The sequence below is a fragment of the Vipera ursinii genome (genome assembly GCF_947247035.1).
Source record: "Vipera ursinii genome assembly, chromosome: 2".
NCBI classification, from domain to species: Eukaryota; Metazoa; Chordata; class Lepidosauria; order Squamata; family Viperidae; genus Vipera; species Vipera ursinii.
Window position 1 is genome coordinate 75,001,846 of NC_139513.1, and position 56,040 is coordinate 75,057,885.

The 56,040-nt window shown below is 39.8% G+C and overlaps 1 protein-coding gene across 3 annotated transcripts; it reads left to right on the plus strand.

Moving 5' to 3' along the window:
- Positions 1-10,441: 10,441 nt before the first annotated feature.
- Positions 10,442-39,787, plus strand: SNCB (synuclein beta; the record flags this gene model as incomplete). Of its 3 annotated transcripts, XM_083354115.1 has the most annotated exons (5): positions 10,442-10,571; positions 29,256-29,297; positions 30,132-30,250; positions 33,500-33,589; positions 39,705-39,787. In XM_083354115.1, the coding sequence occupies 5 exons, from the start codon at positions 10,451-10,453 to the stop codon at positions 39,735-39,737; spliced, it is 405 nt and encodes a 134-aa protein (XP_083210241.1). The 3 variants fall into 3 exon arrangements, with proteins under 3 accessions (XP_083210241.1, XP_083210239.1, XP_083210240.1); XM_083354113.1 differs by lacking the exon at positions 29,256-29,297 and having other exon boundaries at positions 10,451-10,571; XM_083354114.1 differs by lacking the exon at positions 33,500-33,589 and having other exon boundaries at positions 10,451-10,571; positions 39,705-39,737.
- Positions 39,788-56,040: the final 16,253 nt, after the last annotated feature.

Consider the following 56,040-nt stretch of genomic DNA (forward strand, 5'->3'; position numbering starts at 1 on the left):
AGATATTATTACAGGTGACCCCCTACAAGCCTAAGTCTCGGTAATCCACCTACACAGAGAGAATGCAGAGCAGCTGATTTGGCACTGAAACTGAATCAGTGACAGAAAATGTAATATCATTGAGATTCATGCAAGCTTTCTCAGATAAACACCCCAGGAGATATTTTAGATGGAGAAGTCAGAAGTATAGAAAAGAAAGGACAGAATTATGTAATAGAGAGCAAATCAGAAATGCAGATAAAGCATTTGAATATGTATAGGAATGATGAGAAAAAGATAGTAAGAAAAGATTATACAGATGGGTGAAGAAGAAGCCTTAAATTGTAAATGCTTGGAACTTAAAGTTGTTGCAGAAGCAAAACAGGAATCCATCTGAAAATATGAATACCCTGGAAGCGCAAACATCATGATGGGACAGAAAATAAATCATTGCTACAGCCCAATGTTTCTCATGCTGGCTGGGGAATTCTAGGAGTTGAAGTCCACACATCTTAAAGTAGCCAAGACTTAGAAACACTGCTATAACATCCTGAGATGTGTAATGTATTGGGCTTGTCTTGTTAAGGGAACACCACGTGGGTTAATTGCTGGAAGGTTGCTTGAGCAGGGAAGCTGGCTAATGGCTCCCAGCTCCCCAGACAACCTGTCTTCAGTGCCGCTATTGGTTGCTTCTAGGGCAGCAATAGGTTGCTTTAAACCTATTGGCCGCCACCTAGAGGCCAGGGTATAAATTGCTGAATTCGCAGCCCTGTTTCTCAGTTCAGATCCTACAAGCAATAAACGATTATCTTTGCTGAACTCACTTGCCTCGTCTTTGTCATTAAACAACGAACCCAGTACATAACACTGGTGACAAAGGTGGGATCCTGCTCCTCCAACTAAGCTGAAAGTCACTAGGGGAGAAGAAGCGCACGCCTGGTGAGAAAAGCAATTCCCCCCCTACGGTCGGCTAGCACAGCCACGCTAGCGATGACGCACCCAGAGGACCAGTCCCTGGGCAACGGAGGAGCAGGATTCAAAGACGCCAAGCACCAGCTGCGAAGACCAGCAGAAATGGCCAAGGTTGGAAAGCTGAGAGAATTCAACATTAAGTAGCCAGAAGAGTGGCCCTCGTACCTGTCCAGGGTTGAGAACTACCTTCGAGTGAACCAGGTCGCCGAGGACAGACTGAAGGCTGCCACGCTCCTCTGTGTGTGCGGCCCAGCAACGTTCAACTTAGCAGAGAACCTGTTTGCGCCAATGCCATTGGAGTCCGTATCCTTCGTGGACTTGAAGAAGTTCAGAGAACATTTCCAGCCCAAACTGTCAGTGTTCACTTGGCGCTATGCTTTTGAGCAAAGAATACAGCAACCAAGTGAAACCGCGTCTGAGTACATCATGGCCTTGAGGCAGGCTGCACACCTGTGCCAGTTCTCCGACGTCGAGGAGACACTACGAGACCGGCTTGTCTGCAGTCTCCACAACCGAGAGCTACAGTAGAAGCTTTTCGCCAAAGAGCTTCTGTTGTTTTCAGATGCACAGAAGGAAGTCATGGTGGACAAAGCTGCCGCCAGGGCCGTACGAGCCTTTCGGTCCGCCAAAACTGCACAACGCGAAGAAGCCGTCCACCGCGAGGACACCAAACACACAGAAGACCCGAAGACAACACAGAAGTCAACAAGTTACACAGACAACTCGACCAACAGCGTTGCAGCAACAAGCAACACAAGGCCACTTACAAGGCAGTTCCCTTCCTTAGATGTCCAGGTTGTGGTGGCCACCACCAATGCTTGGACTGTAGGTTCCGGACAGTCACATGCCGGGCCTGGGGGAAGACAGGTCACATCACGTTCATCTGCAGAGGTCACCAGAGGGACCGGCCATCGAATCGCCAGTCAGAAGATCCGACCAGGAGAGGTACCGGGGCCCCGGGTCAGTACAGTGTGGGGTTTTGCTCCAGCCGCAGAAGTATTTGCCGTACCGGGGCTTGCCATCCAATTAAGCCAAAGTATAGACTCCAGGTGGAGTTGCAAGGGGTCCCCTGCAAAATGGAGCTAGACACAGGCTCTGCCGTTTCTATTATTTCCCTTGAAACATTTAATTTCGTTTGTAGTCGCAGTAAGAAATGGGCCAAGCTGAGGCCTTCTGACATTGTACTAACTGATTTTCAGAATGCCAGAGTCGCAGTCAAGGGTGAGGCCACACTAGCCATTAAATTTAAGGGGTTTTCAGGGCACCTGGATGTTGTCATAGTAGGGGGCCAGCGAACGAGCCTGATAGGGCTCGATTGGTTTGATGCACTAGGCACTAGTGTTTAAATTACAATTTTAACAAAGGCAGTAGAAAAAGCAGATCTCTGAGATAGAGAGAGAGACAGAGAAAGATGTCCAGAAAAGAAAATGACCCTCCCAAGACAGCCCATTTCTAACATGTTTGCTGTGAATAAGTCAGGGTAGATATAGATCTTTTAATCAGTTTGCTGAATACCTTTATGGATAAACCAACATTCAACAGCTTAATGGCTCACATCTCTTTTGCTCAGGCAGACAACAATACTATGTTTGGGGCAGTGTTTGATGTATCTGCCCACCCATATAATTAGTAAGTTGCTTTGGTTTTAAATTCCTGTCCTCATAGTCAAGCATGTTGGTCCCTCACTATATTGTCTGCAGCTTTTTCCTGCCTGTCCAGAAACAAACTATTTCTTTTTTTGGGTCAAAATGGACAGCAAGAACCCCCCAACAGGTTCATTCCTCTAAAACATCTGCTTTGTTTAAAAGTACCCAAACAGTGGTACCTGGAGATTCAGAAGAGGTATTATTATTATTTCCAAACTTCTGAAATTCATACATTCAGACTGATGAAACAGAGCTACCTTTAAGGATATGCAATGCATCTATCCTAGCTTCACCACTCCAGAGTGGAACAGAAATCAATATACGGGTTTTTCAAAGAGCTCACAATATGTATCTTGTTTCAGAAATCTTTATAATAACAACTGCCCAGATGGATGTCTGAGCAAGCAGAGAAGAGCTTTGGCCATTCTAAGCCAGCATGATAGCATTGCAATTGTTAGGACTCAGACTTATTTGTGTACATTTTCCATGAACTTGCAGTTCTTTCACAAATTGTACATTGCCCCAATTGGACACAAAGCTCCAAAATGTTTCATGAAATTTTTTTATTCCTATAATAATGTCCCATTCCTATGTCCTTCATTTGAAAGTCTTATATGTTCCTCTATATTCATTGACACTTGTATTCATTCAGGTGTTCCATGATCTAATCTCAGTTTCTTCAGGAGAAAAAGCAATGCCTAGAGAGCTGTTGGAGGTCGAGCCGATCCGAACCCGACCGGTTGCGGTTAAGAACCTATATTAGGTCTTATCTCGCAGCGATGAGGGTGGCGAGGTGTAATTACTTCTCTACCCTCATTGCGTCCGCAGATAATCGCCCGGCCGCCCTGTTTAGTGTGACTCGCTCACTTCTTAATCAGGAGGTGAGGGAGGATCCCTTGCAGGGTCGTGCCGAGGAATTTAGTCAACATCTGTCGGATAAAATCGCTCGGATTCGGACCGGTTTGGACTCCAGCTGGGCAGAGTCGGGCGATCAGGACACGGACGGTCTTGTCAATGTTATCTGGGAAGAGTTTGATTCTGTGACCCCTGATGAAGTGGACAGGATTATGGGGAGGCTGAGCTCCTCCACATGTTTGTTGGACCCGTGCCCTTCCTGGCTGGTTTATGCAGCTAGGGAGAGGACACGAGGCTGGCTCCTGGCGGTTATATCTGCTTCTTTGAGTGAGGGTTATTTCCCCACCGTCTTGAAGGAGGCGGTGGTGAGACCTCTCCTCAAGAAGCCTGCCTTGGACCCAGCTGTATTGAACAACTTTCGTCCGGTCTCCAACCTTCGCTTTCTTGCGAAGGTTGTTGAGAGTGTGGTGGCGCATCAGCTCCCTCTGGTCCTGGATGAAGCGGATTATCTGGACCCCTACCAATCGGGTTTCAGGCCCGGGTACAGCACGGAGACGGCATTGGTCGCTCTGGTGAATGATCTCTGGAGGGCTCGGGACAGGGGATATTCCTCTGTCCTAGTCCTATTAGACCTCTCGGCGGCTTTCGATACCATCGACCATGGTATCTTGCTGCGGCGTCTCAGGGGATTGGGAGTGGGAGGCACGGTTCTTCGGTGGTTCTCCTCCTATCTCCTGGGACGTTCGCAGTCGGTGTTGGCAGGGGGGCAGAGATCGACCCCGAGGTCTCTCGCTTGTGGAGTTCCTCAGGGGTCGGTTCTCTCGCCTCTCCTGTTCAACATCTACATGAAACCGCTGGGTGAGATCATTCGTGGTTTTGGAGTTGGGTATCATCAATATGCCGATGATACCCAACTTTTCTTTTCGACCCCAAACCACCCCAGTGATGCCCTCGCTGTGATGTCCCGTTGCCTGGAGGCGGTTCGGGTCTGGATGGGGAGGAACAGACTTCAGCTCAACCCTGACAAGACTGAGTGGCTGTGCATTCCGGCATCCCGGGACATTCAAAATGTTCCACCTCTTTCTATGGGGGGTGAGCTCTTACCCCCCGTGGATAGGGCTCGCAACTTGGGAGTCCTCCTAGATTCACGGCTTACCCTAGAAGATCATGTAGTGGCCGTGACTAGGGGGGCTTTTGCCCAGGTTCGCCTGGTGCGCCAGTTGCGGCCCTATCTGGACCGGGATGCCCTGTGCACGGTCACTCATGCGCTCGTGACCTCTCGCCTTGACTACTGTAATGCTCTCTACATGGGGCTTCCCTTGAAGACCACTCGGAGGCTCCAACTGGTACAGAATGCGGCCGCGAGAGTTGTCTTGGGAGTTTCCCGGTACTCCCATGTTACACCTTTGCTCCGCGAGCTGCATTGGTTACCAGTTGTCTTCCGGGTGAGGTTCAAGGTCTTAGTTATGATCTTTAAGTCCCTACATGGCATGGGTCCGGGGTACCTCGGGGACCACCTGCTGCCGGCTTCAACTCCCCTCCGCCCTGTGCGTTCCCACAGAGAGGGCCTCCTCAGGGTGCCTCCGGTCAGGGAATGCCGACTGGCGGCCCCCAGGGGGAGAGCCTTCTCTGTGGGTGCCCCGGCTTTGTGGAACCAACTGCCGGTGGAGCTCCGGACGGCATCGGACCTCCGAACTTTCCGTCGTGGTCTGAAGACCCATTTGTTTGAATTGGCCGGTCTGGCCTGATGGGGGAGTTGGGTTTTAAATTGTCTTTTTAGATTGTATTATTGTTTTTAATTGGGCACTGATTTAATCTTTGTTTTAACTTTTGTATAGTATTGTATTTTTATTTATATGCCCTGTGAACCGCCCTGAGTCCCCAGGGAGAAGGGCGGTATATAAATTAAATAAAACAAACAAACAAACAAAACAATGCAAACCCCCTAATAGTAATGTTTGCTTCTTGTAACTCAAGAAGTAAATTTTTCCTACAAATGGAGACTCAGCATTAACTTGTTTTCAACACTTTTCTCCATGGAACGTTAAGCCATTCTCCTGTCAATCATGTCATCTGCAATCTAATATGGTACAAATACATAATGCAGAACAACAACTATCAAAAAGCATGAATTACGTAATTCATTTATTATAAAATGTGCTCCTACAAATCTGTTATATTATATCTACTCAGTGGAGTATAATCTTTTAAATTTTACATAAAGTTATAACCATATAAATTGCCTTTAAAAAAAAGTTACTAAACGTAGTTTCTGGCTATTATGTCTTTATATTTTTATGTGATTATAGATACATGTATACATAATGTAAGGTAACTCTCACGAACTCTAGATCTGAAGGCACTGTGAAAGAATTCCAATGGCTGCTATGTGTTACATGTAAACCTTATTTATAGTGGAAATCAAAGTTTATTTATTCACTGTGTTTAGTGTCTTTTTTCTCCCCCCTGCATGGTATAGTACAGGGGTGTCAAACTCAATTTCATTGAGGGCCGCATCAGCATTGCAGTTGCCCTCAAGGGGCTGGGTGGGCGTGGCCTACTGGGTTGTCGTGGCCTACTGGGTGGCCGTGGCTAGAGTGCGTATGGCCTACTGGGTGGGCGTGGCTAGAGTGCGTATGGCCTACTGGGTGGGCGTGGCTAAAGTGCGTATGGCCTACTGGGTGGGCATGGCCAGCTCTACATCGTTCACATCAAGGGTGCCTATGGGGGCCTGGGCAGGAGTGGGACAGATCTGAAGGTCTCTGGCAGAAGGAGGGTCTCTGGGCCAGGGCCAAGGCAGTGGGGGCCGTTCCCTCACTGTTTCCAGGATGGCTTTGCGGGCCACATGAAACCACTTCGCAGGCCGGATCCGGCCCCCGGGCCTTGTGTTTGACATGTCTGGTATAGTAGATTTAAATTATTGGGATTTGATGGGGGGATAAGAGGGATGGCTTCCACCTGCCTTTTGTTTTGGGAATGGAGTAATATTTGTTTCCATCCTGGTAAAAACCGGCCCCCACACTCACAAACATATACTGTATGATATACATATTTAAATAGTGATACATTCAGTATATATCTAACCAGACCAAAATCTGTCTAATGGGACTCTTCTTTGCTCTCCTTCGTCTTGTGCTTATTTTCATGTGTTGCAAATTCTATCAAGATAGTCTCTCTAGCCCCCAGAGCCAATATACAGGAAGGTGGAGGAAGAGAAGAATCTGTTTCACTGACAGATGCCAATCTCTCTGTATTGACCAAGGTTATTGGTTTAACCATCTAAAACTGACCCCAGATTATTACAAGTTTTTTAAATTTAGCAACATTCTTACATTAAATCTAAAATTTGTATTAATTTGTCAAATGGGATCATTGTCTTCAGATCTGTGTATTTATATTCGATTTATATAGTTCTCATCTCAAAGAAAGTGGCTGTGAACAGCAAACAAACAAGAAACAGCAGAAAACCAACAAAACATCAAAATGAATAGATAATCAGCAGCCAAGATAAAAACAACAACCATAACTTTTCTTACTTTGGACACATTATATGAAGACTCAGCTCTGTGAATAAAGCTGTAAGGCTGAGAAAGAGAAGAGGATGATCAGAAGCAAGGTGAATGGACTTAGTTACAGCATCAATGAAGGGATGCGGTGGCTCAGTGGGTTAGGACGCTGAGCTTGTTGATCAGAAGGTCGGCAGTTTGGCGGGTCGAATCCCGAGTGCCGCGTAACAGAGTGAGTGCCTGTTACTCGTCCCAGCTTCTGCCAACCTAGCAGTTCAAAAGCACGTAAAAATGCAAGTAGAAAAATAGGGACCACTACGGTGGGAAGGTAACAGTGCTCCGTGCGCCTTTGGCGTCTAGTCATGCCTGCCACATGACCATGGAGACGTCCTCGGACAAGCACTGGCTCTTCGGCTTTGAAACAGAGATGAGCACTGGCCCCTAGAGTCGGAAACGACTAGCACACATGTGCAGGGGAACCTTTACCTTACAGCATCAATAAGTGCACTATTGGAGATCAGGGTCAAAGTGTGATGGAGAAAGTCTACCTATGTCAGGGGTCAGCAACCTGAAACAGTGAAAGAGCCACTCGGAACCGGTTCCCTCACAAAAGGAAAAACTGGGAGCTGCAAAAAATGTGTGCGCATGTGCGTACATGCACACATGCGCAGAACAGGGTTTGACTGAAGAGTGGAGCCAAGGCGAGATATGCACCTACCCTGCATATTTGAATTGATTGGTTGAACTTTTTAGTCCCACTTTATTTTATTTTTTTGGACTGCACATGGCAGAGGACTGGGAGCCGCGGGTTGCAGACCTGTGACCTATGTGGTTGCTATGAGTTAAAACAAACTTTATGGCACTTAATCATATATATAAATATTAATATGTGTGTATATACGTAGAATAGAATAGAATAGAATAGAATAGAATAGAATAGAATAGAATAGAATAGAATAGAATAGAATAGAATAGAATAGAATAGAATAGAATAGAATTCTTTATTGCCCAAGCGTGATTGGACATACAAAGAATTTATATATCCAGCTATGTACATTTTTACTTAGTAAATCCTATGAAAATCAAGGTGACTTTTCAGGTTGCATTATGAAAGATCTTTATATGACACAATTTTTTTAAAAATTCCATTTATATCCCGCCCTTCTCCGAAGACTCAGGGCGGCTTACAAGCTTAGCAGTAGCCTTCATTCTATGTATATGCCTGCTTATTAGGGCTTTCACACACACCCCAGCGGCATTCTTACAAAGTCAGCTTAATTGCCCCCAACAATCTGGGTCCTCATTTTACCTACCTCGGAAGGATGGAAGGCTGAGTCAACCTTGAACCTGGTGGGATGCGAACCCGCACTAATTGCAGGCAGCTGGTGTTACTTAAGGAGGCATTAGCCCACTGCTCCACCAATTTGCTTGTTCCAATAGGCCAATCAGATGCCAAGGAAGGAATTTTTTTTTCTGTCCTGAAGGTCAACCACCTCCTGAAGCCTATGTAGACTTAACTATGCCACCTGCCTCCCTCAACTGTTTACTCTCGCCTTCTTCCAAGTGGCAGGGCAGCTTTTCAGTCCAGACTAGCTAGCCTACGGCTTCTTAGCCACACTAGAATCTACTTAGGTTCAGAGCCTAGAAAAAGGCTGGCTTGACCAGGCCACTTTCTAAAACCTCCTTTTCTGAGCTAAATCGACGCCTATTTGGACACTCAGACAAGGCCTGTGGTTTGGCATCCCGGCAGCTGCTTTCTGAGCTCAGGGTCTGCCCCGCCTCCCTCTCTCTACGCCAGGGGTCTTCAAACTTGGCCCTTTGATGACTGGTGGACTTCAACTCCCAGAATTCCTCAGCCAGGCGTGCCTGGCTGAGGAATTCTGGGAGTTGAAGTCCACCAGTCATCAAAGGGCCAAGTTTGAAGACCCCTGCGTCTACGCGGTATCTAAGAGCCGCCACCACCACCACCCACTAACCTCTCCACGGTGCCCCACCCCTCGGTTCTTCTCATTGCTGGAGCTCCTTCTCAGCGAAGGGGCAGGTAGGTCTGTTGCCTTCTTTCCGATCTATCCCCGGGGTCAAGTCACCGGGCCGTAAGGTAGACCGGAGGTGTGTGTGTGTGTGGGGGGGGTCTTGCTGCTGCTGCTGCTGCATCTGGGCAGGACAGAAGGGCGGGGAGCCCCGATTGCGTGCTCTGATGAAATCCCCTCGCCGGCGGTCATAGGGAGAGGGCGGCTCATTGCAATATTCAGCAGCGGTAGCCACGGGAGGCTCCGTCTTTCGTCCGCTCGCTCCTCTCCGCCTCCTCCTCCTCCGCCTCCTCCTCCTCCTCCTCCTCCCCCCACCCACCCACCCCAGCTGCTCCATGGCAGAGCTGCCCTGACTCCCCCGCTGCACCGCGCCGCCTGCCCAACGGCCCCGCCCGCCAAGCCGCTCCGGCCCGGAATGATCTGAACCCTCCGACGGACACGCAGCCGAGTCCAGCGCAATCGCCGATCGCAGGTGAGGGGCGCCTCGGCACGCTTCCTTTCCCCCCCCCGCCCGCCCGCCCCCAAAGAGCCTGGAGCGTCCGCTTGGACGGGGGGAAAAGGACCGGGGAGGGGAACGGCAGGTCGGTCATAACGCTGGCCCTGAAGGTGAAGCCCAGGCTCGGTCTCTGCGCAGAGGGTGGCCATCGCTCTCCGGCATAAGCCGAGCCTTTCCTCCGCTTCCTTTGGAAAGCGGAGCCAGGAGGACTTGGATCGGTATGTAGGGAAAAGGAGATGGCTCGTGGTCTATCTTTTCCACCAAAAAAACAAAAAACAACCCGCGGCCATTCCTTTTGACTCTCCCCATTTCCTCCTCTGGTTTCAAGGACGCGGAGTCCCCCCCTCGTTTTCGCCCTCTTCTTCGTGGGCGAAAAAGCATCCTCTCCGTGACCGGGAGCGATGCTTTTGAGGAACGGGGCTGGAAAGGGGTGGCTTTCCGCCCCCGCGGCTGCAATCCCTGAGTCAGGCGAGGTAGGCCAGATCTAGGATGGCAGATCAGGGCGAGGGGGACCAGCTGTTGCAGCAGTGATAACTATCCCCAGACTTGTTGAATTTTATTTTTTTTTTGGGTGGGGGCCGCGCGAAGGTTACCCTTCCCTGAGCGACCAACCTGGACTCCCAACAATGGCTATGGATGTGCCCAGACATCCCCACCCTCCCTTCCGCTCCTCTTTTGGAGACCCAAGAGAGAGACGGTCTCCTGTCTGTTCCAGCACACTTCCCTGGCAGGAAGGTAGTGCTTGCAATGAGCTATTGCTGAAGAAGATTATGAACGAGGTGTTTTTGTGACTACTGTACTGTGAAGTATATAGAGCCTGAGCTAGTCCCCATCTCTTTAAAGCCTGACTCACCCACCACCATCCCCATCCCCCGATCATCTTATCCTCACTGGGAGCAGCAGCGCCCTTTGCTGAAGCCATCTTCCATCCCCGTGTCTTGTCTCCGTGCAGAGCTCAGTGCCGGGATGGATGCGTTTATGAAGGGCTTCTCGAAAGCAAAGGAAGGGGTTGTTGCTGCAGCAGAGAAGACCAAGGAAGGGGTAGCAGTGGCAGCCGAGAAGACCAAGGAAGGCATGCTCTACGTTGGTAAGGTTGCTGCAGGCAAAGCTGCAGAGCTGCCCCTCTCACTATGCGCCCCCCCCCCTTGCAGGGAAACAAATCTGCCAAGCAGAGAGAGGAAGGATTAAAAGAGGAGGAGGAGGAGGAGGCGGGCTTCCATTGGTTAGGGTTTTATCATTATTCTAGTTGATTTTTCCAAAGTGACAAGTGGCTTCTCTTCCTCAACAATCATTTCTGTATACGGAATGATTATAGATAAGAAACCAAAAAAAAAAAGAGTCCAACGGTATGGTTCCTTTCTGAGCTTTCCTGTATCCAGTCTTTCTGATTGCCTTCAGTATCCAAAAGATTTCATCTTTTAGGATTCACCTTTACCTATGAGATTATGTTTGATTTCCAAGTAATTATCAATGTGTGTCTCCTTTTCTTTGTGATTGATCAGATTTCTCATCCAATTAAGAGACACAGGTTGAATGCACTGGTTTATTTAATTTGGGTTTAGTATGTTTTGCGAACCCAACCTTTAAAAAAAGCCTCTCTACCTTTTCCTTCATGGTTTGAGGCAGCTTCAGTTCTGAGATGTGATTCCCTTTCTGTAAAGATGCAATTCCAGTCATGAGGTGAGTGTTCTGGAATCTTTCTGCTACTCCACACATAAGATGAAATGCTTTCATTCTGCAGGGGGGGAAAACATTGGGGTACCTTAAAGCCTTTTTCCTTCAACAAACTCTAAGGCTATATAGTTCCTTGGGAAAAAGCAGGGATGTGACTGCTTATGAATTCATCTTAATGTTAAATTTCAGCCAGTTTGATAAATTCACCAATGAGCAGCCATTCCCAAAACACTTGAATAAATCATGCCTCCACTGATATTATTGATTGAGATCCATTCCCAAGTTCTCCATTCCAGAGATTCATCTATCAACTTCTCATCTTCATTCCATTTTGTCATTCATCATCTTAGTGCTGACTCACAACCTTCCTGAATATTTGCTTTTCTTCCTTGTAAAACTAAGCTCAATAAATAAAATAATCATCGAATGAGTGCAGTTGTAACTAATTATAATTGTGATGCCATTTGCAAAAAGCAAGGCAACAAAAACCTTCAGCAAGACCATAAAGTTCGGATAGTCTTTGACTTACAACCATTCATTTAGTGACCATTCACAGTTACAACAACACTGAACAAAATGAGTTATGGCCATTTTTCACATGATCATTACAGCACCTTTGTGGTCACATGATCAAAATTCAGCTGCTAGGCAACTGGCGTGTATCTAAGATGGTTGCAGTGTCCTGATGTCACGTGATCACCTTTTGTGACCTTCTGACAAGCAAAGTCAAGGGGGAAGCCAGAGTAACTCAACAACAGTGTTACTAACTTAACAACTTCAGTGATTCACTTAACAACTGTGGCAAGAAAAGCCAAAATTGGGGCAAAACTTACTTAACAACTGTCTTGCTTAGCAATGGAAATTTTGTGGTTGTAAGTCAAGATCTACCTGAACCAAGGTCAAAAGGAAAAAATTTAAAATAGTAATTTATAACAGCTTTTTCTCTGATATATTTACAGAAAAAAATAATGAGAGAGAGATAGAGAGATGTGAATGAATCTAATGCTTTAAATCAGGAATTTGAATTAGGAAAAAAACCAGTTGTAATAAACAAAAAAAGCAATATGATGTAGACCCTACTATCTCCTAGCTTGGATACATTCCATTCAACTCTTTTCTAAATTTGTATTCCTTGGCCAATTAGGAATTTGGCCTTAACTTGATCAGCTCACAATCCAAACATCAAAGGCAGACAATAAAGTTGATTCGAGCTAAATGTGAATCCAGGATTCCCCCCCCCCCAAAACTCTACATTTTGCCAACCCAAATCATAAAAACATCTCCAACTGTGATCTGCCATCATGGGGAGTACTAGGCACCACTTAAGAGAAATGCTGGTTAAACTCTATAACGATAGACTAGCAATGGCTATTAGTCTTTATAGCCGTATAATATCTCTTGAATTGCAAGCACCAAGTTTTAAATTCCAACTGTTCGAGAATGGTCAATCAAATTGTGACAGATCGTCCTGCAGAAAACTGAGTTACGAGTTCACTAAGATTTTTTAGTACATAATCAGCTGGTCAGTCAGTCAATCAATCAATCGAGTAATAGTGCAAAACAACTATACTAGCCCACCTAATGTGTGATTTCTGAATATATATTTGGTTAGCCGCTGCGTGCCACAGGAGTAGATTCAAAGAGCTCTTCACTGATGCAGCTGTAGCTGCAAAGACTTCACCTTGAGAGAGAGATGGGTGGTCTCTAAATTTTTACACACACACACACACACACACACACAAAGAACAAATATTTTTGGTGGAGCAGTGGGCTGATGCCTCCTTAAGTAACACCAGCTGCCTGCAATTAGTGCAGGTTCGAGTCCCACCAGGCTCAAGGTTGACTCAGCCTTCCATCCTTCCCAGGTAGGTAAAATGAGGACCCAGATTGTTGGGGGCAATTAAGCTGACTTTGTAATAATGCCGCTTGGTGTGTGTGTGAAAGCCCTAATAAGCAGGCATATACATAGAATGAAGGCTACTGCTAAGCTTGTAAGCCGCCCTGAGTCTTCGGAGAAGGGTGGGATATAAATGGAATTAAAATAAATAAATAAATTTTGTGCATTATTTACACATACAATAAAAATAAGAATACACAATGGGGTTGTCCTGTAATTTTTTTCCATCCTTGTGATCGAAATGAATTAAAATATAATTCCCATATTTCCTGCCAACATGGCTTCCAAACCTTGTGATTGGACAATTTGTGATTGTAGTTATCTGGAAACTAGCTCTGTATGAGCCTTATATTTTTTTCTTCAGCTCAGCCATTATTTTTGCTTTGTTCACAAAACATGCTTTCCAGGAGTTAACTATGCTTGTTGTAAAACTAATCTGGCTTTGCATGATATGCTGAACACTAAATTAACCAAACAGCATGAATTCCAGCAATATGCTTGGGTGAAAAAGGTGGGCTTACTTTAGGGTTCAGTGTGCTAGGCACACATTGCTGTTCCCTGCATCTTGGCCAATTTCTCTTCCTCATATCTTCTTGAGTATATTTTTTCAATGTGTAGGGTTTTTCTAAATTCCTGTTCTACTATAGAAAAGATACATTAATCTGCAATCTATATTTTAAAAAGAGTTAAGGATAAAGGAGAATTGATTAGGAATATGGTGTGTCTTGTTGAGAAGAGCCACACTCAAGGAACATTCCTTAGCAACATGCTAAGCCCCATTTAATGCTATTTCAGCTCAGCTTCATCCTCACTGGCCAACATCAGGCAACACAACTAAGCAAGCAACCATATTTGTAGATTTGCAACCTTTTTGATATAGATTCTGGTGGTTTCATATGACTTGCCTGTCAACACTCAACAGTTTTTTGTTTTCATAGTTTTGTTAGTCAAACTGGAGGATCCATTGTCCTGGATAGTGCTCGAATGAGAGGCCACCAAAAGGCTGAAAACTTAAGTGCTGCTACAAAGTCCAAAAGGCATCTTGAAAGAATGCAGTGCTCTCCCATTTCTGCACGGTTCCCAAGACAACTAACTGGATATGTCTGGATAAAATCACCAGGTCTTGAGCTCTGCTCAAAGTAGAGTTGACTTTTATTTTATTTTATTAAAAATAAGCTAAATTCATATTGAACCATGAGTTGTGGCACATGGCTTCTCCTTGCTACCCATGCTTCATTTCTTTCCATGCCCATATACATTGAAAATGGAAATGGAAATAGAAGAGAAGCCAGAAGAGAGAATTAATTTCAGGATAAGCCTCCCTTCAGGATGCACATAACATGATGAACCAACCAGTGCACTTTGATCTTTGTCTATGGCAATCTGTCAATACCTCAAAGAAGGCCAGGTGAGGAAACATATACTACAAGAAGTACTTGAACTCAGCTTTATTGATTTAGGATACACCAAGAGAACCTTGAACCCCCAACAGTATTTTCTCCATCCCTCCTTTAAACCAAACAGAGTCAAGACACAGAGTTTTGAGTTTCTTTCTCATGCTTTCTGGTTTCTTAGGTTATGTTCATATTTTGCTAATGGTTTCCACATAACTTCTTCGGAGTCATCTCTGTGGTCCATCTGACCTCAAAAGAAAATAGAGGGCCAAATTGCACCTTAGTTTAGTCTCTTATGAATGTAGCCAGGGTACCAACAATTCCATATTTGTCCTGCCTCCTGGCTCTCTCTCATTCTTCATCTTATTCTCCCTATTGAGAGAACCTGAGATTAGCTAACTGCCCCTTTCCCCATAAGTTTTTTTCCTCTGCTGTGACTTTGCACTTTGACTTTAAGCATAATGTGGTTTGTTACACTGTAGCTTGCATAATTTGGAACCCAACTATTGGAGTTTGTAAAGCCTAACTTATGGGTTTACATAATGTGTGCATATGTGGTAGCATGTATAGGCCTTGGTTCATCCCTTCCGCCAAGCCTTTTCTGAGGAGATGCCAACAAAATGTATCCAGGCACTATCTGTCCTATTTCTCTCTTTCTTTGAGTGACAGGCTGCTATATGGATTGGTGTTGGGTTTTTTTTTGTTTTACTGTTTTTGTGCTATATATCCCCAACCTTTTGGGCACCAAGGACTGGTTCCATGGAGAGAGGTTTTCCCGTGAACCAAAGGGGTGTGGTTTCATGTGCTACCTGCAGGCCCAACAATCTGGGCCCTCATTTCACTTACCACGGAAGGATGGAAGGCTGAGTCAACCTTGAGCCAGTGGGAATCGAACTGCCAAACTGCTGGCAGTCAGCAGAATTAGCCTAGAATACTGCATTCTAACCACTGCACCACCACAATGGCAAAGCACTTCTGAAAATCTTGTCAAGAAAACTGCAGGGACTTGTCCAGGCAGTCTGAGAATTGGACACAATTGAATGGAAGAAAAAAAATAGCCACTTAAGCTGATCCAACAAACTCATGTTAAAACAAACTATGGTTTGTGCATCCAGTCGAAGAAAACTGCTAGATTCTAGAATGCCATATTTTCATTTTTAAAGTTACAGCCCTGTAAGATCAAAATGGAGATTAATTGACTAGAAAAATGATCCAATTTAGATGGATGTGGAGTTGGCAAGACACATGATAATTCATTTTTGAATTCCTGTTAAAATTGCTATTCTTTCCACCCCACCCTATAGATTTTAAAAGGAAGCTAGAATATTCATATTATTAAGGGATTGGATAATTGATGATGTGGTCTAGCATATGTCGCAGCCAATTTATCTGCTTCTTTGTGAAAGAAGAAATCTTTCTTATAATAAAACCCTAAGATATTTATGTCTTCCTTGAAGTCTTTTAAATAATATTTATTAAAAAACTGAGAAGTCCTGGCTTCTTTAACAGGTTATGAAAAGTCATTATCTAGTGGAATGATATAGCAGACTGACCAACTCATGACTTGTTGATGTTCTGAACAACAGATCCTTCAGTATCCTGATACAGAATATCATACTGATGGAACTTGATCCAAAACATTTCTACCTTTCTCAATTCCATTTAGAAACATGTAGATCTTAAAACCACAACTCTCAGCTGTAATAGTCTAGTTCGTTTATTTTCAAATTGTAGGAAGAATTGCAGATTGTGTGGTGTTCCAAGGGAAAGAGAGGAAACTGTCAGACTGGTGGAAATTTCCTCCAAATATGGCTAAGGAAAGCGAAGGTAGAGAGAAATCAGGTTAGCAGGGAGATGCAGAAAAATGTTTCTGTATTTGCACGCAGAAGCTGTTTTCACATGTGGAACTGGGTTCAATCATCGGTATAGACTCACCTGTGAAAAAAGTAGTTTGTATCTGGGTAGCTGCAGGATATTGGTTTAAGGAGTTCATACTCATGTAAGTAGATTGATGGATGCTGGATTGTACCATAAATATGATTATGGAGTCATTTTTTTAAGAATGCCCCTCTTTATTGAAGAAACAAACTTCCCTTCATGTACTAATTTTTAGCACACTGAAGTAGCATTTTTCCTTGAAATGCTAGCTTTCTATACTCAAGGAAGTTATATTGGTATTCCCCACCTATCAAGCCATTCTTCTATTTCTTTTCGGCTATAGGCCAGGTCAGACCAGGCCAGGCCTTTCTCAGGTATTTGTCCCAGAAGGAACAATTGTTACAATCTTGTGACCATTTATACAGTTAGTCCTTAATTTACAAACATTCATTTAGCGACTGTTCAATCTTACAACTGAAAAAAAAATATTTATGGCCAGTTCTTGCACTTACCACTTTTCCAATAGCCACATGGTCATATGATCAAAATTCAGATACTTGGCAATTGGCAAGTATTTATGATGGTTGTAGTGTTCTGGGGTCACATGGTCACTATATGTGACTTTCCCAGCAGGCTTCCAAAAGCAAAGTCATTGGGGGAAGCCAGATTCACTCAATAACCAAGCAATTCATTTAACAAATGCAGCAAAAAAAGTTGTGAAATCAGGCACAGTTCACTTAACAATCACCTCACTTAGTGATGGAAGTCGTGATCTCAGTTGTGGTTGTATGTTTAGGACTGTCTGTAGGAATAAGTCCCATTGAATACAGTGGAGCTTCTAATTATGCATACTTAAGATCAGGCTGCATCTATTCTGCAATTAGTATTTTCTCTGTCACCCTCTGGAGGTCTTCTATGACAGTGATGTGTGGTTGGAGTGGAATGGGACAATTCGCCACTGCCAACTCGCCGTGAGACAACTAGCCGTGGGACAATTGAACAATACAGTTTAATTATTTTAATTTTTGTCATTCACACTTCATTCTGTCCCTTCTTTTGCACCCTTTCTTTTCCACAATTTCTTTGATATTAGTGCAACCCTTGTCCTGCAGTGAGTTGCCCATGGTGAGTTGGCCACGCGAGTTGTCCTAGACTCTGGCTGCAGAGCAAAAGTATGCTTGCTCTCTGCTTTTTCTAATGTACTGTTTGAACATTCCTCACTATACATTCTACAGTATAGGAAAGCTGTATAACAGAATGCCAGGTTCTGAGTTGCATGTGGAGATAATGTACTGCAGATGTTTGTCCTCCAGCACATGGCATAGAGAGTCATGGAAAATGGGTTGAAGGTGGAATTAAGTTGTTTAAAGACTCTGATTAACAAGAAAACCTTTTGTTACAGAAAATCCACCCTGCTTGCCAGTAATTAATTACTGTAATTAACTTCTGCATGTAAGCCAAATAGTAGAGAGAAAACACCATTTTGCCACACCTTTATTTTGTTGACTATATGAAGAAAAGGTTGCTTAAATAGACTTAGGGTTTAATTAATCTGTGTAGACTGTGAACGTGGGCTTGACTGGAAGGCTAGCAATTGTATAACGTGGTGAGTACAAGAATGAAACGGGAAGGTGGTAGATGCAATGGAAAATAGGAAATCAAAAATTGCACTCTACTGCTTTTGAGGACAGTTTCCCATTGCTTAGATCTGCTTTACATTTTTTCTTGGATGTTTGACCTTGTAGTTGGCTGCATCAACATGTTTCTTGGAACAGGCCCAGCAGAGCAAGCAACCCACAATGCTGGAAGTCTTGGACCCTTTTCATTAATTATCACTATGACCATTTTGTAGCTTTGGCATATTTTATTGGCAAGGAATTTAATATCTTTTTCCAGATCACTAATTAAAGGAAAACACTGAAGACCACTGGGCCTACAACTGATCGCTCTGGGATTTTAATATAAGTACTACTGCTTTCTGCATGCTTAATAACTGAACTGTAGTTTATTGATCATTGTAGTGCTATTTCCTTAACTGGAATGCTCCAAGAAAGCAAGTGGGATCTCTTAAAGCACTCAGTTATAATAATTACATTACCCTTCTGAACTTGTCTGTGAGTTCAAAGAACAGCTGGCAGATGAACAGGTAGGGAAACATGAGTATTAGGAGATGAGATGACTAACAAATTTCTCTAGTTGTGCCAATAGAAGAACAAAACACTGAACGTTTTCTGTACTGAATATTCTGATAATTTTTCCAATCACAGATAGCTCTGCTATGGAGAACAGGGACAAACATGTTGGAACAGCAACTTGTTCCTGCTATAATCTCAAACAAGAGGATATGGGAATGGATTTCTGTTAACTTAATCTGCTAAATGGTTCACCAGATTTGTTTCGAGGGCTCCATCATAGAATATGGATAACTCCCTTGACCTCCATTAGGTTTCATGCCTCTGCCATTTTAAAAAAAAGTTTAAATTAAAAGAATGAGGAATCTGGCATTCTACGCAGTAAAGTACTAATCCTCTGGATCACCTTGATTTCTAGGAATATTTATTGGCTTTCTTAGAAAATAAGAAGTAATGGGCATCTGCAGTCCTGTCCCTAGTTTAGATGTGTGCCATGTAACAATAACAAAAATCCAAAAGTATAAACAGGGTGTGTCCTCCAATAGCAGGAGCTAGAGAGTGGAAGGCAATATTCATTATGTTGACAGGCCAGCAAACCCTGCCTTGCTGCTCTAGTCACCATTTTCCTCACATTTCCAAAAAGCTGGGAAGGCAAGTTCAGCAGCATTGGGTATTGGCGATTCCATCACACTGAGTCAATTGAAGGATTTATGTGTATTTGATTTCTATGTTGCCTTTCTTCTCTGGGAAAAAAGGGTCCTTGGTGCTCTTAGCTTGGTAGTTTTTTGTGCAGACGTTTCATTGCCCAAACTAGGTAACTTCATCAGTACTAGCAGGGAGTGGGGTTTCCTTACTAGCACTGCTGATGTTACCTAGTTTAGGTAATGAAACGTCTGCATAAAAACTACCAAGCTCAGAGAGCACCAAGGACCCTTCATTTCAGTCCTGGGCTACAAATATTCTTCTTTATCGTTGTCTGGGAACACTTAAGGCAACTAGGAAAATAAACAAAAACCCCAGTGTTTAAATATAATTTAATATATTCAGTCACTTATCAATTAGAATGCCTGTTTATAATTTTTCTTTTTTTAAATACCGAGAGTAGGGTTTAGCTGCAACTTTGACTGATTGATGTTCCTAGCCTGATAAACATGCAGGAGGAAGCCCTCTCCCACATGCCAGAGATACATGCCTTTGACAATGGGGACCTCTTCAGAAGGACCTCTCCTACAGATCTTAATAGCCAAACAGATTCATAATAAAAAAGATGATTCTTTAGTCAACTGCTAAGCCATTTAGAGCTTTAAGGCTTAAATTGTGCTGGCAAGCAACTGGCGAACAATGCATATTATTCAGTGCATGCATTATACAATCCCTATGCCTTGCGCTGTATTCTTAGTAGCAGCTACTGCATTGTGCATCAGTTGCAATTATTGGATACTTTTAAGGATAGACATAGGTTGACTTCAGAGACAGCTGAAGTTAAAGGAGTAGCCCAAGACAGCAAATCTGTATTCTTTCAGGAGGAATGTAACCTTATTCAGACCAGCTGCAGTGTCATTCCCCAATCTGTTTCTTATAAACTAATGGTGCCCCTGTCTTGCTCTGGATTTATTTCAGATTGTTTTTGCTCATTAAACATTTATCAATCTTCACCAATGATCAAGCATAGTAAGGAGCAACAGAGCTGAGTGTTACCAACACACTGATCACCTTTCCATTCCAAAACAAAACCTGTGCCCAAGAGGTTTTGTTGTGCTCCCAACGAGACAAGGCTGAAGACTATTAGGAACTATATCTGCATTGTATTCCAAGAAACAAAGCAGGTAGTTGCCAGTTTTTGAGCAAACAGAAACAGTAGTTTGACATTTATACCAAGCCAGACTTGAAAAGCCTCATATTCTCTTACAGTAGATCCCCTCTCTAGTCCTCACAGTGTCCATTGATAATTGATGCTTGCTTATATATTCTACATCCTCACTTTCCTCTTTGGCAAATCCATTATTAGAATGAAATTTTGTAGCCTGAGAGATTTCATTCTCCCCAATCCAAGCCAGGTAGTTGTGTGAACCCTCTAAGTCTGGGTTTGGGAGTAGTTGTCCTAGCATGATGTGGTCTATTTCATATCTGAGTGTTTTAGCTTTCTGGAAACCACCCAGAACGATTGTGTTTGGTGATTGGGTAGCCTTAAAAATTGAATAAATAAATAAATAAACAAATAAATAAATAAATGTCGATCTTGAACAAAGTGGTTGTGGCACTCTCCTGGACATTGGGATAAGGGTAGAAATTACAAGCACACTTTAAACACTGGATATTTCTATTACTTTCCCATTAAATATGGATGTGTTGGACTCTAACGTAAACCATCCTTAGCCTGCATAGCCAGAAACACGTTGGGTGAGTGTGGTAGTAATTGTAGTTTATTACACACACTGGTGTACTGTGTTTGAGAATGCTTTCTTATTCAATTTGGACTTCTGGGATTTCAAACAGGGACTGGACAGTTATCTATCAGGGACAGTGTAGTGCAGACATGTCAAACACAAGGCCCGGGGGCCGGATTCGGCCCGTGAAGTGGTTTCATGTGGCCCGCGAAGCCATCCTGGAAACAGTGAGGGAACGGCCCCCACTGCCTTGGCCCTGGCCCAGAGACCCTCCTTCTGCCAGAGACCCTCAGATCTGTCCCACTCCTGCCCAGGCCCCCATAGGCACCCTTGATGCGAACGATGTAGAGCTGGCCATGTCCACCCAGTAGGCCATACGCACTCCAGCTGCGCCCACCCAGTAGGCCACGCTCACCCTGGCCATACCCACCAGGCCCCCTGAAGGCAACCGCAATGCTGATGCGGCTCTCAATGAAATTGAGTTTGACACTCCTGGTGTAGTGAATCCTGCAGTTGCAGGTGGTTGGACTTGATGATCTCTTAGGTCACTTACAACTCTGTGATTCTATAATTTCATCTAGTAGTTCCTATACATTTTTAATATCTTCATAACCACAAGTGTTAAGAAGTTGAATTCCATGGTTCATGTATCGGCAGGCTTTTAAGCATCCCGTTAAGCATCTATTCAGGAACAAATTACATTTTATTTTAAATGTGTCTTTGCAAATTGAGGGAGAGCTTATAATGAACAGGATCAAAGCAGGCATGTACAGAGAATGTAATGTCTTTCTTTGTGAGAAAAGTTCTTCTGAGGCAGGTATTTGTTCTGAAGAATAGGCAGAAGCTGTATGTTGAGTGCAAAGAGGCATGTAACATTGCATGCAGCTTAATCCCAAAGCCAACTTCAGGCTTTCATATAAGAATGCATTAAGGGACTTGGGATGAGGCCAGCTGCCTCTTAGCTGATGGCTTGCATACTTCATAGATCATACTTCATAGTTCTCAAGACATCATCTTCAATGCACACCTTTACACCATGGGGATGGAAGTGCTGATTAGCACCTCTTCTATTGTAGTCCATATGTAGTGAAAGGCAGGCCCCTTTGACTGTAGGTGAGTTACATCTTTACTTGGAAGTTGCTAGGATGTGGAGCACCAAGGGCTAGTTAGCAAAGTTAACCCTGTGCTCACTTGTTCGGAGGTGAAGGTCTGAAGAGGACCGGTTTCCTTATTTCCGGGAGCAAGCGGGAGAATACTGTGATACTTTATTCCAAATATGGCACTTTCTTTTAGACAGCTATGCAACTGGAAAAATATCTACTGACCCCGAGGAATAAAACTCTCCGTAAATGAGACATGCCCCAGGAGAATCTCTTTGGAATGGAGGTTGTTTACATGATCCCAGCTCACCCCCTTTGGCAGACAGAGAAGGTGTGTGAATTCCATGCCTACTGCTTGGCCTCTGGGCAGTTGCATGTTTGTTTTCTGTGCCAAAAAGGGTATCAACTTCTCCAGGGAATCACTGGCAAATTCCCAAAGCGAAAAAAGGAAAAGAAAACTTCCAAGTCACCTCTTTTACTAATTATATCATTAAATGGAAGCACTGCTAGTAGACAAAATCTCTAGAAACTAACCTACTCCCCTCCCCACTTAAAAAAGAAGAAGAAGAACAACAACAAAAACCCCTGCTCATGTCAGTGATACTTCGGATGATCACTGCATCCAGGCTGTTTCCCATAGGATCTGTTAAAGAGTGAGTTGATAGTTGTTTAGCATGCCAATGAGATAGCTTCCTTGTAGGGTCCTGGTCTTCACAGACTATACCTATAATTAATGTAGACACGCCTCTATCCTCGTTATGGCTCGTTATGGAATTCACTGTTGGGAAGAATGTGGTGGCTTTTGGTGTTAACTGAATTTTCAAGGGCTGGTTGGAAGGCTGTGCTGCCAGCAAAATACAACTTCATAAAACTGGCACACATTTCTTGTAGTCCAGATAAATGCAAGGAGCCTGGCAAGAGGGAAAGAGCCCAGGTTCGCCTGGTGCACCAGTTGCGGCCCTATCTGGACCGGGATGCCTTGCGTACAGTCACTCATGCGCTCGTGACCTCTCGTCTGGACTACTGTAATGCTCTCTACATGGGGCTGCCCTTGAAGACCACTCGGAGGCTCCAACTGGTGCAGAATGCAGCCGCGCGAGTTATGCTAGGAGTTTCCCGATACTCCCATGTTACACCTTTGCTCCGCAAGCTGCATTGGCTGCCGGTTGTCCTCCGGGTGAGATTCAAGGTGTTGGTAATGACCTACAAAGCCCTACATGGCATGGGTCCGGATTACCTACGGCAACACCTGTGGCCGGCATCAACTTCCCTCCGTCCAGTGCGCTCCCACAGAGAGGGCCTCCTCAGGGTGCCTCCGATCAAAGAATGTCGATTGGTGGCCCCCAGGGGGAGGGTGTTCTCTGTGGGCGTGCCAGACCTGTGGAACCGCTTGCCGGTCGAGCTCCGGATGGCCCCCGACCTTCACTCCTTCCGGCGCAATCTAAAAACTTATTTATTTGATCAATCTGACCTGGTTTGATGGGTTAGGGTTTTAATATGGCTTTTAATTATTGTTTATATTCGGGCATAATATTTAATTGTTCTTTTAACTTTTGTATTTCGCTTTTATATTTATTGCCCTGTACACCGCCCTGAGTCCTTCGGGAGAAGGGTGGTATAAAAATCGAATAAAACTAAACTAAAAACTAAAACTATGGGTGATTCTGTGTATATCAGATGCGTTGTCTTGTTTGCTGCCACATGCTGCAAGAAAACTGATGGAGGAGAGCGTCAATTTTGGCATGGCTCACTGACCAGTGAAATATGGTCACATTGGAAGAAAACATCAACTGCTTGTTGCCTTTGAGGAAGGCCGTGGAAGCCCACAGCAGCCCAAGACATTTTGCTGCCTGTTGAAAGTCAGTCCTGATACAGTTTTTTGTGCTCTTGAGATAGCAGCACCTTCCTTTATTCCTACCCGCTTTCTTTTTTTTTAATAATAATTTTGTTAAAGATTGCAATTGCAACAGTAGAAACTAATACAAACTGAAAAAATAGAAGGTACAGAGAGGGAGAAAAGAACAAAGAGAAAGAGAAAATAAAAAATAAGAAACAAGAAAAAGGAAATATATAAAGAAGTGACTTTCAACCTGCATCAGAAATACAATCAATTTTAGTAACTCATCACCTCTTAAAATACAACAAAAGTTTTCTTCTTTCCATATCCCACTTTTTATTTATAGGCAAATCCAGAAAATCTAGTCATTTCAGTTCCGTTGTCCATTGGGAGAGTTACTAGAGAAAACAACATATTATTTACTTGATCAAATAAACCAGCTTTATATTCCTTCCTTTTACTTCTGATAATCTTGATCTCTAGTCCAAATAATGTCCTAGAACAGCTGCCCCCAGCCTTTTGGGCACGAGGGATGGGGTCCACATAGAGAGGGTTTTTCCGCCAATCAGAGGGGGTGTGGTTTAGTGTGCTGCCTGCATCCCATGGATGGGCTTCACTTGTTTACACAGCCCAGTTTCTGGCATGCCATGGACCGGTGCCATGGGTTGGGGATCCCTGTCCTAGAAGTTGAGTTCTTTTCCTTATTTGTTTCTCTTCTCAAAAAAATTCAAAACTTTAACAAGCCTCTTTTGTAAAACCAATATACTAGAAAAATTATCCTTACCACTCTCTTGGTTTGTTATCTGTATCTCTCGTTTTAATTTTTAAGACAAGCTGATTTATTTGTATGTTCAATCCAACATCCTTTCCCATGTCATTCTCATAGCCTACTATTCTTAAATCCAGTTTCAAATCAGTCTCAATCTTGTCAGTTAAAACTCGTTCCCCTTCCATAACTTCTTTTAAACAATCTGTCCATACGGGCAAGCACTCTTTCATTTATGGATTCATTGTTTAAAAATATTGTTGACTATTTCCAATATTTGCAGTATTATTCCAATATCCAAAAAGATATTTATCTGGTTTCATTCTATAATTGTAAATTGAATTTGGGTGTTCTTCTTTAATTATAATATTTAGTTCCTCTAATTCTCTATGTATTCAAGTTTTATTTTTAAGACAAAACCTTATTTGAGTCACTGTAGATCAGTAGATGATTGAACATCAGGAAGTTGTGCCCAAAGTGATTGCCCCTCTTAGAGGAAGGCTTCACTTCTCATAGAGGAAAACCTTGTTTCACTGTATTTCCCACATAGCAGTTAATGGTGAAACCTCTTAATACAAGATGGAATGTTTCACATGGTTTTAAAGTAGGAGCATCTTTATACAGCTTCCCTCACTGTGAGGGAAGCAGTGAGGGAAGCTGTGCATATTGGTAACTTATACTGTGTATGCATATTAATAACATATTGCAATTAAAAGATGGAATATAATACTTAAGCCAGGAATAGGCAACTTGGAACTCTCAGATATTTCAGTTACAATACACACAAATCCTGATTGTTGTCCATAGTGACTAGAGCTTATAGGAATTGTAATATAAAATATTTAGCTGGTGCCCAATGTTACCCATTGTTTAGTTCCTACCTTAATTCTGCGCACCCTTATGACTCACCTTCTATGCAAGCTACTATCCCTCAGTACACTCTGACTAAGATTCTGACAGTCCTGAAAGAATCACATATTTTGCCCTTTTTTCATTTACCTGGCATTTATTAACATCTCACAGTGTGGAACATCTGCTTCATCCTGGAAAATGTAACAGAAAGTAAGCTCCATAAGCTCTTTTGGATTCTTTGGTGTGCAAGTAACAGTTTTTATGTCACATAGTTTTTACGTTCCAATCTTGACAAGCAATCAGTGGAAGGTTTTAATACTATAGAAAAAGCTGTGCATTATGAAAGGCATATTAACAGGGCATTGCTTCTCACCGCTTCTTAGCCTCTTGGGTAATTTGCAGATAGACCTTCCAGAAAAATAACAGAATCTGGGTTTTACTATTATTCAACACTAACACTGATTTAATGCCAGAGCTCATGGAATTCCCTAATGGACTTGAAACGGACGAAGCTTGTTTGAGGATAGAAAAGAATATAGTTCAGCATTTTAACAATCATGAAGGGTGTATGCTGTACTATTAGAAAGGCAGAGCATGCAAATTTCAAATAGTATTCCCTTTAGAATATTAAAGAAACATTCTTGGCTTTTGCTGATTTTTCAAAGAAGCCTAAAATAACTACAGAAGGGCCCTATGTTTCAAGAATGGAGTACTAAAGAAGCGGGGGGGGGGGGAGGAGATATAGTTACTATAGTTACTAAGGATATCTGTGCTTTGGTTTTAGTGCATGAAGCTCAAAAGCAGAATAGCTGTGCTATGTCCATGATCCATGCCTTGAGATTTGGAAATTAATTCATGGGTAGGAAGATTTTGTCATTGATTCCTAATAAAGTCACAGGATTTAGTGATGCTTGAATAAGCACTCATAGTGCCACTGGCTGATCTAGCAAGGGGGAATGAATAGTGACAAAATATTACAATCTATGAGTAGGAAAAATGAAATATATTTCTTCATTTTTAAATATTTATATCCCCTGGAGACTGCATTTCTAGATGGCATACAGTAATTAAGAGGCATATTATTTGAAGACAGACAACAGGGATTCCTCCCCGAAATGAATCATATTTATGCACATTTTGTGATACGTGCATGCATATGGGTATAAATACAGTGATTTCTGGAATACTCTTAATTTTATCCATGAGGTTCTAGGACAGGGGTCTTCAAACTCGGCCCTTTTATGACTCATGGACTTCAACTCCCAGAATTCCTCAGCCAGGCATGCTGGCTGAGGAATTCTGGGAGTTGAAGTCCATGAGTCATAAAAGGGCCGAGTTTGAAGACCCCTGTTCTAGGAATAGCTAACCCAAATAAAGCCATTAGCTGGTCTTTGTTATACTGGACAATTTCAAGACCGCAGAAACTGATATACAGTAAACAGCTTCATTGTTGAGTATCTTCTGTGCACAACTGAAGTAAATCTTGGCCATATATAATAATACCTTTGAGTCAGTTTTGACTACAGGTGCCTGCATGGGAAGTTTATGTAATTGCCTAGGTGGCATGTTCAGATGTGCTTTGCCATTGCCTTCTTCCTGGGGCTGAGAGGGTAAGAATGCTGACAGAGCAGAATATTTGTAGTTCAGGGTTGAAATGAGTGTTCTTGATGCTCTCTGAGCTTGGTTGTTTCCTTGCAGAAGTTTCATTACCCAGACTAGGTAATATCATCATGCACCGATGTTATCTAGTTTGGGCAATCAAACCTCTTCAAGAAAACTACCAAGCTCACTGGGTGGGAGTGGCCCATCTGGCTTTCATGCCTAAAACAAGATTAAAACCCGGATTTCCTGCTCTTAGTCTGCATTGTAACTACTTAGACCAGATTGGTTAATGTGGAATTAATTTTCTGAGTTTTCACAATATACTGATAGCAACACAATAGGCTCATATTTTTCTTTTATGTTAGCCTGTCTAGATCGCCATTCTAGCATCTTATTTAGTAAGTCAGCAGTATTGCCACTTAAGAGTTCTAACTGATTTCCTGCTGGTTCAGTTGTATTTGATCTTTTCTCTGAATTAGTTGTAATGTCAGATGTCTGTCTACACAAATTATCCTATTTCAGACCCACATTCAACAGGTACAGCTGCATTAAGTCTACAATGATGACTCATGATTATACAACAACTCCTAAAGCACTGAAGGAGATACCAAGTAACTTAGCTTTGTTTGTTTTAGAAAATTTGAATTCTGTTACCGTGAAGAGAGTTTGGTTAGTGCCTGTATAACTTTTGCTGAGATGGCAATTCTATATTTGGATTGAACTATTTTATATTGTAGACCAGGGATGCCAAACTGCTGGCCTGCAGGCCGGATACATCATTCCAAAACTGCACCCACCCCATTGCTGGCAATGGAAAAAAAAAGTCATGATACATTGCGAGACGTCACGTGACATTGCGGGTTTGACACCCCTGTTGTAGACTAAGGCAGATGAGTGAATTTTCTTTACAGCACTCTCTGTAATTTATGCAAGGAACTAGATGCTTGGGGGGAATGTGTTCTGGTGTAGCCCTCTCACATGCTAAGATTAAAAGTGAAAAATTTGCATAAAGAAGTCTGAAATGGCATAGCCTAAAGTATCTTCATGATCATATTATGCAAATTTTAGCTTTGAGAAAGTTGTTAATTTATGAAAAAAAATACTAGTAACTGGGTGCTATTAGAATATGTAACATCTCATATCCCCTCTTCCTGCCTCATTTCTTAATAGCCAATGACTGTCTTTTTACAGTAATTTCACATGACACACTAAACTAAAAATATTGGCTAACAAGTATAATTAGCAACCATACTTTAGCCCTTTCCCACCTGACACACAAGGTGCTTTAAACAAAAATTTATGGCTTATGTGTCATCTAGACCTTGAGTATAAGATGCCCCCAGACAAAATGGACAGCACATAAATAAGTCTCTTATTGGACACTCAAGGAGACTAGTACTATAGCTTTGAAGCCCCAGGTTCAGGCAATCCATTTACAGTAGGAAGAGAGGCTGGCTGGGAAATTCTGGGAGTTAAGGTCCGCACATCGGAAAGTTGCCAAGGTTGATACACACTGCCTTAGATTATCCAGAAGCACAGAGGAGCAGAGAAGCAACTCTTCCTTTCATCCTTAACTCGTAACATTTTCATATAACGTAAGGCCCAATGCTGCCCTTGCCTCATCTTTTTTTCACTTCCCTGCCTTAGTTGTAAAAGTTTCATAATGTGATGCACATATTTAAGTACCTGCTCCCAAATGTTATGATAAACTGTCCGCAGAGGAATGTTTGTCCTAATTGGTTGCTTGGAATTAGTTACAGTCCACAAATTAGCAACTGACAGCTTCTATATTTGAGGGAACTATTGCAAGCATGATTTCATTGATTGATTGATACTAGCCATCCAATTTATAAAATGTGGGGGTTGGGCAGAGATATTTCATCCCAAGGTCTCTTCCCTCTGAAATGAGTCTCTGCCTGAAGAACTGGGATACCAAATTTCTTTCCATGTTTCCTTGAGAAGGCAACTTGAAAAGGGCAAGCTAATGTGTGTAGAATGAATGAAATGCAAACTGGATTTAATATATTTGTCTGTAAATGCTACAAGATTTGTGTTTCGCTGTAAGAACTCATATGGCTACCCTTCCAGAAACTAGATAAATGTCAAATCTTATACTTTTTTTTAAAAGGAAAGCTATTTCCTGGAGAAAGTAAAATGTGGCTAGAAATAGAATAAAATGAATTGCTTATTATTTCCAGTGAAATGGCATACACCTGTCTATTGTTAACTGTTCATTCTTTCTGTCTCTTTAGGAAGTAAAACTCGGGAAGGTGTGGTGCATGGTGTGACCTCAGGTAATGTTTATTGCTGTTTCTCTTCTCCCCCAACTTTAATCCTGAATGGATAGTTGTATTAAAACATTGACAAGTCAATAAAATAGTGATATTGTTAAAATCTCTCTCATAACTAAAGCTGGACAAAGTGTTCTAACTACTTGTCACCTGTTGGCAAAACTGCCTAAAAGGACTGGCTAAGATACAGTGAGTGTGCAACTTGACTCAGCTTGACAGACACACCAGGCTTTATATCTCATATCAAAGGATACATTTTAAAATTGGGCTGAATTAGGACACATCTTTGAGGGGAAGATTCAGGAATTTTAAGAGATGGAATGGCTGCTTTAAATTACAGCAAATCTTCAGGCAGTCATTTTATAGCACACGTTTATAATTCCAAAAATGCAAAACAACAACCCAACAATCAGATCCAACACAAAACTACCCTTTCCCCCCCACCCCAAAGTTTCACTCACTTGGGGCAAGGTTTTCACTTGAGACATATTGCATTCCTGCTAACAGTCCAAGTGGACTTGAACTGGAGAGCAAAATAAGTGGCTTGCTTAAAACGAGACAGTGCACACTGAAGCAGTGTAGAGTCCAGAAAAGACATATGTGCTGCAGGAAGAAGATAGACTTAATAGCGATAGCTTTTCTTCCATGGCCTTATAGGCTGTATCATTGTATTGTAGTTGTACATCTTCACAGTACTGCCAAATTATATTCCAAGTCAACATCTTTTTTCTTTAGCCAAGCTGTGAAAGGCCACACATTGTGCATCCAGTATAATGAACTGATTGTATGGTCTCATAAGGCTTAGAACTTTTTCTTTCTGTCTTCTGATTTTCATAGTTGCTGAGAAGACAAAGGAGCAGGCATCACAGCTGGGTGGAGCTGTCTTCTCAGGAGCTGGCAATATTGCAGCTGCCACAGGACTGGTCAAGAAAGAAGAATTTCCCACTGATGTGAAGGTAGGCCTCCTGTACCCTTCAGGTGGCTATAAGAGCTGTTAAGAATCATTCTAGAGGCGGAAGAATTTCAAAATTACCATAGAAAGGAAGGATAGCTGAGCCCTAATAGATCTGAGTGGCATTTAATATTGATGTAAGATCTGTTACTTTAAATTCCCCAAAAACTGAAGTTTGGCTCTGTTATGAATTTAGGCTGCATTCTTATTTTGGGATGAGGACCTATTAGGATGACCAGGGGTCGGGGGGAAATGCAACAACATTCCAATAATTTTGCATGATAGGATACCTTATTGCTTTGGATGAGGATTATACCTATACCCATGGTGTGCAGGAACGAGAATGCATGTATACAAGGAAGTGTTTTTGCATATATGGGTTATGCAGTAATATATTAACACAGTATGTCTGCAAATCTCTATCCTATCAATTGTACATACTGTAAAAGGTGGTGATATTCGTTTATGTCAGCCTGACAGATGGGGTTTTTTTTATGCTTCATTTTTATAACTTGTTTGATGAATGTATACATTTGAGCTGGCATGCGGCCAGAAGCCCAACTTTGTGCATCTTGAGGCTGAGAAAACCAAACAGTATTACAGAAATTGTCTGGCTGCTGCAGGACTGCCAATCTGAGGGGGAAAAAACTCTCAAATCTTGCAGCTGAGCTGCCAGTGAACCATTTGCTTCCAGCTTAGCTTAAAATAGCAACAGCTGAAGATGAAAATGAGGCCAGTGCATTCAGGCAGGAAGAGGCACTCTGCTCTACTCAGCAAGGGGGGGGGGAAGGAGCCTGTGAAGTGTGATGTCGGACTGCCAATCACAGGGCTCTTCCCAACAGCCATGTTGATGCTTTCCTTCCATCCTTGAGATGGGAAGAAACAATGTCATTTAAAAAAATGTGGGCCCAGAGGCCTACCTGTTACCACAACTCTGGAATGTTACTGCTGCTTTCACAGGAAGCAGTAAGGTTACTTTCAGGAGAGCAATTGCTTAGCAGTGAGAGATAGAGAAGCTGGCAGGCAAAGGAGGATGGAGTGGAGTGGGCAAGAGAGGCTGAAATCAGTATGAGGGAAGGGCAGCAGCTGTTGTTAAGCTACCTCGCTGAGCAGACAGTGGCAAAGTGGTGGCTGTAGCTTTCCAGATCACCTACGAACACTTGAGGTGACACAGAAATGAATGCAGCATTTATGAATTTGTAAACAAACAAAAAATGTGCCATTCAAAAAAAAAAAAACCAGGGATTAAGACTAAAATAATTGTTTCTCCTATAACTGATACTTTACCTACGTAAAGAGCTTACAAACGGGAGTACAGACTTCAGAGAACTGCGCTGGGTCATTCACAAGACCAGTATTCTCTTGATCCAAATTGCACATGTACCCAAGAGCCATCTCGGTGGCTGCTACAGTATAAGAAAAACGGCCCTGGAGGCCTGGAACACAGCAGCTGGATAGAGAAGATGGCCCTGGAACCAGAGCTCTGCTGGTTTCTGATGAATTTCTTCTGTGCAGCTGGAATCTCTGCATGGAACAGCTTGGTTCTCCGAGAGAGAGTGGAAAACTTGTCCTCATAACAAATCGATGGGCATATATAGATGAACCCACAGAAGTGATGCTTGAGAAGGGGGGAAAAACCCTCTGGCCCATATGCCAAGCATGATTTTGTGTACTTTGGTCATGTGCTTTCTCACTGCCATTTCGCTAAATAATCCTAAACATCTTAGCCATTTATCACAGAGAGCATTTGAGTCCCCCGATCATTGTGCTTAACCTCTTCGGTGCTTTTTAAGCTTTCTCTCTGCACTTTAAAAGTGCAACTGGAACTGTATACGATAATCAATATGCGGTTGAGCCATACAAGTTTATTAAAATGTTGAAACTTATTTTCAGTTCATTTCCCACTGATCCCTATAATGGAATTTACCTTTTTCACATCTTCTGCGTATCTTCCTTGAACTGGGGCCCATACTGTTTTTTTCTCTTTAGTTCACATAGGTTATGTGAAATTTGCATAGGGGTGGGTGGCTTGTCCAATGTACAAAACTTTATATTTAACAGTATTTACCACTTGGTTAACCACTCGTGTAGTTTTAAAAGATGCTTCAGGAACTGTTCACAGTCATGTTTGGTTTTTATCCACCTTATCTTCAAATTTAGTGAGATCCCTGCTCTACTACTAAATAAAGATAATTTAAGAAGAAGCTAAATCAGCATTGATCTTAATACAAATCCTTGAAGGACTCCAGTTGAGAAAATTACACCCTTTGATGAGGAACTATAGTGTTGGCAGGGTTACTTCCATGTACCTGCTGGCACTTTAAACAAAAGTCTAAAATACCGATGAAGCGGGATTTACCTTTGTAGAATCCATGCTAATTTTTTTCAGTAGGGCTTAGTTGTTTTTTCTTTTATTATCCTATCTGCCCGTTGTTCAGAAAATTAATAAAGCTTAATTGCATAATGAAGATATAAGTTCTGTATCTTTTTTTAGCAAAAACAAATGCAAAGCATTCATTCATTCCAGATTCATGCAATCTTATATCTTCCTTGAACATCCCAGTGAAAAGAAGGATGTGACTGGCTAACATTGCCAATTCATAAGATAAGTGGAATACCTGCTGATTACTATTAACTCTGCTCTAAATGATCTTCCGTCATACAATAACATATAGGACTACAGAGTACATCATTCTATCAAACAATGGCAGGGTTTGCATAACATGTTAAGCTATGTGATTGGCTAGTTTGAGAATTAGATACTATAAATCCAGCCAGGGTTGTTAACATATAATTCATGTAGGAATCTAAACATTTCCAGTAAACCATTGTTAACATGTTTGGCATGTCCTGCAAACACAGCCATTACTTTCTCCGGTGTCATTATACCTCGTTACCTAGTCTTTTAGTTGCTAAGTATTTTTCAAATATTCCTGTAAAATATATGTTGTCTATGAAATTTTGTGAGAGTATAGTTTATGGAAAAAGAGGCAGTCCAGGAGTGGGAACTGTGAGAAGCAAGACTTTCAGAAAGACTGATTATAACTTTGCTTGGGCATTTACTCTTACAGTTTTAAAGATTGTTTTTGCCCCAATCTAGCAATTAGATACCTTTCTGAAATCCATGTGATGCTTGTTCCTTTGTTTGTTTGAGAAGCTTATTTTTTGTTTTTTTTTGTGGAAACCTTCAGAGGACATATTGGAAGTGCTCTGGCAGAAGTAAGTAATATTGGCTCTCATTTTTCATTTGTAGCCTGAGGAGGTTGGTCAGGAAGCAGTGGAGGAGCCCCTGATAGAACCACTGTTAGAACCTGACAGTGAGAATTATGAAGAGCCACCGCAGGTGAGTGGAGCAGAATTAGAGCAACCTGATCGCCAAGTAGGAATAAGGAATTCTAGGGAACAAAGAGGTTTAGCCTTCTATCTCCCCACCCAGGGATGCGGGTGTATATGCTAAGAGTACATCTTCCAAGTAAAACATGAAGGTCATCCTAGCTGTCAAGCTAAAGCAAGCAGGCACCTATATCAGGCAAAAGCAATATAGGAAGTCACTGGAGGCAGTAACAACAATCATTTCATAAAGTGTAGGAGAAGGCAATGGTAAACCCCTCCTGTTTCACCAAGAAAATCGCATGTCTTGACAAGATAAAATGACTGATGATACACCAGGCTAATTAGATTTACTCAAGTCACTACTGAAGAAGGGCTGAAGCTCTTTTGGAGTACTAAACAATATTTATGATGTGGATTAAATGTTTCCAGGCTTTTAATTGCTGATACTGTTATAAAAGGGGGAAAAATCCTAAGTTACAAACACAGAATTACAGTAGGAACATGGCATATACGAAACATAAATGTGGAAAAGCTGAACAGTTAAAAGGTGAAATTAATGAACAGTGACATCTTAACACAAAACTGAAACAGACTGGAATTGGGAACATTTAGTCAGTACATCATGATTACTATTCGGGACATGTAAAATAAAAAAAAAACAGCATTGCTTTCATAATTAGGAAGGATATAGCAGAGACAGTACTGGGGTATAATGAGCAAATGAACAAAGAATACAAAGTAGACTTCATGAACAACTCTTTAACATGATGATTATCCAGGTTTATGTTCCAACTACTGATGCAGAAAAAGAGGAGACTGGTGAGTTTTATGGTCACGCTGAATCTGAAATCAATAGAACATGTAAACAAGATGTGCTGCCTTTGACTGGAGACTGAAATGCCAACATTTGAATCAGTGAGGAAAACGTTGCCAGATTTGGAAAGCAGAAATGAAGGAGAATGATTTACCAGTTTCTGCCAATCCAATGATGTCTTTAATGATAATGCATTGTTTAAACCAAATTGACACCTCTATACGTGGAACAGATCACAAACTGCTCACGTGCAAATTCCACAGGAAAGAACAAAGCCAACCAGCTTCCACAGTATGATTTTGAGCTCATCATTTGCAAGAATATTAGGAATTGCTATAAAGTCCTAAAGCTAATCGAACCCCTCCCCAGAGAAAATGTGGGCTGAAGTCAAATAAATTAAGGATGAAAAGAGACTGTCAGACTTAACAACTTCTTCATCCCCAGTTTCTTTCCCTGTGATAAAAAGGTTTTTGACTCCTGAGCAATTAATCTGTCTTGAATTTGCTTCTCTTGTTTAGTTAAACTTGTATTGATCTGTGGTTTTAGAATAGCATTTTTTGTATAAAAATCTCATAAGGTATCAGGAGTCATTTTTCTTCTTTGTGCAAATATGGAATTTATCCCAAAAATGTGTTAATACTTGGGAAATCCCTGTATCAAAGCTTTAAGGTGTCTTTCAGGATCTCCTTTTTTGAAATCTTCTGAGATGCCTCTGAATTTTAATTGCTGAAATTCCAATATATCTTTTCTATTTCTTGGCACTTGTGCTCTTAAGACTTCCAACTGTGAGATTTTATTGCTTTCCTTTCAAGTCTTTACCGGTAATTTGTGTAACTTGAACATTCTTTGCAATATTCCTAATCTCGGTTTTTAAGTCTATTCTCAAATCCTCAATTTGTATTTTCAATCAGTTTCCATATCCTCCATTTTATTCATCCCTGTTTGTGGTATTTAAAGTTTTCATTCAAGTCCTGGTATTTTGATAATGAGATGGGCAGGATATAAATATTTGAATTTCTAGCTGCTTAAACATTTGATGGAGCATGTCTGAATCCAATTCTTTTCACTGCCCTTCTTCTTTTTCCTTGTCCCCTCTTTCTTTCTTTGTATGTTATAAAAATATCTACCATACACAATATTTGCTTATTAGATCTCTATATCCAACCACTATTGTTTCCAGGTTTAATTAGTGAATCAGTTGGTGGGATGGGATGGGATAGGATGATAAGTTCTTGCTCTTATTTTTTTATACAATTTTTGTTTGGCCAACTTCCAATAAACATTCTGTTGTAAAAGTTTTAGAGTACTTCTATCTCATCCCTTTGCCAGTAGTCAGTCTTTCTATATTTTATACAGGAAAATAGGAGAAATAGGTGAAATGAGACACTGCTTTGATATACGAATGCTCAAAGGCAGCTTACATCTAGTCTGTTGTTTAACTGTCATTGTTCTCCATCAGTCACAGGCATTCACAGAAGTAGATCTAATGCTACATGAGCTGAGTGGAATCTGTTTCTCCAGTATTTTCAGCTCTGGAGCACATCTTAGTTAAAGAAGGGTTTGTCCAGCATAATACTGCTGTTGTGCTGCAATCAATTCTTCTTTCCTCTTCTCCTTTTGTTCCAGCATTGGAACTGTTGTGAAAAGTAGTCAAAATCATTGTATTTGTAAAATTTCATGAAGAGAAGTAGTTGCCATTATAAAATTCAATAGAGGGGAATGGAGATTATTTAAATCTTTCTGCCAAAGAAAAGAGAGGGGGAAAAGTGGGTGTGTGCATGGGAGTTCACAATGTTGGAAGTTGGCATTGAAAAATTGTACTTGTATGGGTACTAGATAATAAAAAAATATGGGCTGGGAGAGACCAGAAACCCCCGGGCTATGCTTTCTTAGCTTAACCTGTGGCTTAAGACATCTAAGGAATAATAAAAACACCACAGACTTCAAAGTAGGGAGAAGACTCCTGTCAGGAAGCCACCAATTCTTATACTGCAACATTAAACCAAAATTAACTGCAACCAAAATGGGGGGAAAAACAGTATTAATCATTAAATCTAAATGGGATTCTTTTAGTAAAAGGACAATTTCCAATAAGCTCCAAACATATAAAGCTGATATTGTTGGTTTACAAGAAACACATAAAACAAGACCACACTGTGTTAAAACAGAAAAAGTTATATCAAGAATATACAGCATCTGGGGAAAAAAAACCAGAATAGTAATTTATCTTAAATCATCTTCTTAAGAATTATTAGAAAAACAAAATAGGATAAAAATGGGCAAATTTTAATCTTGAAACTGAAAAAAGACAAAAAAATTAATTCAGAAAACGTGTGTATGAAAACAAGGTTTATATCCTAATAGAAACTGCGGAGGGTATAATAATCACCGTTAGAAACATGAAGAGTGCTACATTCTAATTTAGTCAAATCACCTAAGAGGAAAAATGAAAGAAGGAAAGCTCCAAGAAAAGTCTTCTGGTATTTAGATAATTTTAATATGTGAGAAACTTCACTCTTACAGATCAATTTCTTTATTGAATATGGATTATAAGATATTGACTGAATGCATCTGTGAAATGATATACATAGATCAGAAAGGTTATATTTCAAAGAGGAAGATGATGAATAAATTTATTATAAACACACTAGGATATATCAACCAAGATTAAAAAAAACTCAGCAATAATATTTTCTGAAGTAGACAAAGCCTTCAACACTGGGAATGAGGGTTTTGGGTTTTTTTATGTTTTAGATCACAGGTTTCGAACTTGCCACGTCATGTGGCGTGTTGCAATGTATCACAACTTTTTTTGCATTGCCGGAGGTGAGGTGGGCACAGCCTCTGCATGATGCAACAGGCCTGCGGGCTGGCAGTTCGACACCCCTGTTTTAGGTTAAATGAACCCCAGTGAAAAATTCAAAATTTGGTGGAGAGCATATATCAACAACAAACTCTGAAGATTGTGGCAATTGCAATACTCTCTGCAAGCTTCTCAATATGTAAAGATGCATGGCAATGAGGTCCACTTTCCCTTTTACTATTTGTAAATTGTTTGGAAGTCCTAGTAAACATCATCTAAAAAGATAAAACAAATAATCAGAACCTAAATTCAAGGAGAAGAATACAAGATGAAATGCTATGCAGATGACATAGTATTAACAATTATACAACCACAAAATCCATACAACAGTGATGCAAGTATTTAAAGAACTTGGCTGTTTCTCTAGATATGAAATTAATGAAAAGAAAATTAAGATAAGGCATTTAACCTCTAATGAAGAAGACTGTCAAATAATAGACTGGCTATGAAATAACAAAAGACTTAGTAAAATACCTAGGATTCTACTTGACAGGATGTAATAAGATATTTCAAAACAATTATAACAAATTATGGAAAGAAATAAAATAAAACATGGAAAGTTGGAAATATCTAAAACTTTTCTGGTTAGGCCTCACTGCAACAACAAAAATATACTACCCGGGATTTTTTTTTTACTTCAAATAGCACTGGTTGCAATTTCAGAAAGAAATCTGCCAGGCTAAAAAATAACAACTAATTTATATGAATCTGAAAAGATGTATTCATATGACAGTGTTTGTTAAAAATGTAGGCTCTCTAAAAACAAGTTTAAGTCCGGCATCGCTGACAAATAGTTTTCATCCCAAGGGCAATTATAGCAAAACCGATTTAATTACATATGCTAACATGACATATTGGACTAGAAAACAGATTAAAGACACAAGAAGTGTTCAAAGAAGAAAGATATTTACCATGATTAATATACCTGCTAATAACTGGAAAAGTAAAAAAGTGATATCAAAAAAGGATGGACCCTGAAAAAGATGACAGAATTTGAAATACAAGTTTGAAAAGCCACCTGATGATTTTTACCTTCATTCTTGAATATTAAAAAAAAAATAACTATATGCTTGAGAACTTAAAAAAATTGGAAATAAACACAAAAAGCTAAATAAAACTCTGAGCCAAGAAAGTTATAAACAAATTAAGGTACCAGACAAATCTGCAATATTATATTTTACTATAAGACTTTGGAAATAATTATATAAATAATTGTGTGAAAAATTGTTTTGTCTTTCCTAAGTTGTAACAGAAATTTGAGATTTTGCAATTTCACAAATTGGGACACTAGAAGGAACTAAAGTTTCCAGGCAGAAAAGGAAAAGAGAAAAAAGTGAATGTTTGCCTTTTATCTTTGGTTAGTAGTGGAATTTACAAAATGACACAAAACTGTATGACATTTGAAATAGTCCAGATTTTTCAAGAGTGGGGTCAGAAATTAGCACCTATAATATATCAGCAACGATGTCACCTTCTACGGACAGACCATATCCCTAAGAAGTTAATAAAGGAATAGCACATGTGAAAGAGAAGCCTCCAAAGAGGTTTACAGGATAACGAGGAGAAATAAATTTTGCTTGATGTAGGAATATTAGAACTAGAAGTACTGAAAAACAAAAAAGAAAAAAGCATGGATTATAAAACAGAAAAGACAACTGAAGTAGAAACACAAATGACAAGCAAGAGAATGACCTGACCTTTTACTGGATATACAAAACAGAATGGTTACTGCATTGAAAAGTAAAGTGTAAATACAAATGATTAAACAAAAAAGAATGATCTGGATAATGCCTTTTTATTGGATTTACAAAAGAGGTTTACTAACACTCAAAGAAACCTTTTGGATGAGAAAAGGAAAAATTGAAAAGAGATATATCCTCTAACATCTGAATGAATTAAAGGTCAAGATTGCTAGAAGTAAAAGGAAGGAATAATGTAAGTTGGCTTGTTCGACCAAGGTTAATTAAAATAAGGCATATGTTTATAAAGCTCTGCTAACTTTTTAGGGATGTTTTGCTAACACCAGGACTAAAAAGTTGATAATTTATGGATTAGCATATAGATAAGGATGGATTTTTGGGGGAAAAAGATATTTCTAACCTTATGGGGTGGTTATTAAATTTGCTTATACTTGTGGTGGAGATTAGAGAAAATAACTTCTTTAAATATAATTTTATCATTTTGTCCTGCATTTTCCTTTTCTTTCTCTTGAATCTTTTCTTCTTTCTTTTTCTCTCTTAGTTTTGTATTGGTTTATTCTATTGTAATTTTGTAAGTAGGCAGTTCTGTTGAGTAAACCATTATAATTGATAGGATAGGGACTGCAAGTAAAAAGGAGAAGAGTGGATTTGTAGGGCAAGCTTTTCTGTTATCTGATCTAGAGCTGGGTTATTTTGCCTCATGTCCTTCTATTATCTAATACAATTAATGTTTTCAATTTCTTTCCAGGAGGAATATCAGGAATATGAGCCAGAAGCATAATGGCCACAGCTGTTCCCGACACTTCCACCAGCAGCACAATAACAATAATTTCTTCTACCCTATCCACATCCATCTCTCCAAAGGAAGGCCTTGATGCAGATGGTAATGGAGAGAACCCCCATACCCCATCCTGTCATGAGTTCTTCCTCCAATTCTGCTCCAAGAGACCTCATCAGGATCAGTGTTTTATGTATTGTGGTCTTTAGCGTTAAAGAGAAAGAATACTGAAGACAAACCCTGACCGCAGTGGTTTGTGTACGTGTGTACATTTCAAAGCCCAGCCTTACTGCCTGACTCCCTCCCAGTGAAGTAAGGCCAGGCTTCATGTGTCTGTAAGCAGCATGTTGTATCTTCTCTGTTTTTAAACAGAGCATTCCATGTCCTTGACTGGGTCCTTGCACTGGGCCCACTGTACATTTGCTTGCACGTGAATCATGCCAACTCCGTTCCGTTATCATTGGAACTTTTTTTAAAAAAAATATCTCTGTCCTGGTCATGTAAAAGAGACTTCCTGATTTTAACGGTGCAAAAGTTGTGTCTATGTACCCTAAACAAAAGGAGCATCTTTCCTTTCCTGCCCCCAGCGCTCTGTATATTTTGACTGTGGCATGGACATATACATCCCACTGTCGCTGTGTGTGCAATCCTGGGTTGCTGCCATTGATGCAGCTACCCATCTCCATGAATAAAGCCAGTTCTTGACTGTGGCTGTTTTTCTGCTTCCACGTGGTTCTTAAGTCAAGAGGGGGAGCAGTTATCCTGTGTTTTTCTGAAAACAAGGTAATTTTCAATAGGCCAAGTGTCCACATTGCTGGCTTTTCAAGGCTTTGAAAACAGTATAATTAATGTCTAAGGGATAAAACAGATATCTGACAAACTAATACAACTTCAGTGAGTTTTTTCCAAATTAAAGTATAAGCAATCAGTAACCAAAATGGAACCTCCATTGGAAATGCTGAACAGGTGATACATGTTTTTTCATCCTAGATGAATAAGCTAGAGGTTTTAAAATTGAACAGCCAATATTATATCTATCTCTTATTGTGCAGCCATATTTGAACCAGAACTCTATACTGTAGTGTACATGATTTAAAAAAATAAAACTATAAAGGTAGAAAAATATAGAAAATACATAGAAAATAGTCAAAGGACAGAAATATCTTTCCTGAAAGGGTATATATAGGGTTTAGAGCCTTTAGAAAGCAGGCAAGAAATATAATTGTACATGGTACAGAGAAAATAAAAATATTTTTTCTCCTCTTATAAAATTAGAATCTAGGCACTTCCATTGAAGCTGATTTGCAGGAAGCTGAAAATAGATACAACATACTTTATAAAATTTGCTGTCACAAGATACAGTGAGAGTAGTTTAGACTACTTTTTAACACAAATTCATTGGAAATGTATCACTAGCTATCATTAAGCCATAAAGCAGCTTCAGTCCCATAAGCCATCACTAGGGAACCATTATCAGAGAAGGAAACTATTTTGATTATTGTATTTATTGGCTTCTCAGAGGCATCTGATTGGAGACAGAATGCTGTACTAGATAAGCCATAGATCCAATCCAAGAGAGCTGTTGTATTCTTAAGATATACATGTCAAAATATACATACACAAATACCCCTATTCAGCCTTAAAATATTAGGGCAACACTGTTTTCTGAGATAATAATTATTAGAAATTAATACAGTCCGGGTAACACCAAGCCTGCTCCTAAGTAGTCGATCTAGTAATCAGATTCCAAAACAGTTCCACTGCCATTAATTAAGAATAATACTATTCATGTGACTGATGAAGACAATATGTAATAAATCTTGATTAAAAGGGTATTTTATCTACTTTTTAGTGGGAAAATCACGCTTCAGAAAAACTGCCACAGGGCAGAAAAATGTGTGCCTTCCACTTTGAAATGAGAGAAAAATTAAACAGTCTTTTTAACCACAAAATCTACTTTTGTGGCTTGAAATCCCTACCAATTTACCTACCCAATATCTGAATAGTTGCTGAAAGATAAGAAAAATATTGTAGCTGCTAATTTCCATGTTATTTTGTTAAGTTATAAATGGCTTAATAATTGTGCAGTTTCTTATTACAACTTTTATTTTAAAATCAGTACCAATCTTACATTGTCTCTTTCCTGTGATAAAGCTTTCTCGATAAACATTTCAGTCTCTTCTAATTTGTCTATTTGTCTTACATACCTACATATCAAGATTACAGACCTGTTATCCCTAAAGCTCTTAGAATGATGGTTCTATGTTTGATATTTTAAGATACATTACTTTGTGTAGCAATTCTGAATTGCCCTTTTGAATCCTGTATGTTCTTTTGCATTTTTAACAGATGCCCACAATTGTCAAGAAAAATATGTATTTCCTGCTTAATTAATGACTCCACACACAATAGGACAGGATGCTATGCAATTTGTCTTGCACAACTTTAGCCCCTAGTATAATGTCACATCTAACGCCAGCAATTAAACTACTAAATGAAATAGCCACAAGGTTGATTACAAAATGATTTCATAGACTATCAACTTGAACTTTGATTTACTAGCAACAAGAAAAAATAATTTAATCTATTCATTCAGAATGTGACCTATTGGAACCTATTTTCTTGCAATTTGTTAAAGCTCAAAATATACAGCAAACAAAAGAACTGGAAAAATATGTTGTTAATAAAAGTTATTGATATAATTAATGGATGAGATGGGAAATTTGTGGCAGCAAAATGGCCCATGTATCAAAGTTCTAATTTGAAGAGGTAGGTAGAAGACTGAATAAACTGCCAGGATGATGCCTCAGTAATAAACCTGAGATTAGGTTACAATAATCCCAAAGGTTGCAAACCCAACAGTATTAACTAAATAATTAGTGTTATAAAAGTTACCCCTCAGCGAATTGGAACTTATTATTAATCAATATGTAAATAAAAGGAAAAAGGATTTTAGAGCTGCACCAACAGAAAAGAGGCAATGGGGAACTATATACATGCACTTATTAAATTGAGAAGTTTCAGATGCTATGAATTGCAGATATTTCCAACAATCACATGAGTATATGTAAATAAAGTTGTCATGACTACTATACAATACTATCAAATAGAACTTATATTTCCCAAAGCACAATTGGCCTCAAACTTCACTTTGAATGAAGTAATGGAAGTAAAAAACATTGGTCTCCATGTGTGGAAAAAGCTCAGTTGCTCCCATGCAGAAGATATGCTTTTATGAAAAATGGTAGTGAATGATAGAGAATTGGTCTGGAGAAGGAAGAACATTATTTAACAGAGGTTATCAACATCACCCATGATGATAAAGATTGACACTTGAAAAAGTGAAGCAGTTCCCAAATGGAAGGTACCCCTAATCCATATTTAGCAATCACAATTGAGACCAGCACCTGGTTGCTAAGCAAAGCAGTTGCTAAGTGAAACTGCAAATGTACTTATGACCTTCCTTCAGCTTTTGTTTGCTGTACAGACCTGCAAAGATCACAAATGCAAGGACTGATCATAAAGTTTACTGGATTGTTGCACTCTACTTGGGACTGCCCTCGAAGAGCATCCAGGATCTTCAGCTGGTGCAGAATGCAGTTGCGCAGATAGTTATGTGTGCCTCTAGAATGGCACACCTTACATCTCTGTTCTGCAAGCTGCATTGGTTGCCAGTTTGCTTCTAGGTGCAATTCAAGGTGCTGTTTTTGACCTTTAAAGCTCATGGCATGGGACCAAATTATCTGAGGGACTCTCTCTTCCTGGTTACGTCTACATGCCCCACAAAGTGCAAAGCACTTGTAGGCAGTCCTTGACTTACAACCACAATTGCAACCAGAATTTCGATCACTGACAAGGTGGTCATTATGTGAGTCATGCCTGATTTTATATTTTTTGCCATGGTCATTAAGCAGATCACTGTGGTTCTTAAGTGAATCATGCATTCATTAAGTGAATCTGTTTTCCTCCATTAACTTTGCTTGCTGGAAGCTGTCTGGGAAGATCTCAAATGACAATCATGTGACCCTGGGACACTGCAACCGTCTTAAGTACATGCTGGTTGCCAAGTATCAGAATTTTGATCAGGTAACCACAGGGGATGTTCTGGTAGTCATAAGTGTGAGGACCACATAAGTCACTTTTTTCAGTCCCATTGTACCTTTGAATGTTAAGCAAATGGTTGTAACACTTGTAAGATGGATGTAAGATGAATGGTTGCATAGAAGCATAGCACAATAGCAGACATGCATTTTGAAGCACTGTAAGTTATCTTGTTCTATTCTAATAGCGAATGGTGATCTCAACATGGGAGATCCACAACAGCTGTTTTTTATCCTATGCCAGGTGAAGAAAAAACAACACAATGCTGTCTGAAAGGAAGGGCTGCACACGCTGGGCGGTTGACAATCTGGAACAACAAATTATAACATAACTTATAATATTGACCTTTGGTATTGTCAGTACTGAACACGGAAATGCCTTCACCATTACATTTTTATGCAAGAAGTAAGGTCTATCCCCACCCTTCTGGCCTTCAGGAAATGCCTTAAAACTTGGTATGTATGCTGGTTGGCATGGGGCCCTGAAGGAGGAGCTGTTGGCTGGAGGTGGCTAGTAGCCACCACTGTAGCCATCACCACCACCTCTCTGCTTCAAACCCACGGTTTTTAAGTTTGTTTTGATCTCTTGCAATTTTAATCAGCTTGATCATTGTTTTACTTCCATATGTTTTATGATGTTTAAGCCACTGAGGAGCATATGAATTAGGTAGATATATAGAGATAGATAGACAGATGGCTGTGTTATCATTAACTTGTCTTCAGATGACATGGGACATACAATACAATTATTACAGGTAAGCCAACAACTCATTGCTCTGGACTATTTGATATTTAACCTCTCGCATGTGCGGGGGAACCTTTACCTTTACATTATATTCATGCACTCAATTCAGTTGTCACAATTAGTTAATGACATCTGCAAGAAACCACAATAACACACACGTTAATTAATAGTTGCAGCTGCTAAGATCCAATTTCAGATGGAGACGACGGGGACACATTGGTGGTGGTGGGATCTGATGTTCTCCCATTGGGTCTCCAAGCTAACTGGCAGAGCCAAGTCTTTAGGCTCTTATGAAAGGTCAGGAGGGTTGGGGCTGGCCTCACATTGGGGGTAAGATGTTCCAGAGGCAGTTGCAGCAGCAGAGAAGGCCCTTCTCCTGGATGCTGCTAGCTAGAATAATCAGGCTGACGAAACCCACGTCATGTTTCCTCTGCCGGCATGGATGGGATGGGCCAATCCCAGTGGGATGAAACACTTCCTCAAGTAGCCTGGGCCCATGCCATGCAGGACTTTAAAGCACCTTAAATTGCACCCAGAAGCAGACTGGCAACTAATGAGCTCATGGAACAATGGTGTTACATGGGCCATTCTTTGGACCCCAAGAATTGCCCAATCAGCTGCACTCTGCACCAGCTGTAGCTTCTAAATGCTCTTCAAGGGTAGCCCCACATAGAATGTATTACAATAATCCAACAGTGAGATGACTAGGGCCTGAATGTCTGAGCTCAGGGAGTTCTGGTCTAGCAAAGGCTGCAACTGCCACACAAGCCGAAGCTGTGCAAAGGCTCTCCTAGCCACAACTTCCACCTGCTTTGCGAGTCCAGGAGAATCCCTAGGTTGCAGATCAGATCTGTCTAGGGTAGGACCATCCCATCCAGAGTCAAAGATGACAAAGTCCCTCATCTTGGGACCCCATTCAGTCTTGCAAGAGTCCAGTGAAAGCCTGTTGTCCCCATCCAGGTGCCCCACAGCCTCCAGGTAGCACAAGAGGGCAACAATAGCATCAGTTGGGTCACCAGGAGTGGAAATATAGTTGGGTACTGTCAGCATACTGTAGATACCTCAACCCATGGTGATGCATGATCTCAACCAGCGGTTTCACGTACATGTTAAAAAGGAGCAGAGAGAATATTAAGCACTGTGGCACGCCACAAGACAGTTACCCAGGGCCCGGATCTCTCAGTACCTAGTCACACCAATTAGGACCAGCTTTGGAGAAAGGAGTCAAACCAGTGCAAAATTGTGCTGCCTAGCCCGTCTCCATAGTTGACCCAAAAGAATACCATGGTTGATGGTATCAAAAGCCGTTAAGTAAACCTATTGCCCGCAATTAGTATTTTTTGCCAGAAACCAGAAGTAAATACTGGGTTTTGGCAGAAAACATTGTAAACTGCAGTCACGACTACAGGATGCTGCAAACAGCCAAAAATATGGGCCATTTGCTAAGCATTCAAAATGTGATCACATGACTGTAGGGGGGAACAACATTGGAATTTTGAATCCAAGTTTTAAGTACCCTTTGGGGGGAGGTCCATTGTAATATCTAATTGTTGCTAAGCAATTAGTCATAAGCCGAGGACTACCTGTCTAGGCAATCAACTGATAGGTGGCAAATGTAATCAGGTCCTCAATCCATTGAATAAATAGAGCCATACGTTTATCTTTCCAATGTTGCAACATCAGTCTTTTAGACATAGCATGGGTACAGAGAATCTATTTAAGTTCTCCAGTTGTCAAATTCCATATACTACATATATAGTTCAAAAGAATATTATTGTCTGAAAATTTTAGCTTTTGTTGCACATGACATTTATATAATCCACTACGTTCTCCCAAAACTTGGTAAGTGTAGGGCATTGTAAAAACATGTTTTAAAGAAGCATTATCCTTATTACATCTCCAAGAAAGTGCTTTTTTGACATATCTTTTCTGTACAAATATAGTGGAGCTCAATAGCCATAATTTGAGGCCTATTGACATCCTTGCTATCGAATTTAATTTTACTGATATTACGTTATTGAGTTATATGCTTTGGGATACACACATCTCTATATGTTTAATGGATTCAGTAGAAGTACAGAATTGGTATTACTTAAATGGATGGATAATTCAATTTTTACCTATTGGGATCAATTCTTATTTGGACAAGTTAATAGAATAATCTGTTATGTTGCTAAAGGTATCTATCTATCTTTTGCATCAAAACTGGTATAGTAATATGAGGGTTAGAAATAACAAAAGAATGTCATCTGCAAATAAAACCAATTTATATTCAATATGAATTATGTGGTATTCAAATCTCTGTATATTGTCTAATAGCAAAAGCCAAGGGCTCCACATAGATATTAAAAAGCAAGGGTGAAAGTGGATATCTTTGTTTAGTTCCTCTGAATAATGAAAGATGTCATTAACCTTTACTTTGTATGTGGGCAACTCATATAATATCTTAATTCATTTTACAAATTCCAAAGGGAATCAGAATTTATTTAGTAAATAGTACCTTTTAGGTATTTTGTTATAAGTTTTTCAACATCTAATAATAAAATTACAAATTGTTATTTATTTTTACTCAAGTCTATAACTATGTTGTCTTCTAGTTACATAGTTTATATAAACTATCATTGAACATTTTTAAGTAACAAATGATCACTTGCTATAATCTATTTGCTAACACTGCTGTTAAAATCTTTGTATCAACACTAACCAATAAGATTGGATGATAATTAGCACATCATGTGTGATTTTTACCTGCTTTTAGTGTAACTGTAATATAACCCTGTTTAAATACTGGTGATAAAATTCTCTTATCAAATATCTCTTCATACACTTGACAAATTTTTGGCACCAGAACATCTATGAATGTTTTATACCACTTGATAGGGAAGCCATCTAATCCTGTTGTTTTACAGCTTGCCATTTCAAAAGAAATATTTGTTTAGTGTCTACCTTAGATAGTGAAGCACATAAAAGTTGGTTTTGTGTAATTTAAATGTGGCAAATTAATTTTATTTTTAAAGGCCTCATATATCCTCATTCAATACATCATCTGGCTTATTATATAATTCTGAATAATGTTCCTAGATATGTTAATATTCTATAACTCTGACAGGACTGATTTATAGTTTTATGAAATATCATAAACCATCCAGAGATCGTACATGGTTGAAAACTTGAGATTGAAAAAAACCATCCGGTTTTCATAAGATTAGGGATCTCCTGAGAGACTGACAGTTTTGTCATAAGAAGCATGCTCTAAATAATAAAAATAAGGCTAAAGAAATAAATATTACAAACCAAAATGTAAACATCCAACTCCACCCCATTAGTTTTGAGTGGGGTTCCATCTCTGTAGATTTTGGGGAGTCCACATATGTATGACGTGGCTTCCCCAGGGTAAAGACAGTAGTATTGTGGCATTGTCCTTTAGTAGTTGCAATAAATCAATGACCTTTTTCTTTTAATTGCTGGTGGGATCTCTCTTCAGTGTCTCATATGTGGCAGCGTCCTTCAGAAGACTGTTTACCTTGGCCTTGTAATCATCTGTTTTCAGGATAACTCTACATCTTCTTTTATCAGCTGGCAGCATGGCACAACATAGGAGAACAAGCCCATCAGGACAAGATTCAGCAGCCCATCTGAATTTAAAAGACAAAGGCCACTCTTTCAAATACAGCAAAGTCCACATTCTGGGGAGAGAGGACCACCGGTTTGAAAGAGGGGTCAAAGAGGCCATCTATGTCAACAGAGGGGGAGAGATATGACATCATTTATCTCCAGTCTACAACACAGTCCTTTCAACAGTTCAAGAAGGCTCCACACCCATTTGCACTACTTAGGTGACCCTGATGACACAGATAAGCCTCCAGGGGCTTCAATGACTTGCTAAAACAATGCAAATGACCAGCTGTCTGCAAGGAGTATAAATCCCATTCCCAACCATCCAGTCAGAGCTGAAGAAGCTTCTTGGATGAGAATAAAATGTCTTCAAGAAAAACAAGAAAGTCCAGTTGCCTCATGAAAAAAGCTTTGGGATAATCATGACCTGGATGACTGAGAATCTCCATAGAAATATCACAAGGAAAACACAAACATAAGAGCTACGTACATGTAGAACAGGTAAAAATAGTTGGCATGAATATCTCTTTTGCTTATTCTTTTTTAAAATAATATTTTATTAATTTTCCAATTTTACTTTTAAGTATTTAAAAAGCAACGTGGTGGCTGGGTTAATCAATAGTTCGATAACAAAATCTTTAGTACAAATCTCAAGTTACAATATCAAAAATTTCCTCTTTTTTCCCCTTAACATCTACTATCTCACATTTAAGCTAATACAGTTCTTATTATATCAATTCAGTAAAAACATCATTATTACATTTATCAATAAATTTTTAGCTTATACATATCTTAATTACTTTTTACATTCAATCTTCATAAACAATCCATATCCTGCTATTATTTTTTCCCAATTTTTAGTTTCCCATCAATATTTCAATTTAACCTTTGATATTTATAATTTTCAGGCTTCAGGTAACCAACATTTCCCTTATAGAACAGAATCTAATAACAGAATCTAATATCCAAAATACACATTTTATCTATTTGTATATAATCTTGTTCTATTTCCTAAAAGTTATCTATTTCCCACCATATTAAATCATCTACTTAATAAAATATCCCCTTTAATAAATCAAAACCACTATATATATTGCCTGGGTTACATCAAACATAGTCATATTTTTTTTTTGTTTTGGGTCTAATTTTTAAATATTAAACAGATAAAATCTGTATTTTCAATTAATTTCCAAATATTTTAAATCTAATGACCAAAATTCCCCTTATCTCAACTTCTCCTTTCAACCCTCTAATTAATGATATAAAATCCCCTCTAATAAATCAAAACCCCAATTTTCTTCAGCCTTATTCTGGCTTTCTTCCTTTGCCAACTAACCTTCCATATCTGTGCTTTTAGATCGTCAAATAGATCTCCCTCTATTATTATATATGTTATTTGAAATAAAGACCATTTAATTGCCATTTTTTTGGAAGGGCTAGCCCATTTGTATTCATTAAGTTGTCTCCCTATTATTCCAATTCCCCATGATTGCCCTGATATGTTTATCTTCCATTCAATCTGATCTTCTTTCTCAAATTTCTTCTGATTTATATAGAAATTCTTTCCATTTTCAGTGTTGTCACTCCCTTTTCCTGCTTTTCCATTAACTGTATTTGTTGGTCAACTGAGTCCTCTGTCTTAATATTTGATTGTTCGACTTCTTTTATCTTCTGCGGTTAGTTCTTTGGTTGTAGTCAGTGCTTGGGTTTGTGTATCTAAGCTGGAATCTTGTTCTTTTACGTTAGGTCTTATTTTATCACAAGCTGAAAGAATGGTTTCATGTATTGCTTTCAACATGGAAAGGATCTTTTCCTGGTCTTCATCTATATTCATTTAATAATGTGTTAGGTTGAGGACTTTAAAATCAGATGTTAAAAATAATTTTATAACTAGGTATGGGACCTCTCTTTCACATGTTTATAGATAGTCTTTATAGTAGAAGTCATTTGTCAAGAAAGATTTTATAGTCCAAGGTATTTCATCATCTCATGTAGTAACCAATATTCCTCAAATAAAGAGATAGGAAGGCAATTCCCCACATATAACTCTGAAAGTCAGTAAAGGTTTACATTCATAGTTCAAATAGGCCAGTTATGCCACCCAGCTGTTCTCTTTACAGCTGAGTTTCTCACAGGTGGTGCCAAGGTCAAGAGTCTTATCTAAAGTCTGGGCTTTGCCAAGTCTCTTTGAGGAAATAACAAGTTGTAATACCAAACCTCGCCACAAGATGTCACCAATTCCGTTTAAAGTTTTTTAAGTCCAAAATTTTTATAATCCTTTTTCCAATTTTATTTGTTTTTTGTAGTCTCCAATAAAAATAGGGAAAATTTTGGTCCCTGAGTTTCAGGAACATATAAATCCAATTAGATTAAAGCTGTTCTTTTAATGCTTTAATTCCCCTGGGCAGTCAGTTGCCACTTTTCTTAGAGGGTGGGATAGAAATTCCTTTCCCTCTCTCCTTACTGGGGGAAAGATACTTCAGGCAGCTTTTACAGGAAAATACTTAGGTTAAAGAAAAGATCGGATGTCACCCAGATTCATCCGCGTTGCTTTCAAAGTGCTTGGTAGTGAGTGATGAGCCATATTACTAGTGATGAGCCATATTACTATGGCCGGTCTTTCCTCCGACGGTTTGGAGGCTTCACCTCCTTGCTTGTCGCCCCTACAGGGTGACTTTCGACCCTTTCCAGGGTCTCCCGGCGGAGCGAAACCAAACGCAGAAGATGGAGCTCGCCTTCCAGTGGCCGCAGCAGCCACAATAGCAAACCAGAAGTCTCTTTTGCTTATTCTTATGAGCTGACCTAAACCCAATTCAAAGCTTGCAAGTAATAGAAATTAGATATACAACCATACAACATGTTGTTCCATGTTTCATTAGTCTTAAGGCACCTCTTCTGTTTCGTTGTTTAAATAAATCATCCTTCTATTCCAAGCAGTTAATGTCAATGCTTAGCAAATGAAATGATTCTAGAGACAATTCCTCTTAAACTAGAGGGAGAAACCTCAGTCAATAAAAATAATATCACCATCATCTGGTTGTCATCTAGGTTTTTGTAGCCCAGATCTGGCAGCAATAATGAAATTCTTTGCCCCATTAATGAGGAATTCAACAGCCCCTTTAAAATGTTCCCAGCATATGAAAAATAAATTCCAAAACGGCTATTTTATCCAATTCAGATGTGATTTCTGGTCTGCTCCCCAGCTTCAGCTCACACACTGTTCTGAAGCATGGCTTCTAAAATGGCTTACAGACTGATGTTGTTATCGGAGGATCTTGAGGGATGATTCTGGGACACTTCCTAATCCAGGAGAGCCAAATAAACAAGAGAAAGCCTTTTCCTTTTGTTGCTGAGTTGGAAAAATGACAGTACAGAGAGAGTAGACTCTCAGGGCATGTCAGTTGCCGGCCATGTCTTCAACGGAAGACAAATAAGACAATAAGCTGTGCCCTTCATTTCTGAAGGCAGCCAAAAGAAGGGTGAAGCACTTTTTCTTTTGAAATATAAGGATAAAAATTGTGGCTTTTAATTTACTACTTTTAGACTTGTAGTGGGTGGTGTTGGAGAAAGAAAGAAAGAAAGAAAGAAAGAAAGAAAGAAAGAAAGAAAGAAAGAAAGAAAGAAAGAAAGAAAGAAAGAAAGAAGAAAGAAAGAAAGAAAGAAAATAAATTTCTTGACCACTAGAGAGAGCTGAAGTTAAACATGAAGATGTCTATCTGAGCTGGAATCTGTTATTAAAGACATTAAAGACATTTTTCAAAATTCTATACGGAAAATCAAATATACAATAAATTCTCCATGGTTTAAAGATGTTAATGATACAGAGGAGATTAAAAAAGATTATCAACCCACTGTATTAACTATATAAATGCTGGATAACACAAATAACCTAACTGTATCTTATAAATCTGACAGCAGTTTCTATTATGATGATGATTTGAATAAAAGCTTTCCAGTGCAACTGAAACAAGAGTGTCAAATAAATTTACAACTCTTAAGAGTCAATTTTGGGATTTTTTCCTTATGGACATCAACAAGGTTGAGAATTTTTGAGAAAGATATGACTGACATCTTAGAGATGGAAACTTTACAGGCTGAGAACTCCTTGAAAAAAAGTGACACACTTGTGAGGGGGAAAAAATTCATTCTATGAAGACAATCTGGAAGGAGTGACTTAAATGTAATGATTTAATTAGGGTGGATTTTTATAAGCTTTGATATATGTATTGAAGGAAAGCATTAAGGTAGCTTTATATGTATACAATAAGTTTGTAAATGTATGTCCTCTTGTGTGTGTTTTTTGTTCCTTTTGTAATACTATGAAAGCCCTAATGTAGTTTTGTGTTTTGTGTTTAAAATTAAGGGTTTTTTGTTGTTTTGTTTTGTTCTGTTTTCGTTTTTATATATATTTGAGTATTGCTTAAAGTTAGTAAAATATCAAAACTAGGGAAAGTGTTTTCTCCCTTTAGAGTTAAAAAAAAAAGATTGACTCTATGTAGAGGATTCTTTTAATATGAATTAGGATAAAGATTAATGAGTCAATAGAGGTATATATTATTCCCCACAGCAATGAGAAGCACAGATGGTTACACTACCCTTTTATCCAAAGATGAGAATATATTTAAGCTAGCTTCTATTTTGAAACTTGGTGCTGGAGAAGACTCCTACGAGTCCCTTGGACTGCAAGGCATTCAAACTGGTCAGTCCTAGAGATCAACCCTGACTGCTCTTTAGAAGGCCAGATCCTGAAGTTGAAACTCAAATACTTTGGCCACCTAATGAGAAGGAAGGACTGAATGGAGAAGAGCCTAATGCTGGGAAAGATTGAGGGCAAGAGAAGAAGGGGACGACAGAGAATGAGGTGGCTGGATGGAGTCACTAAAGTAGTAGGCGTGAGCCTAAATGGACTCCAGAAGATGGTAGAGGACAGGAAGGCCTGGAGGAATGTTGTCCATGGGGTCACAATAGGTCAGACACGGCTTTGCGGCTAACAACAACATTTTGAAACTGCATCCAGATTTTGTACTTGCAATGAAAAAGAAAATGAAAACTTTGTTTTTGTTAATCAGATAGATTTGTTGTTATAGAACTAGTTTGTACATTAAAAAGGTACAAGTTTCCCCCGCACATGCGTGCTAGTCGTTTCCGACTCTAGGGGGCGGTGCTCACCTCCGTTTCAAAGCCGAAGAGCCAGCGCTTGTCCGAGGTCATGTGGCTGGCATGACTAGACGCCAAAGGCACACGGAACGCTGTTACCTTCCCACCGTAGTGGTCCTTATTTTTCTACTTGCATTTTTACGTGCTTTTGAACTGCTAGGTTGGCAGAAAGTTTGTACATACTGTTGTGTAAAAGCAAAAAGTTGTGACTGTAATGTTATCTTCTACTGTGCTAAAGAGTCGGAACTTGGCGCCTTTTTCTTTTCTCACACTATCTTCTTTCTTTTCCCTTCCATCTTTTCTAATTTTCTATTGCTTTTAAAATTTCTCTTTGTGTTTTACATTTTGATAGACCCAATAAAAATTTTTTGAAAATAAAATGTTCCCAGCATATAAGGTAGTAGCATATTATCAAACACTATAAAAATCACTTGCAATGCTGATGAACTGACTTTTGCCGTGTGATTAAAGCCTAACTTTAAAGCCTATGCTAATAGGCCACAATTTTTTAATAATAGTGAAAGATGGAGAAGCCTACATGTCATCACATGGCTTATTTTTCAATAATATTTTTTCTCGAAAAACCTTTTGCTCTAAGGTTTTGAGCAGCATGTACTGAAACCTGATATAACAAGTTAACAGTCTAAAGCTGCTGAGGCTTGTCAGACTTTGTAATCAACCTTTCCAATTCTGATGATAGACATGATACCAAAGTTTCCACTAACCAAACTTATGATCATGTTTACAAGAACAGCAACTACAAAATATTTATACAATCATTTTTTACATATCTGACTTTTTATACTCATCTCATGCTTGGGTTCTAATAACAGCTCAATGTTTTCTGAATTGTTTATACTTAGTGTGCAACTGCAGATGCAGCCAAATTAAATTAATTTTAGAAAAAATAAAGCCTGCCCAACTCATTAAGTCCACAATATATTTGCTGGAACATTTACATAATCATTTCTACTGTCAAAGAACTAAACATTCTTTTCCAAGAGAATATGGTTTTGTGAATCTTTTATGCTTTTTGGTATCAAAGTTGCCTTCAAATGTAAATTCCCTCTGGAACTCAGTGCACTCATAGGAAAGCTAGAACTTGACTTGAATATTTAACATGCCTTACTGCAGCCAAATCAGCCTGAATGAGATGAAAAACTATTTCTACCAAAACAGACACCAATTATACAGTATATAGTGATAATGCAAGGTTAATTTGACTTTTTTTTTCACCCTTCAGCCTTCCTGTCACAAACGATTACCAGTACAGTATCTGCCCCTTTCTTAGGCTTATCTTTTATGGCTAACAGTCATCACAGTCTTTTTCCTTTCCTATTCCCAGCCTTTCCTTTTCCCTCCTTGCTAAAGTCAACCCTGCCCTCTGGTGGCAAAACTCTTTTTATGATACTGAACTTTTTATGACCAAAGACTACCACGGCAGATGTCAATGAACAAACAAATTATGAGCCAGGTGGGAGAGCCGTAAGTTACTTAGACCTAATTGGATATGACCTATGGGATTCCTGCTGATAACATTTACAACTGGGATGTGATTAGCCAAGTGCTAAAACATGGGGTGACTAAATCTACAACCCTTAAGGAATGGAATTACTTCAAATGCTTTGCATACTTTTTACATATTACAACTCTGCTCATTAAATTTGTCCATGACAATGTTACATTAGATAGTAATCTTTTCAACTTTATTAAAACACTTTCGGATGCCTTCTAGCAATTATAACTGTGGCATTCTTAAAGCAAAAGAAACAATGATTTACATTTCCATTCTGTTTCCAAAGTCACAACTATTGTCTGTCTGTCTGTCTATCAAATTTATTCATTAAATCTTTAAAAGTCAACCTCTTGTCTAAGGGCAAAATATCTGTGTTTGAAACAGGTTCCTCTTTTTTGCCCATTGCTCAATGTTGCCCCTTGAGTCACAATTATAGAGCACAGAACTGCCTTGTTTTTTGCCAAGTCCTAAAATTCACTAATAATAAAAGAAGTAATTTCTACTGATGCTTAGAAAAAGAATGGGCAAATGTGCATACAAAAGTAACTTAACAGGTTTATCAAAGTATATTATAGCCTACTATAACATTGTGAACCAGGTTCCTTAACTTCCATTTATAAAGAGATCTTCCTGCTGTTGCTAAACAGAGTACAATTACATAAAGGTGTTTGCCCAGCTATCCAAGGCAGAATTTTTTTCCATTAGTCCTGCCACAGCCACACATCCATTCAGAAATGTGACTGGAAAGACTAATACTAACAGAATATTATCCAGAGATTTGGTTAGACCTTTGCCATCACATTTCCTTACTACTGTACAATATTCCATCAGTGTTATTCAACAATGCAGTGATACAGTCCTTTGAAGGTACAAACTACAAACTGCAATTTAAGTTGCAAGATCTTGGGAATACATTGTATATAGGAAACAAACTACAATGAAGATACAGCACAGAACATCAAGTATATAAATACTGATTATATGTATATTTAAATTTAAAATAAGGTTTATTGCAAGGAATAAACTTTGTCAGAGTCAGAATATCAAGTTGACAACTTAAAAAAACAAAGCATTAATTCGTAATAAATCTCATCTACAGAGGTCACAAAACAGATAGATAAGTGTTATCACAAAAACCAAAACAGAGGTAAGAGCTGGGGACAACAAATAGCA